Source organism: Tinamus guttatus, unplaced genomic scaffold (genome assembly GCF_059628265.1).
Source record: "Tinamus guttatus ecotype Peru unplaced genomic scaffold, ASM5962826v1 Tinamus_guttatus_pri_ptg000112l, whole genome shotgun sequence".
Lineage (NCBI taxonomy): Eukaryota > Metazoa > Chordata > Aves > Tinamiformes > Tinamidae > Tinamus > Tinamus guttatus.
Window position 1 is genome coordinate 608366 of NW_028288646.1, and position 72089 is coordinate 680454.

Genomic DNA, 72089 nt, shown 5'->3' on the forward strand with positions numbered 1-72089 from the left:
TCTAGGAAATATCAAACTAAACTTCATATTCCAAACTTCATAAAATTACAGTAGGATATAAGGTCTGAATGAAGATTTGACTCCTCCTGCTCTCCTTATAAAGTTAATTCTATTCTACTCTCTTTTATATATTTCATTTATCTCTTTTTTTCTGATTCATTCTTGAAATAAAATTTATATAAACATTGGATAAGGAAGTATTTATTTTGCTGTCATTACAATCTCCCAGCTTTAACAAAATCCTCTTCACCCATATACTATTCTCAGGCACATTCTGCACATCTGCATATATTATTTTTCAAATTTTATTCAACAAAGTTGTATGTGCTCAAATTTGTTCTTTGATTTTGCAAATAAAATATCAATATAATGCTTATGAACTTTCCTCTGTCTCACTCATGCTCTATCCACAAGTGGCTGGACAGTGTGTTAACAGTAGTTTAAAGTTAATGTTGCAATCAGTGATAAAGAGCTAGGTGCAAAGTAAATGCACTTTTAGTTTTAAGGGGCATTGCCGTTCCCTAGCATTATGCAAAGTGTGCACTAGCAAAAAGTTTGTAACAATTATTTTTGTTTTCTAACACTTGAAACTCTAAGTTGTGTTGAATACTGCTAATTATAGAACAGAGGACAACATACTGATGCACAGGAGAGCCTCTACTAATTAGCAACTCTGTGCAGAGGTTTCAAAAACCATTTGTAAGATGTTCATTAATATTTATTAGAAAAAAATATTAAAACTCTAACAGACTGTCTTATTTGCCCCTATCAAATGTTACTTTTAAGGATATGATCATACAGGATCTTCAATGTAGAGGACAAAGACCTGAAATTTGGGGTGTCTCCAGTTTCATGACATAAGGAAAGTGTGCATAAGGAAAGAGATGCCCTCAATGAGGAAGGAAAATATGATGCCACCTTGATTTTGGTTTTAGCCCTCAAGTTTGGAGAGCACCTAGAGAATTTTGAACCATGTGAAATCAGAGTAATGTCAATAGGACAACCAGAAATAGTGCAAATGGAACTAATTTGAAAAGCAGTTATAAGAATGTAGGTTTGTGGGTATTAAATGAAACATGGCTCTGCCATGTGCTTTGAAAACAGCAAAAATGCTATTTGAAATGGAATACAGAAGATATCATAACTGTGACTGACTATGTATTTAGAATATTTTGGAAGCCAAAGCAAGGCCTTGATCCTACCAATTTGAGATTAGAGAACAGAATTACCTTGTATGCTTTGTATTAGGCAATTTGCTTCCTCTGCCCTCTGTCAGTGACCGGAAGGAATAGAAAGCCACATCCACAGGGAACCCAGTTTTGCAGGGATGTATAAATAACTGCCTTTCCTGTTGGTGGTTTTGCATAGCCAGCTAGTGCAGCTAGAACTGAACATGCTGTGTCTCCAGTTCACAGTCCCTACACTGCTGCCTTTCTAGACCCAGGTTTTCCCTGATTGCACAGGTGAACTCAGGGAACTGGATGCAAATACATCAGTTGCACTTGTGGCCATCAGAAGATCTGTGGGAAAAAGATGGTCTCCTCTCAAAAATGTGCAAAATGAGTACCACTGTATGGCCGCACAGAAGCAGTTCCTCCTGTAGGTCAAGTTCAACTCTAGTGAAGGATCTTAGTCAATTTTATTATTTAATCTGAGCTGAATACTCAACTCTCAGTTCACCAGATGGGCAGAAATTGTGTCCACCCTTTACTCAGGAAAAGTTATTTTGCTTTTCTGTCAAATGCAGCGAACTATTCAACCCTCAAATTTAATGCAAGGGCAATTTAATTAGCTCACAGGTTTAGTATTTTAATTGGATTTGAGTGAGCCAAACTTTTTGAAACTCAGGCAAAAGAGCTCTTGGCTTGGCTTCATGGATGCTATTCCTGCTTGCATTTTAGGTAGTCCTAGAAGCAGGGTTGAATTTCTTTGAGGAGCTCAGACTGAAACAGTGCATCCACTGCAATTTTATTATTTTAGTCACAGAAAAATGTGAAGAAAATGGAAGTTATAAAACAAGCTCTGCCCTTCTTGACCCATTTTTTATTGATGGAAATGTCAATTAGGTTAAGACCAGCTTGGTTACCATGCTGCACGTTCAACTATCAAGGAAAGAAAAAAACAGGAAAAGGGGAAAAGATTCACTGCAGGTAAGAAACAACTCTTTTCAGGTTCATCGTGAAAATGTGACTCTTGATCCATGTGAGGACAGGCTGGTAGGTGAGACCAGAAGTGATGTCCGTACCTCAGTTGTGATAATGACCAACCGGATTGGCCTAGACTAAATAACAGGAGGCTCCTCCTGTATTCTGGCAGCACTTGCTAGTTGAGAGGGTATTAGCAAAACTGGCCTTAACCAACCCACCCCCCTCACTAACAATTCTATTTTATCCTGATAAGAAGTACATTTTGAGAGAGAATCAGCATGCAATCTAAAAGATACGTAAAGAGAACCATTTTTATTTCTTTTTTGACTGAATTGAATTTGTAGGCTTTTTTTGTTGCGCTAATGGGGTCTTGATCTCAGCTCAAACAGGAGGAGTATCTTGATGGTGCCTTAATGCAAACAACCCTCTTGCTGCTGTCTCCCCTGCTGTTCCCAATGCAGCGGCAGACAGCAGTGGGTAAAAAGAAAGAGAAAAAAAGGCATAAAGGCATAAATGAAGTGACTTGGCCAAGGCTACGTAATGAATCACTGACAGAGCTGGGAATAGCAATCAGCTCTCCTGCATCCCAGAGCCACTGTCTTTGAGACTATACATTTCCTAAAAGCATGTAAGGTGTTTTCACATATGCTTCTACATGGTCAGCAATAAACGGTTTCAGAGAAAGACCCTCAGAAGTGAAATTTTCAGTGCCACCAAAGAGATTTGAGTATTTGAACTAATTTGAATATATATATGTATACACACACGTGTATATCTCCGTTTAACATCAATATACAAAGCTGGAATTCAGAAAAGGAAAAGAATTCACATTCTGTCACTTCCCTTGTAAACACTAAGGTAGACACTTGACATTTAATTTTCTCACATTTATATTCCTAGGAGGAGTTATACATTTTCTTTACACAGATTTATTGCTCTTAATTTCTTTCTACCATTTGGTGCAATATTAAGAAGGATAAAAAAAAAATATAATACCTATTGTGAAAACCCAAGTGCCTGTAGATTACGATGATAAAGCTTTTCCTCTGCAACAAAAAAGCAGTTTGGACACTAATTTGCACTTTAAAATAGAGGGGAAGAAGGGAGAAAGAAAAAGAAGTGAATGTTTTTTTAAGCCATTTTAAGCCAATAGGATGTTTATGAGGGTAAATGATGTCTTCTCTGGTTGGTAGGAACACGTATCTGTTGCATCTGAAGTCCTCAGTGTGATTTGGTCATTGCAGATTCCTGAGCAAAAATCCTGGAGGGTAGGAAGCTCCTGGTTATGCTGGTCTGCATCCAGCAGCAGCTTGTTGAGTTCATTCATTCCCAACCACTTGCACTCGCAAAATGTTTTCCAGTCACGCTTTGCTGTAAGGGGAAAATTAGGGTTATTACCGTTTTCCTGCAGAAAGCTTTTTCTTTCAAACACTTCCAGCTTCTGAGGAAAAAGTTGTCTTTTAAATATGAAATAATTTGCTTTAATAAAAAATATCTTCAATAATTTCAATATTTTTCTGAGGAACAGCTCTAGCAGATATTTTATGTCGATAAATAATTATGCAGTTGATTATCATTTAGCATCAAGGAATGATTGTGTATAACTCAGGTTAGTTCTGTTCAAGTTATAAGAGTTATGGCCTGACAGGGAACTTTCCAAGTTCCAGTAAAGTCTGTACCACTGCACCATCATATCCTGTCTCTGTGTATGCCAGCAAATGATCCTGCAATGATTAATGTTTTGAGTCTTATGCACATCCTTCCCACGCTGAAATTAGGGCAGCATTCTCCACTGGCTATGACATTATACACCAGCTGCGGATATGATCTTCAGTGCGTTCTTATTTCAGTCCTGAATTCCTGTGCATGTTCCCAAATGCAAAGCCATGAACAGTCTAGGAGCTGCTCACTGTATAGACAGGAATTTGTTTCAAACAAGTAATTTCCCACTCTGTGATGATGATACAAATTGTAACTTCAGTGCATGATTTTTACTATTAATTTAGCTTATCATGCAATATCACAAGATCATTTGGCAACAGCAGTGTTAGGATGCCAAGTAGAGATGTTACCGTTAGATGAAGATTAGCTCAATCTTCTATTTTAGCTGGTAATTCTGCATAGTGCTACAAACTGTGATGAACACTATCTGAAAATGAGGATATGGCATTGTGCAAAGCAGAGTTAAGTGTTTAGGCATTCACCTAATCAAACCAGTATGGTAGTACTTTGACTGTATTTTTTTACAAATCATAGCTTAAAACTGTAATTGTTACACTTATCTTTAATTCAATATTTTCCCTGTTTTGGACAGAAGAAATGTCAGTTCTGGTGCTTCCTCAGACCAGTGTTGCTCTCTGAACAGGTTTCGTTACACAGATAAAAATGAGAGCAGGATTTAGGTTTCTGTTATGTTGTCATTTTCTATAGAAATAAGAGAGGAAAAAAAAAAAAAAAAAACCTACCTTCACATGAAGTCCAATTCAATGCCAAACATTTGCTATCATCTGCTTTTGAAAATATTCATTCACAAGGTTCCCTGTGGTGGATTGCTCCAGAAAGGGAAGGAAATAAGACAGTGGAAGAAAATTTTCCTCTTAAGCTTCAACCTGTTTCTGCTCCCTCCTTTTCTCTGTTTAGAATTCAGTACTTTCATACTTGTGTGTAGAAATCTCTAGACATTTCCAGGCTCTTTTTCCCTTCCTGGATACCTATTATTCCACTACTGAATCTCTCCTGTTAAACAACTGCTGCACTTTTTAGTTGTCTTTTCAGAGTCCTGATATGCTCTGTTCTTTATGCAGTGACCCCAAAGGGTGCCTGCAAAGGGAAACCCCATCTCCATTCTGCGCCACTTCACCAGATAGGGATGGAAACCAAACACGTCCCACAGCTATTTCAACCAAACAAGGGTGGGAAAAAAAAAAAAGAAAAAAAAAACAGTCCTCAACCTTATGTATTTATATATACAATTCGCACCCTGCTTTCACTTCCAACAAGAATGGGCCTTCCTTTGTGGAGACTTCTGTGCCTTTGACATAGCCAAAAATGGAAGCAGTCCTATCTGGGTGCTGCATTTCCAAGTATTCTACAGAGGGTCTGCTTGGCAAAAAAATACATCGTGGTGTCTTTGCATCAACTACCCAGCAAATATAAGCTAATAAGCACTTCTCTTCTCATGATTAGTCCTCCTTAAATCACATTAACTTCCCCTTTTCCCCCTTGAAGCATGTTGGTGCTTTAGACTGCTGTTCTCCTGTGCTGTATGTGCTCCTCAGCGCTTCTTCACCAGCAACCCCGTCATTCCCACACGGCTTCCAGAGTGAGCTGCTTCTCTGCTAATACTACATTGAGGAGAGCGTGGGATGGGACCTCGCCTTCCTGCAGTGCCTCTGTCTATTCTGATGGCAGCTGCCCACTCTCTCCTCTTGCTAGAATCTGGTTATACCTGGGGATTTTAAATCCTTAACCAGACACCAGTTAGAGTGAATGCCTCCAAAAAGAAACTTAAGCAGAAAAAATATTCTGTTACTAACAGAGACTGGCCAGCCACTGAAGCAGACATAAGAATTACTTCTCACCTTAAGTGAGAAACAAGATTTTTTTTCAACTCAAAAGGGATTTTTTTATTTTATTTAAAAGAAAGCCTAAAGTATTGAGCTGCTTCAGTGTGGCTTGTAAAATATAACACCAGATGGAAGAGAGTATCTTGTAAAGGAATCTAGGAAGCTGAATCATGGGCTCCTCACTATTTCAGCTCAGTTCTCTGAAGCAACTGCTCAAGCCTCTTCTGGGGCAGGGAGTCCACATGGTCAGAAGACCAGAATGGTGGGAGAATGAATGAAGATGTGAAAGTTATGGGTGTCATTCAGTAACTTATAAAACATACTGCTAGGTCTGTGATCATCAGGTGCATCAAATACAGAAAAGAACATTGCCAGTGATTCCTTGGGCAAAACCTACCTTCCCTCTAAGTCTGCCCAGGCAGAGGTTAAACTTTTTTTTTTTTTTTTTTTACTATATTTCCAAGCTATATAACCAAGCTGATGCATTTATATTCAAGGACAGTCCTGCTTTGTGTTGCTGATTTGTGTGTATAGGGGAGGATAAGCACTATAAATATTCCATAAATATTCCCCTGCCAGGAACAGCAAGGAAGATATTTTCTAGTTCTCAGAGATCCCCAAATTCGACTATGCTGAATTACTTCACATGGAGAAACTGCCCAACCCCAGCTTATGTGCTGAAACAGACATGTAATTAAGCCACATGAAAATGCCAGTCTATGTACCATTGAAACTACCAGCTAAACACTAAACATTTTGCAAAATTCAAGTTTTCGCGTTCAATCTGCAATAATTCCCTAGCACATGGAGCTGGAACGAGAGATGGTGACACTACTGTGATTAATGAAAGCAGGCGGTGAATTAATAAGGAAAAGGAACTTCTTATCTCCAACTTGTTTAATGTTTTGGAAAATTATCTTCATGTTTTGACTTGGACATTTACGGGTATAGCAGAGGCAAACCTTTAAAACGGGAATAGTTGAGCTTGCTTAACACTTAAATTCATGTCGCTGCAGATTTTTCTTTCCTGTTTCATATGTTAACCTCTTCCTACAAATCTCTGTAGTTTGCTTGATGCTTCTTTGACTGGAAATTCCTGTGATCATTAAGCATAACAAAATTAAAACCGAAGCAATTGATATGTGGTGCTTCCCTAAACTAATTGATGGTGCTATTAGAAGAATGGACAGGATCCTTGAAGATAAAGCTGTTCCCATTTTATCCAAACTTTGTGGCTCCTACCTCATTAGATGCACATGTAAACTGTAAACTACAAAAGAAACCTTTGAATAGAGATTCCCAGTTTAATTTGGAATTCAAATTCCCATTTGTTCTCCTGGTGGGAATTTTATCATTAAAGCTTTTACCTCTACCAATCGTCTTTGTTAGCGTGCTCTGATATGTCAGCTAACACAAATGTGTAGTGAAAGGCTTTTCTGTTTTAAACTGCTCCTTCTAGTCCATGCCACCATGTCACACCATGCTATGCCAAGACTACTCTCAGCTTAGAAGATTTTCCTGGAGCTCTTCCCTGAGGTGACAAATGCAGATTTCCAATGCCCTCTGCAGCACCACCAAATGGGAAATCATTCCCCATTCCCAAGACAACTCCTTTTCTTTCATAGTCCTGTGTTGCACCTCTTATTTGCCATTACCCATTAACCTCCCAGCATAATCCTTCCTCTACCCACTGTCACCAACGTGCTGAAAATTACCCTCTTTCAGTGGGTGCTCCACAGGCCTCCAGATTCCCAGGTTTATCCCCTTGTTCCAGCACCGACCTGCCCCCATGCCCGACTTTTTTCATTTCATAATGAAACAAAGCAGCTGTAGAGTGGGAATGGCAAAGGCTCTTAATTCACTTCCACTTTTTACTTTTTTCTTCTTTTTTAGGACTAAAATATGCAAACAAAATTTCAAAGACTGGATATCATTGCAATGGAACTAAAGCGGACAATCTCTTCCAACCAGGAAGGCAGTGGGTAGAGAGTCCAAGGAAGAAAAAATTGTCCATCCTCAGCTCTAAAATGAAGAAATAACAAGATTAATTATCTTGTGCTTTGGATGCAAGGGTTTGGCAAACTCATCCTGACTCCTGTATTACCTCTAAAGATGAAATGTTGAGACTTGCATACAGTGAGAAGCAGCGTAACAAAAAGGATGTGTGGGCTGTAAGAAGTGACTTGCAGAAAAGGATCTAAACACCTAAATATGCACGGAGCAGGCCTTAACCACCTCTGTACATGCACATGATGATTTTCTTATCTATACAGACGGATCTAAGCACTAAGGGGAGTTACCTCCTTCAGCCAAAAGGCTGCAGCTAGGAACAAGAGTGAAATCACAAGATGAATTCAAACAGATATTGCAGGGGGGTGGCGGGGAGAGCAAAAAGCATAGGAAGATGTGTTAGGAAGTGGGTGCCCCTTTGCAGACACTATGGAGAATGAGACTGATCCAGTCCAAATACCTGCTAGCAGAGGTCCTGGACCTCCAGCAACACAAAAGAGGTGGTTTAATGGGTTTTTCCATCCATAGCTTTCATGTTTTGGGTTAAATGAGTAGGAACTGAGAATTTACGTATGTTTATTAAAACAGTTGAAGATTGCTCCTCTGGGCTGCATCCCATAGGCTGCTGTCGCTTTGCTTTCCTCTGCTGCCATCCCAAGCACGATTTCCGCAATTAATGAAGGACTGCTTTTTTAAAGACTTTCCTAGCCCAGTGAATCTGTCTGGCAGTTGTACTTCTGTGTAATAAAGTTTAATGTATTTATGATAGAGGCACAAATAAGGTGGATGCTGTAGTAGCAGTGTAATGACAGGACATTTCTCTGGCTGATGCTATGCTCCAAAGCGCTGCTGATTTTCACATTTCAAGTCTAATTGCTCATTCCTGTTCTAGGGAACACGCGAGCGTGAGAGAGATGGAGCGATAACACTCAGCTGCTCGTTCTGTAAAAATCAGCAGTTACACAGTATACGCAAACCAAAAAACCAGCAGTTCATCCCAGAAGCTGCGGGGGACACACAGAAGGCAGAGTTTGGGCAATAATTTGTCGTTTGTTTAGACATTGCAAGACAAACCGCTCTCGCTTACCAGTACACATGGGAGCCGGAGATGTTACAAGAACTTGGCACAACACATTTAAACATCTGGGGTAATGACCATCATCGGCTTGAAAGCCTGTGCGGGTCGCTTCCCAGTAAATCTGTCTCAGGCTTTTCAGCAGCTTGCTTTGTGCTCTGCCGACACCGAGGAGGGCATCCGAGGATGCTCGAGGACGCTCATTCCAGGGGTGTTGATATGAAGCCTCTTTCTCGCCCGTGGCAAGGGAGGAAGGAGCTCAGCTCTTCCCCTGTCCCTGGAGCCCCCTTAGTAGCAACGGGTCAGGGAAATGTGGAGACCTGGTCCCCTGGGACTTCCAGCTGCTGCGTACTTAATCCTTCTTGATTCTTCCTGCTCTACATTTTCCACCTTATATTTACAGGGGGTTATTTACTGTTGGTTTCAGAGAATTCACTATTAGGAAAAGAAAAATTTCTTCCTTCTTTGAAGCCTCCTTTTATCCGTCTTGGATCCTGTACTGATAAACTTTACTCTGATTCTATACCACCAGCAACAGATAAACCAAGCCAGATGTGCCAGTTAAGCAGTCTGGCACTTAAATACATATTTTAAATACACATTTACAGGAAAAGTCATTCAGTGAGCAGTCCTTGACTCAAGACTCTGACTCCACCGCACTGGCATGGCCCAGGGCTTTCAGCTGTTACGACACACCATCAGGAAAGATCTGTTGTTGGGCTTCTGATTTATCTCTGTAGACAATCTTTTGGCTTGAACTTTGCATTTCAAAGCCATGTGTTACACTAACCACGATGCACGGAGCACCAGAGAAGCAAACCAGTACAATGCTTACGGCTTTGCCATGTGATTTATTGACACTTAGTGTGCTCTATGTATGTCTCAGACTTTTAAAATGTTCCACCACTACCACAGAACCGCATGACTGCTGGTGTGCTCCTTGAGGACAAGATATAAGGCACAAAATGGCAGAAGTGACCTCAAAAGGGGAAGCAGCTCTGCAAGGTCGATATGCTGCAGACATTACTATTTTGCCTACAGTGTCACCACTTCTGCCCCTTCCACTTCCAAGCTGCCCTATGTACAGCATCTGATTGCGATAAATCACAGATTTCTGATAAATGAGTTGCATTAATGATAATTTTCCCACAGGGTGACCAGAAAAGGTGATGCACTTCTCCTGTTGCCTTTTTTGATATGCACTGCAGAAAGCTCCCTATGAATAAAACTAGACATATATAAACATGCAGCCCCTATCCACTGGCAAGCAGCCTCCTGTGAAGCTCCCAGTAGTAACAGGAGCCTGACTGTGCAAACAAAGTATGAATCTCCCTTCTCAATGCACTACCTCCTATAATCTATGCAAATAATTACGATTTCTCACCTATACATAACTTCTACTGAAAACTCGTCAGTCTGTTCCAAGGCTCCTTTTACAACAGCAGGTTCTCCACTGTTGTCTTTCAAACTGCTACTAGCTTTCCTGTGCCAGAGGTATTAAAAGTCAGTCTTGGCCAGGAAAACATGTTGATCCATCACTGTTGGGAAATGACAATAAAGATCCTTACAGCCCCGATTTTGTCCTACCTGCAGAGTCTACTTCAGACAGGCTGTTTCCCTCCAACACTTGGCAAGGTCCTGAAGCAAAAACAGGAGATTTTCCATCTACGTTAGATCTTATAGTGGTCCAAGAGTCACTGTACTCCTCTGCTCTTGTTTTTAATGGCATCTTGCTGGCATCTCACAGGACACATGCTTGAGTCTAGACCACATAACATGCTGGCACTGCCCCAGTGGTGGTGAAGTGTGGATAGTGCTCTGCTCCAACCCTAATGCTATGGATCCCCTCTACACATATTCTTGTGAGGATCTCCTCAGTGTTTTTGCCAGGACACTCTTGCAGGTGACCAAAGCAGATAAGTAGCTACCTGGGATTTAGTGGTGTGTGAGGGGATGATCTACGTCCCAGTTCAGTGACTCAGTCTGTGCCAGGAAAGTCACGGTACCCTTATTGCATTGCTGGGTGTTACAAAAAAAAGATGCAGTTGGAAGAGATAATCTCTCTAATCTACTCTCTACTCTAATCTCGCACTCTAATACTTTTAATAAGAGTTCCCTCATTCCTCGTTAAGAAGGCATATTCCAGTAAGTGAGAGACAGCAGGCTTACTTCATTTGAAAGTGATATGGCAATAAAGCTAATTTTACATTCTTCCCTGGCATTGTAAGAACTTACCACACCATGAGGTTTATCACGCCACATAGCAAAATGCATTTTTTGGCCATGACTGTCCATTTAAGCTTTCTTATGGGTGAAACTGAATCCTGCTAGAGGTGCTCATGGTGCTCACAGCCTAAGCACCATGGAGACTCCCTAAATGACTGCAAACACCTGTGTGTATGCTGCAATGCAGAGGTGTAGCTGCACCAAGCACTACCACCCATTTGATTTCTGCCCTGGGTGTTGACACTCGAGGACAGTACAATGAACCCTTGACTGAGGAAGAGCAGATGACAACCCCTCGTGGGACAAACCATGAAACAAGCCATGACAGCTTTTGATGGGACAAGCCATACTATGGCCAGGCCTCACCATCCTCAGGCCATAGGAGTAAGCAATGAATATGGCAAGTGAGTCTCTAGAGCAGGAATAGACCTTTGTTTGGCCAACAGGGTGGGTTTTCCCAAAAAAGGATGTCGGGCTGGGCTTATATACAACTGCACAGAAGTGTGATGTTCACCCATGTATTAGAATGGGGGAGTATATAAATTATCTATCTATCTGTCTATCTATCTATCCATAATTATCTATATTATATATATAATGATAAATAAATTATAGAGTTGTCATGTTCTCCATTTGTATTCTGATTGCACCTGCATTCCTGGTGGAAACTGATAGAGAACCTGTTCTTTGGATCTGCAGTATACTCAAAAATGAGTAGGAAGAAAATGAAAGCCAAAATGTTTACAGAGATATCAGCCCTCACTGAAAAATATTTTAGCTTTCAGTAGCATTCCACTTGTTTCCTTAAGTGATTCAGTGCTTTAAATAAATAGTTTTGATTGCCTCAAGTGTTCTAAAGAAAAACATTTGGATTGCAGTGATACTCAAGAAATAGAGTACATATAAAACACTGTCTATTAAACTAGGCAACTAAAGAAGGTTCATTTATGAGTCAAGATGTAAATTTTTGTGGTGTCCTCAAGAGCTTCACAGGAAAAATTAATGGGACTTGTAAAGAATACCTGTTCACAAACTGTCTAAAAAAGAAGGCGGGAACAGGCTGCGTCATTAAGCCAGAAGAATGGTACATTTCTTTTGGAATGCCTTGATAGCAAAATTAACCTGAAAGAAAAACAACAGTTAAAACATTGCTAGTAAGCAAAAAAGTCTCAGCTTGCTCAGCTGAGCTGAGTCAACTGGTTCAGACACTGCTGCATAAATGCAAAGAAATATTTACATACCTGCAGGTAACATAACACTTTTAATGTATTTTGCAGAACTATCTGTCTGAGATTTCCCTGGCTTAAGAACTACAAACTATGAAGGTGTAACAACAATTTGTATTTTGGTTTATGAAATGCCATCTTATGTGAAATGATGAAATGATGAAAGGTGGGATTCGACAAAGCAGTCCAGTGAAAGGGTGCTGCTAAATTTCCTGATACAGACTTTCTCCAGAAGACTTTTCCATTGATTCTTATGGTGGAGAGACCCAGTGAAATTTTCTATTAAGTTAACACTTTTTTTCCTGTACACCTACAATTCCTGTAACACCTAGAATTTATGTGGACATCTATTTAAAAGAGGCAGATAGGATCCCAGTCTAAAATTTAATACTTCCAGAGAGGAAAATCACAATATTGTGCCTAGTATCTAAGGACCCAATCACCCAGCAGTTCTGCCTGTTACAGTTCTGCACCTTCTGGTCAGTCCACAATGATCCAATGAACACTAGTGTTGGACTCTGCTTGCAAGAAGACTGCACACAAAATTAGTCCTCCTGGGGACTGCCCATTGCAGAACTCTTACATGCATCCATTAAAGCTGTTCAAAACAGTCAAATACAATTAAATTAAAACTGCTAGCAAAAAAAAATCCTATGTTTGACAAGGAGGAATAGTTTTAACCAGAAATAAAGCCCACATCCAATGTCAAACATTTATACTGATATTAATCCATGCGCTGCATAATATTTTCCACTTTGATGGTTATAAATTACATACCGTAACTTAACAAGTTGGAAAATGTGCCATCCCAGGAACAAGAAAGGGGAAACATAGCAGTATTCAACTGACAGTTTTAACAGAGAGATGTAACAAATAGCAGCTATATATATATGTATATATATATATATATTTAAGGTCATCGCTTCAGGGCTGTAACTGTTTAGTTCTGCCATATGTAAAAAGCCATAGAGGCATGCAGAGGCAAACTATCTGTAATCTTAACTCCTGCCTGTCTTGCAGGTTCCTACCTATTTTCCATGGCTTTGGTGCCATCTGCCATATACAGATGAAAGACATTGACCCATGAGCTTCTGAGCAGATGGGAAGTACAAACACATTTGAGTTTCTACCTACCATCACCTTATGTTGCCAAACCAACAGAGGTGACCAAGGAACACCCTGTGATTGAATTCTGTTAATCACCCTGTGATTGATTTCTGTTAAGAAAATTTTCCTTATGTTCCTGTGGAACTTTTGATGCTTCAGTTTCTGGCCGTTTCCTCTAGTTCTGTCAGTGGCCACCAGTGAAAAGAGGCCAGCACCATCCTCCTCACTGCCTCCCTTGAGGTACTCATAGACACTGATCAGGTCCCCTCTCAGCCTTCTCTTCTCCAGGCTCAACAGGCCCAGCTCCCTCAGCCTCTCCTCATAGGGCAGATGTTCCAGGTCCCTGATCATCCTTGTAGCCCTGCGCTGGACTCTCTCCAGCAGCTCCACATCCCTCTTGTACTGTGGAGCCCAGAACTGGACACAATACTCCAGATGCTGCCTCACCAGCGCTGCGTAGAGGGGCAGGATCACCTCCCTCGACCTGCTGGAGACGCTCTTATTAATTCACCCCAGGATCCCATTGGCCTTCTTGGCCACAAGAGCACACTGCTGCCTCATGGTCAACTTGTCATCCACCACGGCACCCAGGTCCCTCTTTGCAGAGCTGATTTGCAAATCTGGAATTGCAGAAAGTTTGCAAATTTACTTAATAAACTTTTCAGTAATAAACTTGAAAAGTTCCCATTGCAAGATGGTGCCTGGTTCTGATCACCCCATTAAAAATAAAAATGTTACTTCCCTGGGCAGCAGCTGAGGACACTCAGGTTTTGTATGATGACCAGTGTTAATGTGGGGCAGCAAGATGAGGCAGTGTGTCTTTGAGCTACTGCTTAGTATACTGAGGCAAATTAAGTGAAAAAATTCTCAACTGCATGAAATTGTAGCAAAAAAATAGCCGAACACATTCTGGTACTAATACTGGAATAGAGAGATTTGTGTCACAGAAGGGACACTGATGTATGTCTGGGTGATTTTTTTTTTTTTCTGCAGAGGAACCGGCCAATTTGTAAATCAGAACACAAAATAATATTGTCTGAGAACAAATCAATGCACTAGAATTTTTAGAGTTAAGTTAAAATGAGACTATCTAATGTCAAATGTGTTTTAGTAAAGCTTGCAGAGATCTCTGGTCAGATGAAAACTATTTTCAGATATATTGTTAATATTTACAGTCAGAGAGAAAGACATGAAGGACAGCCTGAGACATTAGGTTCTCTGCTGCACAGATTTTAAGAGATTTCCTTAAATCAAGGTTTCAGAATTCATCCATCAGAGACCATTCATTGCTTCTGCACAAAAGCGTAATGGGCATTTCCCAGCAACATGGCCTTAAACGTGAAATTATGTTTCCACAAACTCAATGTTTTATGCAAGAGAAAAGGATTCTGCTCAAAGTATTCAGGATTTCCTTTGGAAAATCAAAACAAAATATTTCCTTCACTGTGCTGGATTGACCCAAATCAAAATGTTTAAGTTTAGTTTTTTAAGTAAACAGAAATATTTCATTTCAAATCATTAAAACTTGAAACTGCCTTTGACTTTGATATTTTGCTGGATATAAACTGTCTAGGAGAATAAGGGAATAAGACAATTTGCATCACAGCAAGCTCACAAGCAACATTTTTAATTCAGCAACATTAAAATGTTACATTTAGATCCAAAAGACTGCAGCAAAATCTTTGGATACTTCCAAAGTGAATTTCTTCAGAGCTTTTCCTTCTGTGAAAAAGAAAAAAATGATTCATGAAGAAAGAAAATGTTCAGATAGTCAGAACTGCAGAGAAGAGAATTTTTTTTCTAATGCTATTCAGCCCATAGATCATGGCATCAGTTTTATGCCACAGCAGCTCCACTGAGCTCCACTGGAATCACATCAACCTGAAAGAACTGGTCTGACACGCAAGAGTACTGTTCTCAGGGCACATATTAAGTCAGAAAAAAAGAGGTGTCTTATGGTGCTCTGAGTTCACACTCATGTTTTCCTCCTTTTTGGGACTGCAAATGCACAGAGGAGGTGGAGAATCAGGCAGATTCTCTAGGTTATGGTGCCAAACATCTTCTCACCTACTGTTATAGGAAAAGGTCCTAAAATCTGCTCTGGGACCCCGACTTCTAAATAACATATCAGAACAGAGCTCCTCGAATTGCTTTCTATCTTTTTGGAAGGATGAGAGAAATACAGGTCTTAGATGTCTTCTAAAAAGAAGTGGATTTCAACAATAACAGAGAAGCTGAAAAATGCATAGCCTTCAGGATAGTTGCAAAGCTATTGAAGAAGGACACAATATTGCATAATTTCTCTGACTTGTTTCCTTTGTTTTGTTTTCTGTTTACATAAGGGACATCTTGACTGTACTAAACGGCAGTCTCTTCATAACAGGAATAATTTGGGGAACAGACCTTTCCTCTTTAAATGTAAATGGTCTACGTGCTTTAGAAGGTGCATAAAGAATATCATGTGTTTAGGGAGTGGAACGACCAATAAATCACCAGGAGTACTGTACTTCCATCCAAAAGTCCTGCATCCATAAGTTAGCAAGGTAACAGTTAGAGCTAAACCACTGCATCACCTGGGACTGAATAGGAAGTGAAGCCTGCATTTGTGGATGGGGATAGACAGGGAAGTTCAGAGAGTGTATGTTATTTTTACATATATTTGTTATGTGTTTGCATATTACAGATTGCTTCATGTTTATTACACTTAGAAATTGTAATTATTTGGAGTTATTCCAACTTTCCCTTCAGCCACAACTTGTAATATCCAGATCTCTTTCAAAAGCTGCTTGCCAAAAGCAGTCCAGACTGAATTGAGAGGGACAGTCATTTTACAGCAGAGACCTCCCAGAAGAGCACTGGCACCACAGTGTTACTCATCACTGGATTGTCAGTGATGGGGTCCATGTCCACATGGATGACGTAGGATGCTGGTGCTGCAGCACATGACTTGCTCAGGATCATGGACCTGTGGACAGGTTGAGGGATGCTGCTCCCAGACATTTTTGGGAAATGTCATGCCCACCTATCCTCTCTTTACTGCAAAGGAATGAGTCAGGAAGGTAGAGAGGTTGGGAACCGGGCTTGCCTGCAGGGTGCACGTCGAGAAGAACGCAGCACTGTTTATTTACTTGTTCTGGTTTGCAGGATCACGGCTCTGATTCACATCTCCAGGCGCCGCAGTACGAACTGCTCCAACAGTTCCTGATAAATGTAAACAGAGACACCAAATAGTAATAGTCTGGGCCACAAGAAAAATTATTCACATTCCACTTGCCTCACACTCTGCTGTCAGAATGAACTATTAGATGCTGTACTTTTTGCTCTTACCAATTGCACAACCCACTCAAAGCACCGGGGAGGGCAAAGCCAAACTCAGGAAGAGGGGATTTTTGTACCTGGAATGATCTTGAGAATGGTAAGTTTGGTCATGCACAGTAGCTTTTCTTCCTTTTCCTTTTTTGTACGAAACTGTTGAAAAGCTGCCTTACTAGGAAGCTGAAATGTGCACCATGCCAAGCATAAAATCCTTGCCCAGGAGTACAGATTAATGCCCTACAACATTTCTGAGCAGTGCTAAGGAATAAAGGAGGGGTTCTCACGAGTCTAATACACTGGTGCCTTTCAGCAATTAAACAGCAATATGTGGACTACTCCAGTGCCAGTTTTATTTCTAAAGAATGTTTTATGTCTAGCTGCAGACCACATTATCACTATTTTAAGATAAGCTTTCACTTAGTTTACACAGACTGGGACCCACTGCAGCTGTCTTTATTTTTGATGCAGACACACTCCCTGGGAGTGCAGGGCCCGGTGTGCAAGGTTCCAATACGACCTGGGAGAAAGATTTTTTCAAAACTGGTTATCATGGGACTTAAGGTTTCCAGAACTTCTTATCTTTAGGAAAAGCAATGGTCAAGATTGACTTTAGACATTAAAAAAATCTCTAATTGTATCTCACTGTGATTTGACTTTCAACAGAGCATACAAACTTGGTCTATGAGGAAACAAAGATACCTCGGGAAGCCAAGCATCCTCTTTTCACTAGATTCAGCAAAGGAAGGTTGGATTCCTATGGCTTGCTTGGATCTACCTCTATGGCATTAATGAATAAAACACAAACCATTGTCAGGCTTTGGGAGATTCCTTTAGTAAATAAAGATCCTGAGATAAAGAATACAACATACTTGTTCTCAGTACTTGCTCTCCAATGTTCTTTACCAGAAGAAATCACAGTTCTGTTTCCTGCATACTGGGCTATGACTTCAACATATGAAAGGGCTTTATGATTCATCCACATTTTTCACATACAACCCTAAAAGAACATCTGCTTTTCATCAGCTAATGCCTCCATTTCACATCTGTCAGGTGGTTTTCTGAGAAGACGGAGTAGTGATCACGAGACACTCAGCGTTTACCACCATGTGCCTACAGCCACAGCAGAGGAGAGGGTACAGGGCCAACCTCAGGAGCTTGCAACTGTATCTGCAAAGGTTTTGGGCATGGCAACAAGCAGCTGTTTACATGTAACTTTTTAAGTTAAGTGCCAGAGCCATGGTCTAGACAAGACAGCACAGGAAGGGTGAAGCATCTCAGAGTGAAACTCAAACCGCAGTGGTGAAGCAGGAGATGAAGCTTATCAGTGAGACATTGGAAGGTGCTGGGCTAAGTTCTGCCTCTTTCTACACTAAGGTTTTGACGATCTGGCAGATTGTCACTGTGGTAGCTCTCCCAGAGCTCGTACTCCCTTTCCAGCAAACCTCAGGAAATACCAGTTGGGTTGGTGATACTCTGTGGAGATACACGAGTGTCCCCTGGAAACTTGTGCCTTGCTGAGCACACACACTGAGCACACACTTTTCCTTTTGTATATAGCTATCTCCCTCTCCTCTGGGAAAAAACGCAGTATATTTCAGGATGGTCAAGGGAGCAGCTGGCATCTCAGATGATTTTTTTTGGCAACCATAAGTCACAGTGAACTCGGAGCCTGTTTCATGCTAAGTGGGAAATTAAAGAGTTGTCTAGTTCTCTGTTCACTTTCTGGCAGCCAAGGTAGGTGACAGGAAGTGTGGAGGGTTATTTTGGGTCCCCCTGTGCTGTACAGTATTTAGTCTCGACAGACTTCTTCACGTGGGACTCTTCCTCCAGACAGGCTGATAGCTGGGGACAACCAGGGTTAACTGTAGCATCCGCCTCATGACGAATGACAGTGACATCAGGGGGACTTTAATTTTTTATAAGTATCTCTTGCCAACTCGATTACCACGTCAGCACAGACCTGGAGCTAAAACTGAAAGGGAATAAGGGACTGAAAGGGACTAGCCCTTCCATTTACGGCTGGCAGACTTTCCCCTCCCAGTGGAAGAAGGGTCATGCTTACGGTTTTCACTGGTATCTAAGGCATGAGCCTTATATTTGGTCTGCTTTAAGCCTGCGTCCTGCAAAGCCATGTAATTGCATGCAGCTGTGCTTGCAAGGCATCCTCCACAGACAAAAAGGGTGCACCAAAAAAGACCGGGGTGCAGGACTGCCAAAAAAATGTAGCAAAAAAACTACTGGTAGCCATAAAAAGACTCTATTTGGTCTGCCCTCCTCTGCCCTCCTCTGCTGCTGCTACCTCGCAGTTTATGACATGTAGAAAGGGGGAGGTCTGAGCAAGGCAGCGAGCAAGAAATTCCTTTCCTGTCAAAACCAGTAATTCCTTCGTACCGGCTGTTCTTTCTGGAGGGTGTGCTCTCTTCTGTGTCACTTCGAGGAGGACTCCGATATCATTATTATTTTAAATATAGCTTGCCCCGGGGCAGGGGAAACGCACAAGGAAAGAGCTGACAAGCAGCCTATCTCTCAGAAGAAAAGAGCAAGAGTCACGGCAGGAACTGGCTTCGCTCAAGTGTGCACTTTAGAAGTCAAATAATAATAGTAATAATAAAGCTATTCCAAATTTCACCGTTTTGGAGGTGACGGAAGAAAAAGGACGTACAACTGGCTAAATGCGGCGATGGATACAGTAAATCAGGGTACAAAGTGAACCGTAATCGCAGTTTGCATGTAGGCTCAGACGTACAACGTAAGTCTTCCTTAAATCTTTTTTATTTTATTTTATTTTTTTGGAGTTGCTTAATTTCCATTCTGAAGCCATGCTGGGCCAAAAGGTGCAATTAGGTATGAAAATCAACGTGGAGCATAATAAGTAATCTCTGATATGAGGCTGAAAGTGATACTAGAATACAACAGAAGACAGAGACTATCAGCCACGTTATGGAAGATGAACTATAAATAAAAGCATATATAATTATTTTGAGAGAAAGACGCTGGATGGACTCTTTAATCAACTTTCTTAATAGAGAAGCAAGAGCTCTTCTGTTTTGTACGGCAAGCTATTTTAATACTGCTGTGTTTAAAATTGTGTGATTACAGTTACCAATAGCAATAAGACGTAGCTCCAGAGGGGAGTCCTAGTGGCTGCAAAAGTTTTTTTTTTCTCTCTCTCTCCTTTATTTCTCCAACATTTTTGCTCTCAAAAGCCTCAAGTCCACAGTCTCTGTCCTACACTTCGGGCTTGCTCTTCAGCTGGATTTTCGATGTGTGCTAACGCTGGGCTTCCTAGGGAACTGAAAACAAAACATTCCATCATTTGGAGTAATCTGGGTATGGCTTTTTACAGCACGTTAGCAGCAAAAATACAAGCAAGAAAATATTGTGTTTCACCAACTTCTGGCATGGACAGCTGAGGAATATAAAGCCCAATGGTGACAAAGGGTGATAATCTCCTGTTTTTCACTATTTATCTCACCAGTTTCCGACTTAGCAATGGATATTCTTTGTGATGAGGAGAGCTCTGTGAACCCAACTGCAAACTCCTTAATGCAACTAAATCTTGAGAGAAGACTCTACAAAGCTGTTAACGGACCTGCAGAGATTAATACTTCACATCTCTTTAACTTGACCGGGGACTCTGAAAACCTGACTAATCTTTCATGTGAAGATACCATGAGTCCACGGTGCTACTCTTCCCTGTTTCAGCTTTCGGAGAAAAACTGGCCAGCTTTGCTGACAGTGATAGTGATTGTTTTAACCATTGCTGGAAATATTCTTGTCATCATGGCTGTATCACTGGAGAAAAAGCTACAGAACGCCACTAACTATTTTCTAATGTCACTGGCAATAGCCGACATGCTGCTGGGTTTCCTCGTCATGCCTGTGTCAATGTTAACCATCCTGTACGGTGAGTATTACCTGTGTAATCTACTGCATGTATTAAGTAGCTTTAAGAATTGCATGCACATGCTGTTGCTGTTAATATTTCACTCTCTTACTACAGGGGCAATGTAATAGCTCCATATAAGGCTGAAATATATAGAATTGCTTTAATAGCAGAGTACTTGAATCTTTTCTTACTTTAAATTTCTAATTACAGACATTTTAAGCAATGTCCAGAATATTACTTTACTACTCTGATTCTCACAGAGTTGTCTCAAAATGCATTCAAAGATTCTCTGCTCTCTTGATTCTTTCAGTTTTGTCCCTTGCTAGTAATTTTCAATATTCCTAATGAGAATGTAATGCCCTGATAATTGCTTTGCTCTGCAAATATGCAGAGAAGTCCTAATGACTACCTTAGATTCAAAGTAAGCAGCACCTTAATTTTACTTAATGACATAATTCAAACTTAAATCATTCTCTTAACACAAATATTCTACTCAGGGAGCTACTTAGGAGAAGATGCAGGAATAAACATTTGAGGAGTTAAAAATGCATGGGAGTTAATTTTGGTAATATTTACACATGCAAAACTAAACCTCAGGTACAACTGCTTAAGGGAAGTTATTTAAGAATTAATTGAATTATGACTCACGGTTCGTACCCCTTTAGGCGATTTATAGCAGACCTTTTCTGTCATTGTCACCAAAATCAGTTGCAGCATATCTCACATATAGAGAAAAGCAGCAAGCTATGTGTTTGATAAAAATATTAGCAGGCTGTTATCACCCCTAAACTTCGAGAAATGAATTCTCCAGTGCCACAATTGAATTGCTACAGTTCAAGGAGAAGACAGGCAGTGTCATGAAGAAAGCCAGGTTCCCTGTGTGGACTTGTATAGCTTATAGGATCACTTTGGGACTAAAGCTGTGAGCGTGAGCTTGTAGCATTAGGGAGATTTCATCCAGAAAAATACAAGTTTATTTCCAGACATCCCTTTCAGTATTTCTGCACAGATTGCCCTCGATAGAATTTGCAAACTGCATTTCGTGCTGGTAATAGTAGAACTCTGCAATTTATTTTATTAGTGGTGCAGTGACCTTTGGTGGGAAATACAACACAAAATAGAGCCATAGGAGCAGAAATCATGCGATTTGTGAGATTAGCAAAAACACTTCCAAATCCTGGGTGATTCCCTGAGATATGCAACAGGGACTCCTGCTGGCCAGGCTCTGCTGCCGAGGAGAGCTGCCTGAAATCCCAATCCAGAAGTGACTGACACGCTGGAATGCGGAATTTCCGTCAGCAGCGAGGCAGGGCATGGCTGGGAAAGCCACATCTCCCCCTTAGCAGCTGCCAGTACAGAAGAGCAGCAGGTCACCAAAAGCTGCCAGGGAGGGAGTTTTGTCTCCTTTTTTTCCCCCTCCTTTTCCCCTGGCAAAGTCCTTGTGGGTAAGTCCGAGTGAAAAGCCAGACAGTGACAGGCGTCAGGCCACATCCCAGTGTGACACAGCACCACGTCATGTCATGTCCTGGCTGCAACCCAAGGCCTTCTTGCCCACATTGCTCTGCCAAGGTCCCCTGAGGACCATGCAGTGAGGGGTCCTCCCACCGCCCACCCTGCAGACCCTGCGTGTGGCATCATATGTGTTTCCTTGCATCAGAGAGCGAGTGGGTTTCCCCTCCATAAGCGCCATGTCCACCCATTCTAGGGAATCTGCTGGGGACACCTATTCTCACCCAGTGTCCCCTGAAGGGGACCGGTGACTAGATGGATGAAGGCTCTTTTTAGTGGTGCCCAGAGATAGGACAAGAGGGGAGGGACCCAAACTGCAACACCAGGAAGTTTGTATGAACATTAGGAAAAGCTTATGGACATAAGAAAAACCTCTTTACTCTGGGGATAAGAGAGCACTGGAACAGGAGAGACTGTGAATTCCTAGGGGAAACTTGAAAGCCACCTGGACAGGGTCTTGGGCAATGTGCTGTAGGTGACCCTGTTTGTGCAGGAGGAGTGGACTAGATATCCAGAGGTCCCTTCCAATCTCAACACTTCTGTGATTTTATTCTTCAGTTATGCTCGAAAGAGAGATAATTTATTGTTCTCTAAAGTCTTGCTGTTACCACTTCATGCCCAGACACATCTGCCCCAGTTCTGCTTGCCAGAACTGCAACTGTACCCTTTGGGTCAAGCAGGTTTCTCCATCCATCCACCAGCATTGATTTCCATTGCAAAAAATATAAAAGATACCCAACAACGCTCACCCCTGTCAGTCAAGATGGGTGATTTCAAGGAACAGAAAAGTCATGGAGAGTTCAGCAGTGATGTTGGTTCTCACTAAAGTAACTCTTGGGCAGCCGGAGGCCTGTGATTCCTGTATTAGAGATTTTTGCCACACTGGCTTAAGAACGTCATCCCACTGGCTTTTTGGATTATTGACAGAAACTGTCTAATTCCCTGCCGCTGTGCAAGGAAAGTGGAGCGGTTGCAGAGGGGTCAGGCATTTCAGAGCACTCCTGTCTAGCCACGTACTGACCCTAGGCATGGCCACATGTAAGGCACTTCTGCTGCAGGGAGATGATCCATGGGGCCTCCTCAGCAACCTTGAACCCCTTACAGACTCTTCACTCCTCTTTCTTCCTTGGCCATTTGCTCAGAAGATTTTCTCATACTTCTTTCTGCTAACAAGCAGCACCCTAGCATCCTGGCCAGCTTCACTTCTTTGCCTCCTCTCCTCAAAGTCCTCTTGAGAAAACATCCCTTCTTGTCTGCATGCTACCATCTGGCTACAACAGAAGCAAAAACTCTTCCCTCCATCCTAGGGACTCGCTGCCCTCTCCTCCTCCAGTCTCTCAGTCTCGAAATGCACTGACTGAGCACACAGATGCACATGCATCACTTTTCTGTTTTTGGATGGGGTCCCTCGCTTGAGTGCCCATGGACCACAGGAAATCCTGGACCTCACAAACCTTTCCCTGCCTACCAACTCCTTAAATTGCAGCCATGCCTTTCCTTGGATACATGGGAGGGTGAATTGGATGGTAGTCAGAGCTCAGCACATGGCAAATGTACCCTACATCACATGCCACAGACAACACTATCTGAAGGCTGTCATCTACACACTGCTTCACTATTTGTGCATCCACAGTTGGCTCTACTCATTCAGCTCCCCTTTCCACGGTCTCACTGCCTCCAAGGTAGCTTATCAGAGGGATGCTGTTTATCACTGTCCCAGCCAGGCTTGGAGTGAGGACAAATGATGAGAAGGACACACAAAAGGTCTTCCCAAAAGCTGCTAGGACAAGAGAATGCATGCATGTTGCTAAGTGCAAAAACACTTCATTTACGCTATTTACTCTCCAGCAGAAAACCTTTTTCTCTGCGTAAATTGGCCTGGCCTGACTGGGAGATGCTGCTGGCAAGACATGCCCCTGAATGCCAGTCCTCAGTTAACAGCACTCCAGAGACCAGATTCCCCATTGGAAGACTAGAAAACAGGAGAAAACATCTCCATAAATGCTGATGGACTTGTTAGGGCCAGCTCATATTACAGCAGTCCAAGAACATGGAGAAATAGGTCCCCCTGCGACTGGGATTGGATTTAATTAGACATGGGTCTCGCTGCTCTGCGTACCCATCTGCTGCTGTTTCTGCAAATCTTATCGCACCAAATCTCCAAAGGAGATGGGCAGTGAAAAAGTGCCCATGAAAAAATGGAAAAAATTAGTATGTTATCTCAGAGTCAGCTTTGGTGCTGCCCCATGCAGCACTGCTAACAGGCAGCCTGGGTGACATGCTCTAAATTAAGCCTGTACAGCTGCAAAACTTTCTCCAGGAGAATTTAGCAGTGGATTTAGCAGTGGGTTCCTGCAGACCTAGAAGGGAGGTCCTACAGGGCTCTGCTTAGCCCAGCTCCACTCGATACCATTCTAATCCAGCTGATGCAGAGAGGAAAAGCTTACATATTTTTTCAAAAGCACCAGGCTGAGAGAGCTTGTGAGCACTCAGTGGGACAGAATCAGTTCTGCCTACAGAGATCTGGACCCCTGAGGAGAAAGTCTGGGATGAGCTAAAGAAATGCAGAGAGGCTAAATGCAAAGACATCCACACAGCGGGAAGATATCAAACAAACGGCTAGAGGGGAAATTGATCCAAGCTGCAGGAACACAGAACAAAGTCTAGGGGGGCAAAATGGATCATAAACCATGTAACAATGGTATAATTCCTTTTTTATAGAAAAGGCCATCACCATACCAGGCTGTAGAAAGGCATTCCCTGTTAAACAGTGTTCTATCCCATTTAGCAGTCAGGAAGCTTTTGCAAAAGTACCAAGCTCCACTTTACTATAACCAAGATATAGATAAATTGAAGAGTTTCCAGGGCAGAGAAACAAGAAACACACAAGTTCTAAAAACATTGCCCATAAGCAAAAGATAACAAAATTGTCTTTGTTTAGTCTAGGAGATAAAACAAACAAACAAAAAATAAGGCAAAACATGATAAGCATCCTCCAGTAGCTCCCAGGAAGGATGGAAATCAATTATTCTTCATGACTAGTGAAAAGAACAAGGAGGAAAAAAGCTGTTTAGCTTGTAGCAAAGAAAATTTAGGTTGGGTATTGGTAAACACTAATGCTTTTGTTTTAGACTCTTCTTTCCAAAGGCGAAGACCATCTCTGTTAGCTGATGATATAGAGCAACCTTAATAAAGTGTGCTGTCAGTACCTGATGATAGGTGACAGAAATATCACCCGTATGCAACAAAATATATTTCTTTGGTATTCCTCCGTTGCCACTAAATCTAGAGTTTCTGCCTCAGATATCAGAAAGTTTTGCATATCAGGAGGTGTTAATAAGAGAGTAATCACACGAAAAAAATCTGAAAGAAAAGTGAGAACTTTAATGTTGACAATTATAAAATTGCTCATCTTTCTTTAGATTTGCTGCTAGAATGGTTAATTATGGCATCAAGCATTATTCACATAGAATCAAATGTATATATATATATAGCCTGCAGACTAGGAAAGAAGCTGAGATATCTCCAAAAGTGAAAGTTTAGAAGGTTATAAGTAAATGAAAAACATACAAAAGTCCCTTAACACAGGAAGTGTTAGGCAATTTATTTTAAAGACATCACTTACTGTAACCTCTTCCTGGAAGGATACAGGACAACTATAGGACAGCTATAGGACAACTGCCACCGGATATATGTCACATCTTTAGCTGATGACAACTTTCTCTTACACAGGATATACATGGCCTCTACCTACCAAGCTCTGTGCTGTTTGGATCTACTTGGACGTGCTTTTCTCCACTGCATCCATTATGCATCTCTGTGCCATCTCACTGGATCGCTATATTGCCATCCGAAACCCCATCCATCACAGCCGCTTTAACTCGAGGACCAAGGCTTTTGCAAAAATAATTGCTGTTTGGACCATATCAGTTGGTAAGTGAGGCAATATTTCAGCATGTAATTGCAGATTTCTAGCTTTTGAGAGGATCTGAAATATATATTGTAGCCTAAAATATATATTTTTTGCTGGTAGGATTTTGCTTACCACAGTCTAAGAAATGCTGTAATGTAGTAATTATGTAACAGAAAGCAACAGTGCCAATGGGATCTGGAGCAGAATGGAGCAGCACCATCACAGAAAGAATATACATCACTATTAGAATGACTGTGCTTGAGTTGGTTTTAAAGTTGTCTTTATTTCCTTTATTGATTATCCATCGTTACCTTAATATAGAAAAAGAAAAGAAATGATTGCAACTGAAAAAGGATTTCACCATTTTAAGTCAGTCGTTCCTAACTCTCATGAGGGTAATCTGCTTAAAGATGTCTCTTATTGGCAGATATTTTCTACATTTCTTTGGTGCACAGAGTAGGATATTTACCCCATCCCATTCAGGAGGCAGTAAATATTCTGGATATACCATGGATGAGAGAAGGACATTCAGAGCTGTAGCCTGACACCGGCGCTCCGCATCACTCCCTAGATGAATCTCTCCTTGCATTGGCTTGTAATTATGCTTGGAAGTATAACTTAGTAGCAGCATCTTTGGTCCAGAGCTGTTTTATAGCATGGAAAGTGGAAAAAGGTTGGTCTCTGATATCATCAGGGCTATGATTCCCAAAAACGATGAAAGCTCAGTCCCCTTCTGGCTCATCTGTTTTTGTTCAGCCCCTCTCTATCTGCAGCTCACTTCTTCAGAGGGAAGAGAAGTTCACTCTCTTGCCCTGAAAGAGATGACTGTCGACAGTGATTAAAGGTAATTAGCTGTTTCCTTGGCTAATATAAATTATCGTGAGCAGTAATTGCAGCCTTCTTTTTGAGGGAAGGAAAGGAGATGGGCCCTAATGCTGCCGCCTGCATGCCCCTTAGAGGCCTTCCCTGGCCCCCACTTGATCCTGGTCCAGAGTCTGAGAAAAAGCAGTCCAAGATATTTAAGGCTTAAAATAACTGTATCTTCCGCAGCGCAGAGAGAAATCGCAAGAGCCCATTCGCAGGCAGAGGACAGTTCTGCATGTTCTGCCACGGGGAACTGGCTGCGTTTAGGAGTGTTACGTGTGATTCAGGATGTAGATGTCTAACGCAGGCCAGATGAATTGCACCCTAAAAATACCTAGCCCTCTGTTAGCTATAAATGAAGCCTGAACGTCTTGCTTGGATGTAGATGTCTTCATTTGGATGAGATGAATCACACCTTATATTTCCACAGTCACTTTTTTTTTACTGAGCCAGTAAAAAATATATTACTTGCTCCGTCCAGTTTTTCCAGTCTAAGATCCCTCTACCTGCAAAAGTTTTCAGCATATTTTGCTTGTGGCATACAAATAGTCAAGCATTAATTAACTTACCATGTTCATCTGTGTCTGTGTGTGGCGCCTGAGGTAAGGGTACGTGAGATTACTCCATCTTTAGCCATTAATAAATTCACAGAGAGGTCAGAATTGCCATTCCAGAAGCAAACCAGTGTTCCACACAGCTCAGCATGTTACTTCCAATAGTGGCTCACCACCACAGTATCTAAATGATCTCGCTCCTAAAATGTATCCAGAAAAGATCATTCCTAAAGGCCCGTTAGTTAGAACACATTGCATGTCTGGAAGCAGGAGGGTTTAGTTCCTTGGTATCCTGATATTTAGTTTTAAAAGTTAGGAGTGTTCTTTGTAGGAACAACAAATAAAAATTAGCTATTGTAAAAGCATCTTCTATGCTCTCTAAAGACTTTTCTTCTACTAGCGATGAGCCAAGCTGCAGACATTATTTGTTATTACAGTGGCAAGGGATATCAACAAGGTCGCTCTTCATACAACTCTAAAAAACACAACTCTTCACCTTATTGGAAAGCACTTGAGTGTGACATCAGTGAAGAGGACAGAGTCCTGCTCTATTGTGGTTGGATAAGGACAAATACAAGGAAATGATGGATATTAGGTTGGCTCATAGGGTAAAATATGCCTCACTCGCATCAAATGTTGTCAAAACAGCAAGTATGTTAAATAATAGAAATAAATCTCAGCAATGTGCCCTTGGGAAGGAAGCACAGCTGGGCAGATCTGTATGGCAGCAAGGGGCGTTGAGAGATGAGCTGAAGGAAGGAGAGTCTATTCCCAGCCTAGCAACTGCGTCATGGATGATTTCTGGCAAATGTGATGTGCTTTGGAAGACAGACAGCAAATGCACAACAGGCTACATGAGCTGTCGAGATGCCCAGTGCTTGGCCAGATTGAGCTTGCACCATGCTATATTAAAGGAATAAAGGAAAATGCCAGTAGTATAAGGAATCCTGACAGCTCTGAGACCTCCTGTGTGACTTAGTGCCAATCTGTTATCATCCCTGTCCTTCTCATTTGCCACAGTCTGCACAATAGAGAGGAAATGGTTTCAGAAGAATGAGGTGCTTTATATATCATTTACTAATAGGAAATTGTCTCTGAACAAAGAGGTGCTTTATCTATCATTTACTAATCTCCAGGCTCTTGGTGCTGCTTATAGTAGCAGGACTATGAATTATTTAACTCTTTGCACTTTCACACAGCTACAGCTAGCACAGGCAGAGCCAGTGTCAGGCTGTGTGCCTTTGCACCCTCCTCTGTGCCTTTTCCAGTATTTCTACAACCTCTTTGAGACACAGTTTGTTACACTGGTGGCTTTAAGATGTGGTCACACTAAAAATTTGTGTGTCATAACTTTGTTTTGTCTTTTGTTATCAATTCCTATCTTTATAAGTCCTACTATTTTGTTTGTCTTCATGATCATCCCTGAACACTGTGCTGATATTTTCAGGTCAGTGATTCCAAAATTTCTTTCCTGAGCAGCAATTTGGCACACATAAGTAGGGTCATTCTCCACCACCCTAGACATATGTACTTTTTTTTTTTTTTTGGCTTCATAGCACAGAATTTTGCTTGCTCCTTTATTGCCCGTTAGCTGAGGTCTATGAGGACCTTCTACAATTCTCTTCAGTCAGCAGCTGCATGTTGTCAGCAGTTTTCCCCACCTCAGTTCCACCACCCATGCACACAGTTAACGACGGGCTGAACAGCCCTGCTGTAACACAAGGGGCTGTAGGACGCCACCAACCATAACCCTCATCACGAGATGAACCATTTAGTCCTGCTCTTTACCTCCTAGCATCTTTTTTTTTTTTTTTCCTGCAAAAGGATCTTTCTTCTTGGACCATTAGAGTCAAATTCTTTGATGAAGCCTTTGATGAAACAGGGCTGCCAGAGCTTTCTGGAAGCCCAGGAATATTGTATCAACTGGATCATCCTCATCCCCTTGCTCACTGCCTTCTCTGAGGAATTCGAGCTGATCTATAGGGAGCCTGGTTTCTTTGCAGAAGTTCTTCTAATGCCTACCATTCTACTAATGCCACTTTCATTAGGACTTCTACTAATTTACTTAGGTAATGATGCTTTTATTCACTAAATCCCTTTTATATTCATTGCATTTTAATTTTTTTCTTTTATTCACTTTTTTAATATTTTACTTTTATTCACTAATTTATGATTTTGTTAAATGAATTTAATTCAAACCCCATTCAGTCAGTGATCTTCCTTCTATTGGCTTCAGTGATGTGGGAAATATTTCAAACACAAATAACGTAAGAAAGAGCAGAAGTTGTCACTTCTGTAGCTTCTGAAATCTTGACTTTTTTAGTAAGAAAAATTGTGCTAACATTTATTTTTGCATTTACTGGATGCATTTAGCCAGCAGCCCTTCTTTTACTAGACCATGTAATGCCATAGGCAATTGGTTTAAAATGGATTCTAATTACTGTAACAGATTCTAATCGTGTCTTTAATTCTTAAATCATCCAGTACCGCAGTGGCTAGATAATTAGATTATCTGTAGCTGTTGAAAGCAAAAGCCCATTAAATCCTGAAAATTATTCCATTTGTTTTAAAGCACAGAGGTCATTACTGAGAACAGGTGTAAAAAAATAACATGCATTTTCCCTCCCTAGGAAAATTAGAGCTGAATTTATTCAATAGCATTTAGATGAAATCTATAGAATTGTAAGACTAAGCTGAAAACTACAGGAAAAGCCCTTTTGACTTCCAAGTGGGCCTAACAAATATACTGCTCTGTAAGAGCCAAAAATGCAGCATTCCTTCCCTCAAAAGTCCTCGAAAAAAGCTGCATAAAGGAGTTAAAGTCATGAATGCTAAGCCTTCATATATATCATTCTTCAGTCCTTATTTTCCTCTATTCCTCTGTTAATGGTCTAAGTCATGGAAAGTTTGATGAAGCACAAATCCTCTTAGCTGAGTTTTCTCTTATCATTTCTCGCTCAGCCTACACATCTGCTCTTTGCCTTCAGGCAGTCTCTGCTCTCCCCAGTCACTAACTTGGATTTATTCAGTGCTTTTCATGCAGAAGAAAGTCCAAAGTGGAGCTGCACGACCTAGTGTAGTATCTCCCACAACACATCTCCCCATAATTTTGTCTTTGCTCCAGAAGCATTAAAAAATCAGCTATTGTAGCATGCAAGCAGCATCCTCCAAAGTACAGAGCAAAAATGTTACCTGAAGGTGTATGAAACAAGTCCAGCACAACTTCTCCTCGCAAAAATTCACCAGTGGGAAGTTTTTATGCTGACACAGAGGGTTACCTTTTTTTCCTCTGGTGACATCTGCTGACACTGAGCAGCTTGAGCAGGGGGGTTGGACTAGATGATCTCTAAGAGGTCCCTTCCAACCTCAACCATTCTGTGATCTAGCTGTCCTGCAGGGTCAGGAGGGCCAGGGAGCAGCAAGGATGTGACAAGTAGAGCTATCGCGGTCTCCAGACTGTGGTTTGCCAACAGCTTTGGGCTCTTTTGGCCTAGTAGCCACTTAGTTCTGTCCAGGACAGCCTTCATTTGAAATTCATTTTACCGTTTTCGAAAGCCACGAACAGCCAAGAGTCTGCATGATGGGATCCACCGTTTCCTCCACTGCTTCTGTATGGCTTGCTTATTATCTTGCCAATTCATTCAAGTCTAATGGAGGGAGATTTTGGCTTAGGAGAAGACCACTTAAAAAATGGAATGTATTGCCAAAATATGTAAAATTGCAAATAACTAAACACAATGCTGTTCTCCCATAGCAAGGACTTAAAGGTGTGCACTTAAATTTGGAAGTGCTGGAGCCAATCTTGAAATATCTGCTACAATACACTCCTGGAGTCATTGCCTTTGCTTCCATTTCTTCTAACTTTTGGAAACTTGGTTTTACATTCTTAGCACTGTTCATCACTCTCCTAGTTAACATTTCAAATTTTTTATACACTTATGAAAGCATTTCCCAGAGAGCGCCCCTCTTTTTAGGTGGAGGATCTAAAGGGCAAAAAGGGTATTTTTTGTTTATGAACAATCCCCTGGGACTGCCCATATGTGGGTGTAGATAACACCATAAAAATAAAATGTCAAAGGCATTGTCAAAAACTGTCTATGACAAAAAAAAAATTCTAAGTACAATATTAGTTTCATCAGCATCTCACAGAACCAGGATCTTTGTTATTGTATTATTTTACAGAGGCACAATCTGAAGCTCACTAGTCAGCAGTAGTTATGCCAGCAGAGAGCTCCTTTCCTTACTAACGACTCCACCAGAATTGACAAATAATTAGTTAGCAAGCACTTCATTTACAAGCTGTCTCAGAGAAGTTAACATTACCAAATGTTGTGCTGCCAATTTCTGAGTTGGTCTAAATAAGACAGAGACATATACAATTACTTTGCTTGTAGATGTAAATTATTCTCCCATTTCCCATGCATCAGAATCCTCTCCTTGACTGCTCTTCCCAGAAGAGTAAACACATCTCATCCACCAGACCAACAGTTTACCACAGACACCTTCCTCTCATAACCCTGTAGGTTAAAATAGCTTGCATTCTGGAGTGTTTTATGTTTTCTTCACTATCTAAAAAGGAGGTGCTACTGACCTGATGCTTTTTTTTTTTTTTTTTTTTTAATGCTCAAAGGAGAGATAGTGACTGGATCACTTTTGAAAATTTCAAAATTGAAAACAGAGAAATAAAGAAACACCATAAAAACCCATAGGGCAAAATTTTCAGACCAGACACACAGTTAGCAACCTGGCAGACTTCTGCACAGGAGAGAATTTATTCTACAAGCACATATGTTTTGTTAGATACAGAATAATTACTATGTATAAATTTGCCATTTGGCTCATGTAATTACTTGATTATCAGTAGGAGATGGGATCTTTTACCTTTGCAAAGAGCACACATACATTTTGCGTGATCCTCTTTTGCAAGAAACATTCTCCTTTATAACCAGAAAAAGGAACAAGGACTGGTCACAACATTAATGTGTGACTTTTCTTTCTGCTTTGCTTTATTTTTAAGGGGAAACTTTTAAACTGTAGAGCTGTTTATGTTAATAGCATAGCTTAAATAGAGGAAGGAACCTGCTTAATCGAGGAACTGATGAGAGAATTTGTTCGTTGTCTTCTTTTTTCTTTCTTTTTTTTTTAATTTCCTTTGCTTTGAAGACCACAGGCACCATGTTCTTCTTCACATTCAAACTACTGGCAAACAACCTTTAAGTACAATAGAGTTAGACTGTTCCTATAATCAGGGGTCTTTGAATGGATAAGTAACTATTCTCGGTTTGCAATAAGCCCTATAATCAGCAAGTCTCTCTTTGCAGGATACTTCAGAATAAGTGTAATATAAGGAAAAAGGCAAGGCAGATTCAGTACAAAGCCTATTGTGAGTTATTCATCCTTCTGTATACTATTTGGTGTATCTGACAGAAAGTGCATTACGTGTGGGAATCCAGAACGGGCATCTCTGGAGTGGGAAGGACAGGCCTAGGTCCCACTGCAGGACAGTCTGACTGCAGAAAGTGCTAAGTGAGGGGTTACAAGATGCAGGAAGGACACATTCACAGGCCTGCTCTGATCTTCTTTTTCCAGCAGATCTCTGCAATGGTATTTAGCCAAAAGTGGATCCAATATTGACTGAGGAATTACTTGAGCATCTATAATCAGAGTAGCTGGGATTTCTGCGTAGCAGAAGCTACATGCAATATAAATGAGCAGAAAAGAAAATCCACAAGGCATCATGTTGGGATGTCAGCTCTACACTGAAATTGCACTTAATCACCTTATAAATTAAAAATTGTGCTGTTAAAGTAGCACTGTAGTGCATAAGGAAATAATGTCTAGAACAAAGAAATTTTAAGTCATTTAAAAAATGTATAGAATTTCACAGCTTTTTATGTATTTTAAAGAATTAAACTTTATTAAAGCCAGGTTCTATATTAAAGTCAGTTTTCCTAACATTAAAAAGAGAAATGTATTGTAGCATTTCTCCTTTTAAATGAAATCCATTAATTTAGCCCAATTAACATGAACATTGCAAGCAATCAAACGTCAGGCTGCAATTACCTTTCCCCATGCACTTCCTGGCCCGTGTTGTTGGCACCATTTCTAAGCTGAACACACTGCAGCCAGCAAGTCACTGGTTTTGTCAGAGCCGAGGCAATATATTCCTAATTACCTACAGCAAATTTAGAAATGCTTGCCAGCTAATTTTTACCAAGTCCTCTGGAGTCACTGATGGAAACCAACCTGTCAAACTCCTATCACTTCCTCAAAGCAGGTTGAGAGGCATCGTGATAAAGGCTCTGGTTTCCAACTGATCGAAGTTGGAGCTGCATATCTCATAGGATCCAGCCCAGCGTTTATGCTGCAAGTCATACCCACTAGGAAGTTTTGTTCCCTTTTGGCAGAAAATAACCCTCATTATGATTTTTTATTTGATCTGAGCTTTGAAATGTCAAACTGACAGCTACTGCCAGGATCATAAGCTGAGCTGAACTTTGAGTCAACCTAGTTAAATAGTGTGTTGTTTTATGTGTCTCCTGCACTAAGCAAGCAGCATAACTTTCTCCTTACATCAATGTGCCTGGAAGTTTTAAGTTCAGTGTTCCCAGGGTGAAGCAACCACCACCCAGCAAACCACTGCAGGACATGAGCAGGTCTTTTCAGCATGCACCATAGCCACTTCTTGTAGTAATTCATGTATTTATTTTTCATTTTAAAGGTGGTTTATGACATTTAGCAGAATGATAAACTTAGAGATTATGGTAGAACACCTACATAGGAACATATAAATGGGAAATATAGGTAGATGGAATATATCACCTTTTATGGGCTCATTAACACTGATATGTTCTAAATGTGACTAGGGTGGAAGCAGATTTGAAGAAAAAGGGCAATGCAATCAATGTGAAGGGCATTACCAATTGCATAGACAGAGAAGCAAGAAATACTGTATCCCAAGCCGTTACATGCAGACCAGTACAAGTCAGTGATCTGCTTCACTTCCCGATTTTCCTTCCAAATTACATACTGTGGTGGCACACCTGCCCAAATAACTGCCCAACCATTGGTGCAATTCCCTTGTATAACTAGAAAAAGTTGATCTTCGGTGAATCTCAACCTCCTCAAGCAACCACAGAATGAAGCAAAGGGAGAAGGGACAGTTGCTCAGATCAACATGGGATACAGACACAGCAGAGCAAGCAATACCTGTGAGGTGCAGACCCAGGCTCTGGGCAAGTAGCAAGCAGAAGAAAACAACATGTCTTAGCATGCAGTCCAGAAAGTCCAGAAGAATGATGGGGTTGGATTTGTTTTTCTTAGGGATGAAGCAAGGTATGTAATAGTTATTTTCAGCCACCCGTTAAACCTCAGGACTGCACAATGAGATCAGATGGTTCTGCTAGAGAAACTGCAGACAGGAAATTTCTATTCAGTTCAGTAGAGGATTAAGCCACAGCTAAGTAAGTTACGAGTATTTAACAAATCATACAAAACAGTAATTAAAAGCCCAGAAGCGTAAAAACTGGGAGGGCAGAGGATCTTGGCATTTAAGCTGCTCCAGGAGCCACTGCATTATTGGCTTATAATACTGAAATATCTCAGAACTATCCATAATTTGAAGCTAATTGCTGTTATTTTTTTTTTTATGAAACAGTATTGTGCACTTGGCCTGTATAATATATAACAAGTCAGCCCTGAGGAGCTTTCAGGAGCTTCACGGCTAGAAAGTCAGACCAATAATGTGCGATTCAGGAAGATCCAGATACAAACTTATTGTGTTTCTTTCTCTCTTGAAGCACAATTATACCCAAATCTATTCTCCTAGGGGCCTGAACAGTGCATATTGCAGGAAGGCGCCTGATGTGAAAGACAAAAGAGTCAATAGCTAAAATAAGAGAAATACCACAAATAACTAGAGTTTATCCCACTTAGATGTTCTTTCCCTTTTGAAATTGCAACATGTTTTGCCTAAGGCTGTGATTACTACAAATTTGTAGCTTCCTTCAAGCAGAAATTAAACTGATACTACAAGGAATTTAAAAACACCAATACAATTTAAATAATATTAGCTGAGTACACAGAAATAAAAGGATGTTTGACCTGCTCTGATGCATTTTAGTGAACAAAGAAATAGCTTTTTTTTCCCCCATCAATAAGCTTTCAGTAAAATGTGTAGCACCTTTTCCCTTTGTGGAGAGTTAGGTTGGTGGCCTACAACACATCTTGAAAATTTTCAAGTTACATACTCAGTTCTTTATGTCAAGATCAGTCACTTCTAATCCCTTCTAATCACCATGGATGAAATAGCTACATAGCCATCATTATCCTACATCTCCTACAGGAAAATATTAAGCTGAGCTCCCTCCTGTCAGGAGGATGGCTATCCTGGCTATCACAGACTTCAGGGCCTCTGAGGCAGCCTCTCCACAAACAAGCCAGTTCCTTGTCCTCCTGTTCATGTTCAGCCAGAGACCTCAACGCTCTTTATTTTTTTTTTTTCCAGGTCACAACCTCCTCAAAGATCAGATCTCTTGTAAATTGCTATTGTAAATGTTATTGCAAATAAATCACAGGGTGGTAACAATTACAATACTGTTACATTAGAAACACCTCCAACCCGGATGTTAGCAGGGAAAACCTTAGTGATGGCTTCAGATCCCAAAAGCACAGCTCATAGCTTGATTATTTAGAAGTATCAGCAGCTTTTTTCCAGCACATATGTGCGCATGTGGCCATGTGAATGAAACCAGTGCGTATCCTCAGCCCTGCTTCTTTTTAACATGACATCTTGTGGCATCTGGGTGCCCCTGAGCCAAACAGATGTAGAGCATCCATACTATTTTATTTTTCTTTATATTTCACACTCTGTTTAAAAATGTACCTAAGGTCACAAGCTGTTCTCTTTTCTTCAGCCACATTACAGTGAGGAAGAAGCCAGGCTAACAAACTCGCCTGAGTAAGTGCCAATGAGAAACATTAGCCTGGTGCCTGACGCAGGTGTAACTTAGCCCAGAGGCCTTGTTATTTCCCTCTTCTTGTATGATTTATAGTGACTTGTATTTGCAAAGTAAGCAGTACAAGGCAAAACGATTTACGTTTTTATCTAAACATTGACATACTCATCGAGTATTGGCCTTCATAATATTCAGAATCAGATGGTGACATGGAGAGTTAAAGAAGATCCATTGAATTCATGGAAAATCTGCGGAAGAATCCAGGTGTGTAAGATGCACTGCTTTATCCTATCATCGAACTATGTACAAATTTATTTATCAGTTAGTTCAGTACTTATTTACTCAGGAAAAGTTCAGTGTCTCAAGACACAAACACACAGAAGTACACAAGCAGCTGGAATTCAAGTGTACACGTCACCTCAAAAGCAAAGTCCTTATGTAAGAAGGGAGGCTCTTCACCTCCTGGTGAGTGTCCCGGCCTCTGCCCAGCTGTGCGGACACCGGCTGCCTTCTCTCCTCCTCGTCCTGCTTCGCAGTGTTGCTCAGCGTCACCTTTGTGCTGTTGACCCACCCAAGTGTGGGCAGCTGGGGGGCTTGAAGTGCCTCAGAAAGCCCCCTTGCTTATGAATCACTAGACCACTCACCAGTTTTGTTCATCAAGGCCTCCCTTCTGCTCACTGCAGCCTGAAGGAGGCAAGGGAGCCCATGTAGGCAAACCTGTGCTGGCTCTAACCTAACAAACTTGTTAGCAAGAGTCTGTATTTCATCTTGCTCAGTGAAAATCCCAGGGGTCCTAGGTTTTACTGCAGACATGGATGCTGTAATCTGAAATCTCCAGTGCCTAAATCCTTTCTCAAACCTAATTCTTTAGGGCACTTATAAATCTTACTTTCTTATTTTATAGCAATTTAGTTGCTATAGACTTTGATATGCATGTATTAGTCTCCTTAGTGACAGGACAATCATACTGCCCAAGGGCATAACCATGTCTTTTGACCTGAGATAGCCATGAGAAGCCAATAAGCTCTTATTAGTACATGCAATTATCCAAAATGAAGGTGTCAAGAGGATGGGGCCAGACTATTTTCAGTGCTGGCCCGAGGCAGGACAAGAGGCAATGGCCACACACTGAAGCAAAGGAAACTCCATCTGAACACAAGGTAAAATCTTGGCTATGAGGGTGACAGAGCCCTGGAACAGGCTGCCCAGAGAGGTTGTGGAGTCTTCTTCTCTGGAGATCTTCAAAACCCGCCTGGATGCCACCCTGTGCCACGTGCTCTGGGTGTCCCTGCTGGAGCAGGGGGGTTGGACTAGATGATCTCTAGAGGTCCCTTCCAACATTAACCCTTCTTTGATCTGTGAAGTTACTCTCACAGACTTGCAGATTTTGTGCAGAGAGATCTCTGCACTAGGAAGAAACAGTCTTCAGGTCTGCAACTAAAAATGACAAACGTATAAGGTAGCCACAGAAACTTCTCTGATTTTGTTTTTCTAAAGTGATAATAGACTATTTAGGGCATTATTACAAATGCTTACAATATTTACAATATTCTCAGATGAAAAGAACAGGTATTATCTCCTACTAGACTAAATAAACCACTTTCTAAAAAAAGTTCTGAGCTGCCAGAAGCAAAGGTATTTCAAAAATCATATAATAATCTGAGTAGTAGCTGAGATTCTCTATACAAAGTTAAGCGTAAAGCAGTTTTGCTTCTCAGCAGTACACGTGTGACCAAATAAAATGTTCCAAGATAAAGCTTGCAAGAAAGCAAGATGTGTGCACATCTGTGAATAGAAAAAATAAACTTGGCATATAGAGAGTCATAAGGAAAATAGTCTCCACGTGAAGGAGAGAAAAGGTGCTGAATTTTGTTGACAAACTGTAATGATGTTTTTAAAAGGAGTTTCCTATCCCTTGGACATTCATTAAGATAAATAGTAGTTCTCATTTGTATTCATCAAATCAGAGTGAAAGCACATGACTTGTCAGTTCTGCTTTGAAGAGGATTTCTTGTAAGAATCCTCGACTTCTCCAGTTTACTCCCTCCTTTTTTTGATCCCAGGTAGCTCATATTTGCCAGTCTTTGGGGCATACCGTAAATTCTGGCTTTGATTCATCAATAGCCTCAGCAGCTCAAGGCAGCCACAAACCCAGTTTACCTCTCCAGTTAAAATGATTTTATGGCTGCTGTGTATCCCTGATGATTTGCAAGCCAGCAATGTGTACCATTAAATCAACCTTTGTCAGTATTACTGGGCCTTTCACCTTCATGTGAAAGAAACACATGAAGGATGTGATTGCTTTAGCTCTGAACCTTTGGGGCTTTCAAGAGCACTCTGTCATTCAGAAACTGTGCCCATATGGTGGAGGCTTAATGCAGGATTTATCACTGATCTTTATTATTTGGGTTCTGTTTTGTGGTCTATTAGAAGTGCTCAGAGTTTGAAACAGCCACCTGCGTATAAATCAAGCTATACAAATAAATCACTGTATATACTGGAGGAATATAATATTTAGAATTTGTCTGGGAGGGAAAATGTTGTGGTATAAGTGTGAGTGTCAACTGGAAATGCAGTGGCTGATGCCCTCAGTGCTTGACTCCCGTTTTGTGCTGAGTGCTTCCCCGTGCCTCATCTTTTTGGCTTGGAAGCTGAAAAGCACTCAGGATATTTTCTGGAGCGACACTGAGTTTTTGAGAAGTAGTGTGGGAAGTAATACAGGGAAGCAGTGTGGAATAGCTATTCTGCAATAGCCCTTCCAAGCTGTCTCCCCACATCTAGTATTTGCATGTAATCCATTTCTCAAATACCTGCTTGCCTTCGTCCGATAGCAGTGAATAAGCCTTTTGTATGAGGCTGATTTTCTGCTCTTGGCATGGCACAGCTATAAAACATGATAAAAAGCTGATAGCTTACACATGCTAACCACAGGGTCATTGCCAAGCCATGATGAATGTGAGTCAGCTTCATGTGGCTTGTTCCTGAGGAATATTCACTTAGCATGGAATCTGGTTACCCAATTTAGGTCCAATCTATATTGCATGGCAATTAATAGGAACACTTCTATTGATTTTACTGGACTTTTGCTCAAGGAAAATAGCAGCACTTGTGTGATGCAATCTATAGTGACAGTCCTGTTTTTTTTCTGAAGATAAAGTAATAATTTTGCTCTAAAAGTTACTTGGCTTCTCAACTATATTTGGATCAGTCTTAGTGCTAATAAAAAAGCGTCATTAAGCTGCCTGAGCAAAATATGGTGCCTGGAAAAATTAGGGATATTTATACCATAAACATATGGCCCAAGCATGCTCCAGTCATCAAGCATGAATCCCTCTCAAGTTTGCACGGTGTAAATCCCCATGCAGGCCAGGATTTTAGGTGAAGGTTAAAAGTGATCTGAGCAAAGGCCTGACCCTACAACTCTCATTAGTGCAAACTGATGCATGCAGCTTAACTGCAGTATAGACGGGCAATAAGCCCATCCCATCGACCATTACATATTCCACCTGGTATTGCAGGACCATGTGGTATAAGCATTGTGTGCAGACCCACTGGCCATATCCTGAAATATAAGCTGAAATGCAGCCTCAAATAAGGCTGCAACCTATTCTCCCACAGAATATGGGGATTTTCAGCAAAGCCACACACCCTGCAGCAGCTTGGCTGGATGCTGAGGACAGGCTGGGGTGTACAGGGGACTCCAGCCTGCTCTGAGACCCTCCCCTGCAGACATAGTGCTCTGGTGACCTTGGTCTGCAGGAGGCTGCTCACTGCTGTGACCCACAAGACGGCAGATCTCAGTTCTAAGCTCTCCTCAACACTTGTTTCTTTGTAGCCTGAATTTGTGGTTCTTTAGGGAAGTGCAGTGCTGCCTATCTGTTTGCTCAGGCTGTTCCTCTGGGGAGGGGTGAAGGAGAATGGTTATTTTTAATGCAACCTTTGTCAACTCCTTTATTTTAAATATGACTTTAATATTTTTAATATGAGGCTAAATGCATGATGCATCAAAACACATTTTTTCGTGTATCAGTGAAGGCATGAATACAGCTTAGATGAGGACTTTTTGTAATCTCTGTCTAGAGTATGAGTTTCATCTTATGTAAACCTAACTAACATGTGGGTGACTTTCTTAGCCACGTATGATGCCTCTTAAAAATCCCATCAGAACAGTGAATTGGAGCTTCACATGGCAGCGCCTTTATTGCCAGGTTAAACACGGTGACCGTTGAGTTTGGTCTGGTCTCTGTGCCCTTAATAGGACTTGCCATCCATATGCTGCTATAAGTCAGAAACCAGGTGTTAGAGGGACAAATTGTTTTCTTCTTCTTCTTTTTTTTTTTTTTTGAGAAAATAAGTTTAGTCTCAGTTGAGGTAAGAAAAGGGAGACTTAGACTTGGGCTGGAAGCTAATTCATGCCATGCAGGAACACCACAGTATCATTTGGGCGATCTTCTCCATAAGCTGAACAGAGACATATACATGGACATACACAAAATAGCTACCAGTGTTCTCTCTTATCAAACTATGTTATCTCTGGTATATTGAAGCTGTACATAGGCCAGCTACCTAAGGCTGGACATTTTGTTGTCTTGAATGGTCATTCAGAAAAACATGAAATGACAAGAGCTTCTGCATTTGTTAAAGGAGTCATGAAGGGATGTGAAAACTCTGCTTGCAAACGGCAGCTCATTTCCATTCCATCACTTTTTAAAGCCAGAAATCTGGATTTAAGACGTCAGTTCTCCAGAAGTTGCCAACAACAAAACAAAACCGATGGAGAACTGCTGCCTCTATCTTCAGTGAGGAGCTGTAACTGACTTTGGCCTTTTACTTGCAAAAGCTCACAATTATGCTAAAATGTTCCTCTTTCCAATGCTGCTGACTTTCCTCCCATGACTCCTGGTGCAGCTGAATGACAAGGTCTGTAGCAATGAAAGGCATCTTTTTAGTCTGTCAATACCATTGTTTATTTTATCTCTGCAGCTCACACTAGGTCCTTGAGTGAAGGGAAAAAACAGTGCTGGTTTATCTACACAGGGCAGAACCGGATGGCAAACTTGTGGTACTGCTCTGACTTGTGCTGTATTTCCATGTAGCTGAAGCCAAATGCTGGGAGGTACTGGGTGCCTCCAGTATTCCTTCCACTCATCCACAAAAGCAAAGGAAATTCAAAGTGTTCCCAGTTGCCTGGAAATGTTCAGCATCTGCTGTCATCTCCAATTACTTGGCCTTGGCCGGGCAATGCAGCTCTTTCAGCTGACGTCACTCCCTGCACTGTCAGGCAGATTGACTCAGGGCCTACAGTCGTTGAGAGTTTCTGTCAGCTTGACTGAGGAGCTGCCACCCTGCATGATTTTGCACCTCGCACACCGGCTTTTCCTACTCTAAGTTCACGTATTCAGGCTTGCGCAGCCTTGGAACAGAAATAGAAAGAGCAATGCCGCAGGCTACATCCATTGGCTTCTGCCCTGGGCAGATAAGGACGGTGCTCTTGTAATTGGCCCAAGGCATTACAATGACTCAGTGTGGACAAAATAAGCTACAGTGTTACAAAAACAAAGGGCCTTGCCAAAGCTCCAAAAGCACTGCAAGAATGGAAAATTGAAAAAAATATATATTATTTTAGTATTATTGTTGCTATTATTACTATTGATTTGTACTGTGTGTCTGGATCCTAGAGCTCCTCTCCAGAACTGGGCACTGTTATGCTGGGCATGGTACATGTGTGAAATGAAGGGACAGCCTATGCTTTAAGCACTGGAGTGAGAGGAAGGAAAGGGAGGTGAGGGAGAGGGTAGGTGCCAGGAAGCTGCTGACGTTGAGAGGATGAGTTTCAGAACTCATGCCCTAAACCAAGGACTTGTTGGGCACGTAGGGGACAGGACAGGGCCCATTAATGTCATGAGAGGGCCCATTAATGTCATGAGAGGAAACAACTGAGTGGGTTTGAATCGGGCGGAGCAGTCCAAGGTGAATGCACGTGATCACCTCGCCTGCTGAACGCGACCACGCAAGAACATACGATGTGTTTCAAGGAAGATACAGTCTGTAGTGCTGCTGTGCCTTGGGAATCATGGAGTTGTGGATGCAGAACTTGGGAGTCATGCATTGAGGGAGCAGCTTATATCGATTGTCAGCAGTGTAAAGGGACATTCACCATCCGGGGTGGGGGGGGGGGTGAACCTAAGCTCAGGCTGTCTCATAAGGCGTCCCACTGTGTTTAATCTGGCCACATCTTTTCCATGTTTCTATGCAAAGCTTTTCTTGTTTTGTTTTATTTTGTTTTGTTTTGCATTTAGGCTGTGTCAACTATATGGACATTACAGGGTAAAAAGAAAAACATCCAGTGGAAGATCACTGTCAGACCTGCTAAAAAATGTCTATTTCATCCTAGAATAGCTCAGTATTTCACAGTCTAGTCAGAAATCATTACCCAGAACACTTGAAATCTTCTAATGAAAAATGAAGGCCACTTTTAACAGTTGAGAGCCAATATGAGAAAAAAAAAAAAAAAAAAAAAGGAGATTTCAACTTGACAACAACCAACAAAAGCCTCTGCCAAAGTGGCAGGGAGCAAGGAGGAATTCTGGAAATCATTACAAGTGGGGTCAAGACCAAAGAACATGAGACTTTGGGCTTTGCTGCTATCGGATATTACGTGGCAGTTTCATGGAAATGTATTCCCGTGTGGCTGAGTTTTTCTGAAGAATAGAGGGTATCCAGATTAAAATAATTGCACCATCCCTTTAGTGACCTCAGTGCTGCTTTTCCCCTATCCTTCTTGGCTGGGAACCTGAAAAGATTATTCAGTTCCTTACAAATGCCAGAGCCCAGCAGAACCCAGCAGACCATAGATTAGTTTACAAAATGTCACAGGGCATCCTTTCTTACTGTAGTCCCAGTAAAAAATGGGATTAACATCCCGTAAATCCCACAAAACAGGATTAACATCATGTTGCTAATGAAACATGAGGTACAATATTATCCTCACTATGCAGTTTCAGCTTGCTTTGAGAACTCTATCAATCTTGGTTGTAATTTCTCGGTTTTAGATTATGTCCTCATGAACTAACTACTCATCATTCATTCTTTGCGAAATGATCTGTGTACAGCTCACAGATCATTTTGTTTTTGTTCTTTCCCTTGGAGGCTGGAAGTGGAATTTATTGTTGCTGTGTTTAACGTTCTCTTTCTCTAACCTACCCTCAGGTGTCTCCATGCCTGTACCTGTCTTTGGCCTACAAGATGATTCCAAAGTGTTTAAGAATGGCAGCTGCCTACTTGCAGATGAGAATTTTGTTCTAATAGGCTCTTTTGTGGCATTCTTCATACCTCTAACCATCATGGTAGTCACCTATTTTTTAACTATCAAGTCGCTACAGAAGGAGGCTACCTTATGTGTGAATGACCTTGGCCCAAAGACCAAGCTCGCTTCATTTAGCTTCCTCCCTCAGAGCTCCCTGTCTTCAGAGAAACTCTTCCAGCGGTCTCTGAACAGAGACGTGGGGCTTTCTGGCAGGAGAACAATGCAATCCATCAGCAACGAGCAGAAGGCTTCCAAGGTTCTTGGCATCGTCTTCTTTCTGTTTGTTGTGATGTGGTGCCCGTTTTTCATCACCAATGTGATGGCCGTAATTTGCAAGGAGTCATGCAATGAAGAAGTCATCGGAGGACTACTTAATGTATTTGTCTGGATTGGCTACCTTTCTTCCGCTGTCAACCCACTCGTGTACACACTGTTCAACAAAACCTACCGCTCCGCTTTCTCTCGTTACATTCAGTGTCGCTACAAGGAGGAGAAGAAACCTTTCCAGTTGATCTTGGTGAACACTATCCCAGCACTTGCATATAATTCCAGCCAGCTGCAGCTAGCACAGATGAAGAGTTTGAAAAAAGAGGCAAAAATGATGGCTAAGGATTATTCAATGGTTACAATCGGAATTCGTCACTTAGATGGTCCCTCAAAGGGAAGCATCAGCCCAGGGAATGAGAAGGTTAGTGGTGTGTGACTCTGCTAGCCTGGTGGCATCTGCCATGAGAAAGCAGAGCATCTACACTGAAAACTTCACCTTGCTGTGAGAGGCTGTGGTAGCTTAGGAAAACTAGCCCTGATCAAGAGACCCTCCGACAGCATCACACGCGCCTCATCTCATCCTGTTGATGAAAAGCAGGGTTGAAATGGTATCAAATGTGCAATTTTTTTTCATACAGTACTTTGGCTGTTTTAAGCACAGGCTTTATTAAACTTATTTTTTTAATATTCTAAAGGATATATTTCTTAAAGAAAAAAAATGCAATTTCTGGTATTATAACATGGGCTGTGAAGAAATCTACGTATTTCTTTTTGCAATGAAAGCTAAGCTGTTCTTCGGTTGCCTCGCGAAGTAGGTTCCAACTAGTTTGTCTTGCTATATGGAATTTTGTTATCAATTACCAAATGAGCACTTTATGGAATTTTAAATAAAATGATGCTTTACTTACTAATATATATATTTAAAATAAATTTTGAAACATTAAAGAAAAGTCTATTAAAACCTGTATAGATCAGTTATATAGAAATTTTGGTAACAAGGTTTTTATGGGTATATTTTCCTCTGAATGACCGTTCTGAAATGTTGCTGGGCTTTTCTGCCATTTGTTCTGCAGTTCAAAATTAGCACTCTTCGAAAGTAAATTATACTTGAATGTTCCCTTGATTAATCTTTATCTCTTATTTCACGTCTTGTACTTTATTTCCATTCTACAACTTTCATCTGCTCTATTTAAAACTTGAAAATATATTTTAAGAGTAATTATTGGGCTTGATTCTCTGCTCCTTCACTGTGGTGTTGATAGAGAAACTAAGTGAGAGAAGAGCGTGGAATATCAGGCAGAACATTGCTAAATAACTTTAGGAAGCATTCCTCATCCATTCCTCTGGTCAGCTCCAAAAGTCTGATTTAAGTAAAGCCAGCGGAGGTTTTGTAAGAGTAAAACCTCTAGTAAAGGATTTCATCTGATTATGTCTCACCGTTTCTCTTTGGCTGAAAAGGCAATTATGCTTTGGTTTTGTTTTAGCGGTTGTAGACTCAGAATTATTAGAAAACTGTTACTTGCACAAAATTGATTTCCTCGGTTTTGTGGTTACGGTAGATTGCTCAGGAATGGTAGGCAGCTTGCACTATTAGGATTCAGCCTTAATATAATATATATGGGCAAATGGGGCCTATCTGAAAATAAGGGACTTAGGAAGAGCACAGTATCTTACCTGTATAGCTCCAAGCGCAGAATACATTATGTAAAGAACATCAATTACATTGTTTGACAGAGATGCCTAGTCATGAAACTGTTTCCTTTCAGCATCACAATTTCACTGAAGCCTGTGGGACGCTGCTGCAGAGCAGAAACATAAATGTTGCGTCCACCCGCAGAACTGAAATCCAAACATCTTCATCAAACAACATTTGTTGGGAAGAAGAAGACCTTTAGTTTAAAACACTGAGCCCTGCGGTAGAGGAAGACTTTGAGCCTAGGTGGCTATTTTGCTGATTTCCAAGCAACTGCTTTTACTATTTAGGTGCCAGTCGCCAGCAGGATGACCAAGTCTGCTGGTTTTACAAGCAGTAACTCGCAGCACGGGCTGGGCCTGTGGCACAGGCCACCCAGTGCTGCATGCACTTGGGGACAGTCACTCCCCCACAGCCCCCAGCCATTTATGGCTCTCCAAAAAATCCAAAAAAAAAAAAAAAAACCCGATAGCCCACCAAAATGCCACCAAAATGGAGGTTTTGGTTGTTTTATGAAAGACTGGATTCATCGGTCCCCTTGTAAGTGGTCTAAGCACTGTGCTCACACTGAGTTTGTTTATGTGCTCCCGCTGGCCTTGGGAACATTCAGTGCATGGGTTTGGACACCTTAGGAAAGGAGCAGAAAGCTCAAACCTGAACTTTTTTTGTGGGTAGAGGTCTGAGGCTCAGGATTTGGCACCAAAAAATATTGCTTCCATATAATGAATCCAGATATCGTACAAAAGGACTCCAGTGGGAAGGAAACCTTTTGTAAAATTTGTGCCCATCTTGATGTGAGCATTTCCCATGTGAGAGAAAGAGACAGAGAGATCCCTGATTCCCCACCATCAGTTTGTGCCAGGGAGCAGAGCTGGCCGAAAGATTCCCATGTGAGTCCTGCACGTCTCTGAAGCTCAGCTCTTCCAAACACAGCTGAGGCTCTGGTTGCTCTCCTGCAGTCTCCTTCACCAGGTCGTGCTCACTAAGCTGCTAGAAAAGCATTGAATGCCTCCACTCTCTGCTTACACCCACGTGGCACCGCAAATCAGCTCCTCTGCTTCTCATCCTTTCATTGCACCGTTTCTCTTCTGTGATGTCAAACTGCTCAGGTTGCAAATACTGACAGGGAATGTTTCACTACAAACAAAAAGAGGTTCAGCTACTTGCTTGATGGTTCTTTAAAAATGACTCTGAACATTAAATTATTTTGCAGCTTATTAAAATAAAGCCTATCTTTTGGACTTAAATCATGTGACAGCATTTCTTTAACTGACAGCTGGAGGTAGTGTAACACTTTTTTTTGTTTAAAAGCAGGGATATCTGACTTTTTAATACTGTGAGTACTTCAGACGTGGTTTTAATGAGTGATCATCAGCTTCTGCCTAAGAGGCCTCTCTAAGCCAAGATAAAAAATGCACAGCATACAAGGACCAATACCTCCATCTCTCCATGAACACCTTGGATGGTTTTGTGAGGCCTGATTCTGCCATCTTACACCAATATGTTAATAGATTTTTGCCTGGTTTGCCTTAGTGAGGATGGCAGAGTCAGTGTCCAAATTTCCGGTACTCACCATTCTGGATCTGGAAGGTAGATAATCAGCAGAGAGCAATTAAGAGAGTCATTACATTGATGACAGATGTCAAAGATCAGCAGTTTGAAGACCAGAATTTTTATAGCACTGGGCCTATGTTTGGAATGACCACTTGAACTCCAGAATGCTACAGTGTAATAAGATCAGCTTCAGAGCAACAATCTCCTCTTGCAAAAAAAAAGAAAGAAAAAAAAAAGTTTTCAGTACACATCAGACTGGAACAGAAACTTCTGAAATTTTCCAGGAAAAAAAAAAAAAGACATTCATTTCAAAATAGCTCTAAGGTTAGGGTCTTCCCATACTATATAGGAGAAGTATTTTCCTTGTTTGATGAGCCAGTTTGTCATATCTACATCCAAAAAAAACCCACCTTGCTCTGACTGAAAATGTTTTAATTAACATTTTTTTTTCAAGTAGATTTACATTTTATTATTCTTTAAACAGCATCTGAAAAATGCCCAAAGACATAAAGCTCACCATATATCTCCTAAGCTGGTGTGCACACTTTATATACTTCAGGGTAAAAAATCCTCTGTATCTATCTCATTCAGCCAGTCATGCACTGTACTTATGTAATATTATTGCCAAATGGTGAAATGCATTCTATTTTGAATACATATGTTTGCTTATGTAAATACATACAGAAAAATGTTTGCTGTATTTTGCAAATGTTAATGTGAAACGATGTTCTAATGCTTTATTGTTTTGTCAGATCCCACTGCTAGTAAAGCAGATTAAAATATTCAAATGAGATCAGATGTTTTATAAACTGGGAGTTTGTCTTCAGTAGTTGTTTGGTTTAATTTCCCCCCTACATACTCACAGTAAAATGTTTGCTGGAGGCTAAAATCATGTTTAATATCTTGTTAGGGACACATGAAGAGCAACAGTGTGTTACAGGTTGACTCTCTCAGTACACTGTGGTCCTCAGCGAGGCATTGCAACCCTTCTATTTTTCTAAGGATGGCAGTTCTCCTAATGAAAATGTATACTTGTTGCATAAAGTACATATGGCTTAAAATGTTTTGGTCTCAGAAACAATGTACTTGCAATAGTAATATGCCAATTAAATTATGCTCATTTGGAAGTCACACTATAAAAGTAGATTTAATAAGCTTCATAAGTAAATAGCATTACAGCAGCTTGCACTATCATAGAAAGCACCCCAGTTACAGAACCACAGTGCCATCTAATGGTAGCATTTGCTTTCAAAGGGAATAGTATCCTGATCCAAAATGGAATGGATTTTATTCACTTCTTGTTTTTTTTTCACCTTAAATCAAAAACAAATGTATTCGTGAATCAAACTTACCTTTATAGTGTACATGCTCTTGTTTACAATCACGAGGCATGCCAAACTAGCAAGGCTATTTAAAAACAAGGTCTCTTAAAACCTAGAGGTAATCCCAAGAGTTTCATCAATCTTTGTAACATGTAAGAGAGACCATAAAAAAGTGGTTATCACTTAAGGGGTTCAGGATTTATCAAATAAAGGGAAATAGGCAATTTTAGTTACAAACCTGTGAAGCACCAGAGTGAAATGTGTCAGATGAAATCCCTGAAATGAAAATCCACTCAGTTTTACCTCCATAGTACTACAGGCTCTAAGGTATTACAATTTCTCATGTTATTTGGAAGATAGATTTACCTTTAAAGATTTACCAGTTCTGACATAATTTGCACTGACTGTTGAAAGAGAATACATCTAGCTCATCCCTCTCGCACTTCAAGCCATAAAAGCAAAGAAGATACTTGGAAAAGAAAATACTTGTTCTACTGATTTCTAGCAGAGTTCTCTAACTACTGGAAATACGACATGAGGGTCTTTGGGAAGTTTCTTTAAAATAGTGAAGATCTCGGATACCTCTGCAGTTTTGACATACAAGTCCTGGCGAACCGGGACTGCCATTTGAAAGTCTCCTTGCTTGAACATTATCCTGTCTGATACTGATGCTTGCAAATCAATCAAAGACATTCCATGTTAGCTGACCTCAAATACAGTTTCAAAAACTATTCTATAAGCCATAGGTTATTCTGGCCGAAGTTTATTAACTCAATAGAAGGAAAAAATAGGTGATGGGTTATAATTGTATGAATATTTTAACTGGCATATTTCTAGAAGAATAGAAAATTAAAATCTAATGCGAACATATCAATTTAGGCACTTGTTGAACAAAATCAGAGTTCATCATAGCCAGTCAATGCATTTTTTCGTGTGTTGTATCTTGTTCCAGTTATATCAAAAACGTGTGAGGTGATATATTTTGAATATGACTACTTGATCACCAGATGTATGAACCGAGTGAGCAAAGAGTCCGATACGGGATCTTTTCCTAAGAGATCCTAAAGCAGGATCTATTTAAGTAAGTGGGGAAACCTGGGAAGTTTCCCATGCCAGAGTACTTCCTTATGGTCATGCGTCAGAGGGTATGTTTCAAATCAAAGCATCAGCAAAAGGTAATGAAACATACGCAAAATGAACAGAGATTTCATGAAGGACATAAAGCAGTCTATAAAGGGCTCCAAAGGGAGATAGCAGGTATGTGAATCAGCAAGGCCCCTCACCTCTTAAAAAGACTAAACAACCACAGGTTAAGAGAGAAGGTCCATGTACAGAGAAAAGCCTGTGGGAGATGGGAAACAGGCCAGAAAGATGAATCAGTTCTCACCATGGAGAGAGGACACCCGTGAGTTCTACACAGGTGTGCTAGTCTATATATTCATAAAAATACAAGGAAAAGAATAAAGGATGTAAAAAGTGACAGCGTTCAGAGTGGAGAACTGACTGCAAATTCTGCATACAGATATTGTAACGGGCTGTGGATGGCTCTGGAAATGGCAGAGGAAACTCAAAACAACAAAACTTAAGTGATGCATTTGGGGGAAAATAAAAACAACCTAAGATGATAAACATCTCTATCCAAAGAACTGTAGGGGTCTCAGACTGCTAGATGTCATCAGGGTGCTCTCTGGAGCGGCCAGCACATGCTCACCTAGGCTTCTGCTCTTGCCTCTGCCAGCTCGTGCTACAGATCATCTTCAAAACAGGGTGCTGGGCTGAATGGGCCCTTGATCTGAACTACAGCTATTCTAATATTAGGTTTCAAAGTGAAAAAAAAAAAAGATCTGTATATGGATTTAATTAAACAATTCCCCATTTTTCTCTTAGTGCACCTCCATAAATATTCCTGCAGGCACATCTGTGATTGACCTGAAAGATCTCCAGAAGTTCATTTCTAAATTCTTACATTGCAATGCACTAACAAATAGTCCTTTCTTGTGAGTTCATTGTTATTTTTCCTCTTATGTGGCAAGTGTTCTACAGCAGCAGCGAATATTGCCAGTATTCCCTCCCTCTTCTGTCTTGTAGGCAGCAAATTCTTCAGGTCAGGAGTTTTGCCTCATTGGGTATTTTTACAGTGCTTTCCAGTGTGGATTTTGTCTCTCTCAATGACAGTAGAGCTCTTTTCTCCCTTTTTCTTATTGACTGATACTACCAACAGCACAAAGTATCATCTCCCTTCCTCAGTGCAACTCTGTTTTCCTTTAGCACTCCAAAATACGCCTCTGAACTGAAGCCTCCTCTTCTCACAAAGACCTATTCTTCTCTCAGTAGCTTTGCTACTGCTGGGAATACAATGATCAATTTTTTTCTTACCTCTGTGTCTGACTCCTTTCTTTCAGCATGCTATTCTTCACAGTGTGACATCCTCCGAAAACATGGAAGATGTATCCAAGGCATAAAAGTAACACAGGAAATTTGAGCAGGTACTGAAAAAACACTGAAGTACCAGTACATTTTTCAGCGCATTTGACCAGTGCTTTCTTCGGGTACATACTACCCTTCACCCAGAAAGTTGCTACAATAAAGCTGATTTTCAACTAACAAAAGCTGAAGACTTCTTTTGGCAATGGTGGATGACACCCAAGCCCTGTCAGGTTGTCAGGTGTGCAGACACCCCTGTCACACTTCAGTGTTACACAGGCAGTTTCTAGGCACTCATCAACACATGGCCCAACGGGACTAGGTTCATAGTGTGGGTATTGGAAGAGCAGAACCACAGCGTGTACCACAGCTCGCACACCTACTCACAGGTTATCTTAATATTTGGTTAATATAATCTTTGATGTTTCCTCAGTCATGCACCTCACAGTGCTAGTATACAGGTGTTCAGCATTTAACTTTGGGACAGATTTTTTGGGGTTGTGAGGGCTCCTATTCTGTAAGTGGCACTCTTAGTAACATAATAAAATGGTGATTATTTAGAATATCAGCAGTGAAATCAGACTCTGTGTTGGTTGTTTTAATTTCACATTTCATTTTCCGTCCAACCGTTTGGGCTAAAAACTGTTTTAATGAAATCAGAAATCTCATTGAGTAAAAACTAGTTTTGGGGAAGGAAAGTGAGATACAATGTGAAAAAACAAGAAAAAAGCTATTTGCCCTCTCAGCATTAATTGACCCAAGTAAAATTTTAATACAGAAAAGCAGCAAAAAGTTATCAGTATGGTGAATGAGACGAAAATCATACTTTATTTCAATGTTGAAGAAACAATGCTGTTCCTTCTGGTGCTTCCCCACATGCATCCACACCAATTTGTGTGTGTGTTACAAATCTCTAATGCACTCACTCACTGGGTGGCTGATATGAATTTGCTGACCAGACACTTTCATCAAACAGTGTCCAGGCATGAGGTTACAAATGCAACATAGAAAAAGCTAATGGAGTGCCTTGAAATCCAACACTGGGAGAATTCCCAGAAATTGGCTTATGTTGTCACTCAGATGTGCTCCTAGGATATGACTTGCCCTTCCAGTTTAGATTTCCGCTCCAAATCTCCTGAGTTTCTTAGCTTCTCCTTCCTCAGTCTTGAAATATTTTTGATTACTGCATCTAGAAAAAAAAAATCCAAACGCTATGCAAAATTATGTTTCACGTTGTTTGGTATTTGCACACTAGTATTCCAGAAGCTCTATGATGTAAGATTGGACAAAGAAGTCGAGAAACTATTCCTACATATTTCCTTTACTACCTCACACAAGGTTATTTTAATAGTGCAGCTATGCATTCGCCTAACAAAATTTAGCTATACTGGACAGTCAAGCTGTTTTGGACAGGTAATTAAAAATTGTATAAAACATTGAATTTATAGCATCTAATTTTATTTGTGGACAGGAAATATATAACTTATCACTGGAGAAGTAAAAAATATTGTGAGTCTTCCCTCTTAACAAATGAGAGAGATCAAAGTAATCTTAAGCGATCCCTTAAAAAAAAGCACTTGCTGATATAATTTTTTAGTGTTAGGCATCTGAAATATGCCCTACAATTAGATAAGCGTTCTTTGCCGAAGAATTTGTACCAACATTTTTATATGGTGAATGCAATTACAAAAGCCTCACTTGAGCTCCAGTCAGCATAGTCTGCCTTCAGCTGAGAAGGGAAAGCCCTCAACAGACTCGATGGGCATTCTGAAGGAGCTCCAGATAAGCAGCTAAGAAAAAAGATATTAAATATCTATGTATATATCCTGAAACCGTCCTCTTCAAGAACTAAATTCAGCTCCAAAGACCAAGAGAATGAATGAAACAAAAAAGTGTCCTACTATTTTAAATACTTCTAGCTTAATCTATTACAATATTCTAGTGAATGAAAAATTCCTTTGTGCAAGTTCCTATTATAGCAAGATGTTTTAGTGACACAACAGAATTATTTTTTCCCTTTTACAGTGTTAGCCAAAATCAAAGCCACTCTTCTGAACTTTATGTGTTTAAAAAGTCCTTTGGTGAGAGTCTAAAATAGTTAAAAACAAAGCAAAACTTTCTGAGTTTTCAAATGCACAACATTACAGTAGTTTGCCTTATTTCTCATCAGGTAAACTAGCAGAGAGGTCACAAGCTGTGAGAATGTGCATATTCTTAACCCACCCATACTGTAAGGCAGAACTACTAGGTACAGACATTATAACAGAAAGATAATTAACTTTCATAATTCAGAAGAACAGACTGAGTGATCGCCATGCTATTTTCTGACTTAAAAGTCTACTAGCTGTTGCCCTTGTGACTAAAAAGAATCAAATGTGTTAACAAAATCAAAATAAATACATTTTTTGCTGGAATTATTGCACTGTTGTAGACAGATCACATACAGGTGGGTGTGTAGCCTCTAGCCCCTGCCATGGGCCTTGGTGGATAAGAAGCATTTGGGGAAAAGTTGTGAATGGCCTTGAAGATGTAGCAGTTGATAACACCCCAATTTACACCAAAGTGACAATCTTGACAGTAATGAAGGAAAGATAAGGAAATAAGCTTTGGAAGATCTAACTTTCATTTAAGACAAAAGGTAAGATAGATGGATGTGATAAAGAAGCGGAAATTGAAAAAAAAAAAAAAGAAGAAGATCAGTAGCAATGAAGTGGCAGAATATTCTCTTTCTTGCTATGTATTATTGAAAATCTGAAGACCTGAAGCAGATTATGTCAGTACAGCCAGCAAGAAACGAACTGAGGAATAACACTGTTACCAGCCACATAGGCTGCCAGAAAATGATGACAAGGATGATATTAGACAGTTTAAGGCAATTTAGAAAAACAGAGAATTACAATCATAAATGACTAAATTATGAGAATCACTGTCAAGAACACTGGAAAAGTTATTTACAGTAAAGAATTATGTATAAAAAATCTTCTGGCAAAGCAGGCTGTGAAGTGTGAATGCAACAGTCCAAAGAAATAAAGGATGAGAAAAAATGACTGAAGAGCACAAGCAAGAGATGGAATCCACAACTACTAGGTAAAAGAAAATAGAAAACTAACATTCTTACTTTAGACTACCACCACAAAAACCTTGGAAAAGAGTACACCCAGACACATGGCAGAGGGAAGGACAGTACTTTCTAAAATGAAAACGGGAAAGGAAGAATTTGGTGCTATGAGCTTAAAGCATATAGATTACTATAAGCTTAAAATATATAAATTGGCCCACAACATGGATGAGTTTTGCTGGAATCTTTACTGAAAATGTTTAGAGCATGAACCCAAGAGCAGAAAGGATGCTGAGGATGTAAGCCAAAGAATCTCTGATAGAAGATGGAGCTGTATGTACAGCTCCCTGAAGAAATGTTAGGCAGACTGTGTGAAATTCTATTTTACTCATGGATTAGAAGAGTGCAGATTAGATTAGTAGAGAGAAACATAAAGAAAGTGTGTTGCAGAATCAGGTACTGCACTTGGAACAAATCATTAAGTAATATATAATGCAAAAGCACATAACCCACGAGATTTTCCAAAGTGAGCTTGCCATTCTTTTCTTTTTAGTATCTTTGGTTGATTGCCACGCTGAGTCACCTAAGGGAAAAAAATGCATTTAATGATGAAGGAAGCCCATTTCATACGTGTTTCTTAGAGAATAATTTGAAATGACACGCAGAATGAATCCACTCATGACAGTGGCAGACCCTCTCAAAGCAGACAGATGGCATCCAAGCTGAGCAAATACGCATCACGTAAGATCCTAAAAGGAACTATGCAAACAACATAGAAAGATGGTACCACCTTGACACCCTCTGACTTACACTGCCCACAACAGTATCCTAGAGTGCTTTGCTCCTAAACAGAACACATGCTCAGTTACATGCCATGAAAACATATGCAGCATGGGGAATAAAAAAGGGCGACTGGAGATGTGTGTGTGTTTGCAGGGCCATGATCTCATTGCAAATACTGAGACATGGTGGGACAGCTCTCATGACTGGAACGTGGCCATGGATGGCTTTAGGCTTTTCAGGAAGGACAAGCCAGGAAGCCGAGGTGGTGGAGTTACTCTTTACGTGAGAGAGCAGCAGGAATGAATGGAGCTCAGCATCAAGGAGGATGAAGCGCAGGTTGAGAGCCTGTGCGTGAGGATTAAAGGGCAGGCCAAGAGGGACAACACAGCAGTGGGTGTTTACTACAGGCCTCCTGACCAGGGAGAGGAAGTGGGTGAGGCCTTCTACAGGCAGCTGCAAGAAGCCTCACAATCCCAGGCCCTGGTCTTTATGGAGGACTTCAACCACCCTGATGTCTGCTGGGATAATCACACAGCTAGGAGCGACAGTCCAGGAGGTTCCTGCAGAACATTGCAGATAACTTCTTGATGCAGGTGGTTGATGAGACAACAAGGGGAGGGGGCGCTGCTAGACCTGATACTAACAAACAGAGATGGTCTAGTGGGAAATGTGAAGGTTGGGGACAGTCTTGGCTGCAGTGACCACGAGACGTTGGAATTCACGATCCTGCGAGAAGCTGGAAAAGATGTAGGATTGCAACCCTGGACTTTAAGAGAGCTAACTTTGACCTCTACAGGTTGCTCCTTGGAGGAATCCGCTGGGCAAGGGTCCTAGAAGGAAAGGGAGTCCCGGAGAGTTGACTAATATTCAAGCACCACTTTCTCCAAGCTCAGGATCGGTGCATTCCTATAAGAAAGAAGTCGAGCAAGGGGGGCAGGAGACCTGTGTGGATGGGCAAGGAGCTGTTGGGCAAACTTAATGAGAAAATAATGTGGAAGAAGAGCAAGGCTCTTCATGGGAAGAATATAGGAATATTGTCAGAGAACGCAGGGATGCAACGAGGAAGGCCAAGGCCTGCTTGGAATTAGAGTTAGCAAGAGATGTCAAGGGCAACAGGAGGGCTTCTATAAAAACATCAGCAGCAAGAGGAAGGCTAAGGAAAATGGTAGTCCGCTGCTGAATGGGGAGGGTGCCTTGGTGGCGGAGGATGCAGGAAAGGCAGAGTTACTAAATGCCTTATTTGCTTCTGACTTTACTGCCAAGGCTAGTCCCCATGAACTACAGAGCTCGGAGACAAGAGAGGGAATCAAGAGAGAGGAGGACTTTCTGCTGATTGAGAAGGATTATTTAGGCAAACCGGACACCCATAAATCTATGGGCCCAGACGGGCTGCACCCAAGAGTGCTGAGGGAACTGGTGGGGGTTATTGCTCAGCCGCTCTCCGTCATCTTCGAGAGGTCATGGAGGGCAGGGGAGGTACCAGAGGACTGTAAGAAGCCAGCATCACTCCAGTCTGCAAAAAGGGCAAGAGGGAGGAGCCAGGAGACTACAGGCCAGTCAGCCTCACCTCCATCCCTGGTAAGGTGATGGAGCAGATTGTCCTGGAGACCATCTCCAGGTATGTGAAGGAAAAGAAGGTGATCAGGAGTAGGGAGCATGGATTCACCAAGTGGAAGTCGTGTCTGACAAACCTGATTGATAGCGTTCTACGAAGAGGTGACTGGCTGGATGGACAATGCGAAAGCCATGGATGTAATTATACCTTGACTTCAGCAAGGCTTTCAACACTGTCTCTCATAACATCCTCATAGGAAAGGTCAGGAAGTGTGGACTGGACAAGTGGACAGTGAAGTGGATTGAGGACTGGCTGGAGGGCAGAGCCCAGAGGGTGGTGATAAATGGGGCCGAGCCTGGTTGGAGGCCTGTGGCCAGTGATGTCCCATAAGGGTCAATACTGGGCCCAGTGCTGTTAAACTTATTCATCAGCGACTTGGACGAGGGCACAGAGGGCACCCTCGGCAAGTTTGCGGATAACACCAAAACGGGAGGAGTGGCCGACACTCCCGAGGGCTGTGCTGCCATTCAGAGGGACCTAGATAGGATGGAGAGTTGGGCAGAGAGGAACCTCGTGAGGTTCAACAAGGACAAGTGCAGGGTCCTGCACCTGGGGAGGAATAACCCTGGGCACCAGGACAGATTAGGGGTTGACCTGCTGGAAAGCAGCTCCGCGGAGAGTGATTTGGGAGTCCTGGTTGACAACAGGTTAACCATGAGGCAGCAATGTGCCCTCGTGGCCAAGAAGGCCAATGGGATCCTGGCCTGCAGCAGGAGTGTTGCCAGCAGGTCAAGGGAGGGGATCCTGTCCCTCTACTCAGCTCTGGTGAGGCCGCGCTTGAAGTATTGAGTGCAGTTCTGGGCTCCCCAGTACAAGAGGGACATTGAGCTTCTAGAGAGGCTCCAGTGTAGAGCCACAAAGATGATTAACGGACTGGAGTATCTATCCTATGAGGAAAGACTAAGCGAGCTGGGCCTATTTAGTCTGGAGGACAGAAGACTGAGAGGAGATTTGACCAACATGTTCAAGTACCTCAGAGGTGATTGTAGGGAGGATGGGGCCAGGATCCTCTCCGCGGTGGCCAGTGACAGGATGAGGGGTAATGGGTGTAAGTTGAAACACAGGAAGTTCCACCTCCATATGAGGAAGAACTTCTTTCCTGTGAGGGTGACAGAGCCCTGGAACAGGCTGCCCAGGGCGGCTGTGGAGTCTCCTTCTCTGAAGATCTTCCAAACCTGCCTGGATGCCACCCTGTGCCACGTGCTGTAGGTGTCCCTGCTGGAGCAGGGGGGTTGGACTAGATGGTCTCTAGAGGTCCCTTCCAATCTTAACCATTCTGTGATTCTGTGTAAACTGCTGTCCGGAGGTCTACAACACAAGCCCTGCATTATTTACCTATGCACTTAATTTATTTACCTCTGACTGAAAAAAAATATATAGAAAATAATAATTTTATATGGACCTCATGTGGGCCACGGGCTCAGAGAAGACCCAGCGCCAAGAACCAAGGGCAGACACAGCATCCCTCACCAGAATTCATGCAGGTTAGATGCTGCCATGTGGCCTCCAGAGCAGCAATATCCCTGAGCTCGTTTTATTTAGCAGTATAGACTGTAAGTATCCTGAAACACTTCACAGAAAAAAAAAATGCAATGATTAAATGAAAGAAAAGACATCAAAGAAGGAGTATATGGGGGACATAACAAAGCATTTCAAAGTATGTCTCATTATCAAGGGGGAAAAAAAAAAAGTGATGTTCTTAAATCCAGGCAGGTCAAGAAGTAGGATATTTATGAGGGGGCATTATGGAAACAAGGCCACAACGCTCTCGAAAGTCATGTGATAAAAAATCTTTCTTCCATACTCCCCATAAGTGCATTAGCAGCCCGAAGGCATCATGCTGGAGTAACAGCAGGTACACTAGGACACGGCAGACACATCGAGGCCAGGTGAACTCACTGGTGGGCTGCCAGTTGGATGCTTCTGAATATGCCACCCTGAAATGGGAACACATTGGGCAGATTATTTAAAGGACCTGGGCATGATGCCCAGGAATATATTAAAATTATAAGCACAAGCGATGAGGTAGGAAGGGGTTATGCTGACAAGACAGAAATGGCTGAAAACAAGCACAGATGAACATCGCAAATGAATGTGTAATGGCAGTTGACTATATATATGAAAGACAAGAAAGTAGCCTGGCTGAAGTTTAGCTCAAATAACAAACTAAATGGGCAATAGAGTCTCCTTCTCTGGAGATCTTCCAAACCTGCCTGGATGCCACCCTGTCCATGTGCTCTAGGTGTCCCTGCTGGAGCAGGGGGGTTGGACTTGATGATCTCTAGAGGTCCCTTCTAATCTCAACCATTCGGTGATTCGGTGATTCTGTGAATACATTGCTAGTGAGATTATGGCATTAGGAGGATACCAAAATCATCATAGCTAGATATGGAACCTGGAACACTGCTATTATTATTACTTATTACTATTATTACTACTTGTTAGCAAAATAGTGTTATTACTACTAGCACTATAGAAATACTACTGATGAAACAACGACAAATTAAAGTTTGCTTGCCACAGGAAAACTGAGAGAAGCAGCAGAAATTTGAGGGACAGATGATTTGTATCAGCTGTATCAAAGTCCAGGGACAGGGCAGGGAGAACAGCCTGGAATGAATGTGGTTTGCAGCCAGAGTCCAAAGTTGAACAGCCACATTACGAATGGATCTCGCAGCTCGGCTGGAAAAGAGTAAAAAATGATGGGAACACAAAGGTGACAGCACTGAGCACTGCTAGAATTATGGATTAGAGACAGGGAAGAATTGCATTGACGAAGTAACGTCAATGCTTGAAAATGTTACGGACAAAAATAGTTACTCCTAATGAACCATGCTAGAAGACCAAAAAGAGAAAGAGAGTTCTGCAGTGGAGCTTTCTTTTTTTTTTTTTTTTCAATTTGACAGGCATGTGTAATTGCGAAGTGAAAACAGGACCTATTAGAGCAAGGAAGTGAGATTTTGAGCACAGACAGCATGTTCAGTATTACCAGATATCTGTTGTTCTTTCTAATCTTGTGAACAAGCCTAAGCTAGACTTTATTTTAAAATGAAGAAGCAACATCCCTGAGTCTTGCTGAAACATCGAGAAATACTTTAAAAGATGATGCTGCCATGGTTGAAGTTTGGGCAGCATTACCATCTTTCTTCCTCCGGGCTCTTCGTGGCTTAGGGAAAAAATGCTAACTGTAATGCTTGTCATTTTTGAATACATCAACATCATCAGACTTTCTGGATTATTATTTTTCCATGGGTCGAGGTTTTTTTTTTTTCTTCTTCTTCAGATCTACCTCTGCAACACCAAAGTCATGTTCCTCCTCATCCAAAAGCAATTAAATTGAGAGCTAAGAGCCCAGAGGCCACTTCTGTCAGAGCAACATACCTCTCAGCAGGCCAAGCCATTATCTCAGATGGCCACTCTCACCTAAACTGGCCGGTTTTCCCTTGAAGCAAAAAGAGAAACCCCATCCACCGCTCAAGTTTAGGTTCTCCCCAGGGCACCTGCGGCGAGGATGAGGAGTGCGGGCCTTCCTTCCGCTCCTTCCCGCCGCTCCCTTCCTCCTAGAAACCTCTGGGGAGCGGGAAGGGGGGCAGCGACATGGCGGCGGGCCTATGAGGGGCGGGAAAATGGCGGCGCCGTGTGGGGCAGGCAGCGGGGAGACAGCGGCACCGTGAGGGGCAGCGAGCGCGGCAGGCGGCGAAGGGGGCGCCGCTGCGGGGCGGGCGCAGCGCGCAGGCGGTGCCCGGGCTCGGGGCCGCCCCGCGCCGGCGCCCTTCGCCGGCCCCGCCGCGCCGCCGCCGCCGAGGTAAGGGAGCGGGAGGGCGGCCCGGGGCCTCCATGGCGGCGGGTGACTGACGGCGCGCGGGGCGGGAGCGCGATGGCAGCGCGGCCGCCTCTGCGCCCGCGGGCCGCCCGGGCGGCCCTTCGGGAGGGAGCCCGTCCTCCCAGGCTGGGGCCGGGCAGAGAAGCTGTTACTAGTGGCAGTGGAAGGGTTTCCTGAAGAGTGAAACCCCCTTTTTTTTCCTGAAAAGCTCTTAGCGTTTCCATTTTTGTGGGATTTCTGTGGAATTATTTCCTTTGTTTCAATTTATGTGACCCCTCACTGGTTTCTGTCCAGTAGCAAGGCCCCTACAGCCATGCCATTTTAAAACTCCAGTGACTGCGCCTGCCCTCTGCTTTTCTTTTTGTTTCCCATGGGAATAAGCTTCCTTCTTTAGTTGGAGGACTGTGTTTTGGCTGTCCCAGCAGCATTTAGAGCCAAATAAAATTAAAAATAATAATAATTGCGGCCTTAAGTATTGTGATAAATAGTGGCTTGATACTGGCACAGGCCATGCTGGAAAGGCAGGACAGGGTTATCTCCTGCAGGTTCATGATGGCTGCTGGGCATGTGCTGCTCCGGACTGGCTCCAGGCACTACAGGAGGTTTCTTTTCCAGACCAGGAGGGATCACCGGAGAGCACTGGAGATGGGGGTGTGGGGACAAACAGACTTTACTGGGTCTGCTCCTAAGAGTTCCTCACCTCCTGTGTGCTCTTGTATATCCAGACAATAATTCAGCATTTATTCTGCAGGCCTTTGACTTAATACGTGGAGTTTCGCAGCAATACACAATCAGACCGGCCCTGATACAGGGAAGTAGTTAATGAAACAGCAGGAGAGTGTTTGCAGGAGACACTTTATTCTGAGAAACCGTGTTGTTGAGCATGTTGAGCAAAGATGCTTTGTGTTTAACTTTTCTGTTCCCATTACTTATAAACTAAGTCCCGGGACTTGTGCTTTCAAATTTAAGTTGCCCTTTCTTTAACAGTTAAAGCCATGGCACTGAAACAGGTTTCCAGCAACAAATGCTTTGAGGGTTTCCAGAAGGTGTTTGAACATGACAGGTAAAGCTCATGAAAACAGTCTGTTTTGCATGGAGTAGTAAATCAATAGTATTGCTGTCAGTGAAACATGCTGCAGGGAAATATTATTCTCAGTAGTGTCCATATTTAACTAAGGAATGTTGTCTGCTACTCTTTTGGCAATGTTGCTGCATTTTTGTGTTAAATGTTTAACATATTTAATGTTCCTACTGCTGCAAACCAGTGGCTGGAAGGCAGTATTTTTATTTTTAAAATGACCCATTGCTTTGGGTTGCCCTGTTTGCAGCACATAGAGCTGCTGTGTGTACAAAGCTCTATCCGCAATAGTAGAGACTACATTTTTAATCAGTCTTAAAACGCTCTGACAGAGTGATCTGAGCAGACCAAGGCAATAGATTAAAATCTTGTTTAATGATGAAAACAGAAGCATTTATTTATTTATTATTATCTGATCCAAAAAAGAAAAAAAAGGAAAAAGGTGAATCATTATTTATGTTCAGATAAGCTTTGTTGGCAATTTTAAACAATATAAATTGGGCAATCAGTAAGTGTGTAGAAAACACCCACTCTTGGAGGGCATGTTGTACAGTGTATGTTGTGTAAGTCATGTGGATGTGTTCTTTAGTAAAATTTGCTTTCCCTTATAATATGCCAAGTTCAAGTTAAGTTTTGCTGGAGTTCAAAATTCAGTTTCCAAGTTCTTCCCTGTTGGCATACTGCAAAAATGTGGCTTGTTTTTAAGTGTCTGGTTCTAAAAATACATTAAAATATGTAGAAAGCTGTTGTCAAGAGGCTGAAGGTAAATTTAAATATTTCTTCATTTTTCATGTGTGTTTTTGTCATTTTACTACTGTCATTTAACTACTTAGTTCTTATATTTCACTAACGATATTTTTCTCTTGAGACTGATTATATTCTGAAAATACATTGATTCATCTTTCCTTTTTAATGTTAACAACCTCATTAGTTAAATAGCAGTGCTAACTGTGAATGTTTTATCACTACAGCACAGAGTTAAAATGCAAAATGAAATTTGGAATCTACCTGCCTCCAAAAGCAGAAACTTCAAAGTGTCCCGTGCTTTATTGGCTCTCAGGTAAGCAACAAGAATTTTAGGAATTGGAGGAAAAAAAAAAAAAAAAAAAGAACAGTAACATGTTTAAGATACTGTGCTACAGTGATACTTTAGTGGCAGCTCTTGCAGTCTGTTAAAATGTGTCCTGTCTTTTGAGACACACACAGAGGTTGCCTGTGTTGTGCTGAAGTTGGATTCAGCTGGCCCCAAGGGGTTCAGCCCTTTTTTGGATTTGTGTGTTTTTTGCAGAAAGATCAGGAAGACGTGAACTTTCTCTTGTCTAGATCCTGCTGGACATAGGAGTCATGCCCAGAAGGGACTGTAGTTGAATAGTTATAGGGCATCGTATATGAATGACCTGAAGGTTTATTTTAAGGTGTACTATAAATGTAGACATATGTGCATGTATATATATATTTAAGAGTTTTCCTACCAGGTCTGCTCATAGACAACCTCCTACTTCTGTTAATAGGGTAGGGGGAAGCCGGCAGATTTGTCCTTTGGACCCTACCACATCCTGAGTTTTGCAGGGAGCATTTGATGTACTTGCAAAGGGAGGTTCTGGTTGCTGGTGTAGACCCAGCACATCCAGAGTGGAGTAAGAGAGAGGCATTGGGGGTGTCCTGTCCACCTTGCATCTTGCTGGGTATAAGGCAAGCAGGGATGAGGCTGCACAAACATATGTGACTCCCAGTTATTGTGGGTTTATTCTTCTGTCCTGTGTTTGTCACATCCCACAGAGCTGGGTCAAACTCTAAAATTTTAGAACTAATGTAAAACCGTTGCTTTCAAAATCCCCGGGTTTGTGTTTGCGATGGCTCTCAGGAATGATTAATTACATCCCTTTTTTCTATATTCAAAATGAAAAGCAAAAGCAATTTCCCTTCTGTATTTTTAGAAGTAGCTAGTTTTATTATTAAGAAAGTTGAAGAATTAACTGGTAGTGTGGAGACTGTATTTTTATATGCATTCATTTTAGAACAATTTTATTTTAGAGTAACAGACTACAGAAAAATGTTTACCGTTGAAGTATCACTAGTTGAAGTAGAAAGCATCCAAGTTTGAAGAGCTGCAAATCATGCCCTACTTTTTATTTCTTTTCAAAACTAAAGCATGATGTCTTGGTGAGGATGTCAGTCAAATGAAGTTATCTGCAGCTCACCTTCAAAGAGAATGACAATCAATAACCTCAATTAATAATCTCAAGTGGCAAAACAAAGAATAATTGAAATATTGGCCTGCAATGTTATTTATTTGCAATTGGACTTCAGTTTCAGACCTACTGCAGTGGAAGAGACAGATTGCTATGGATCTGGGAGTCAGAGCGCTATGGGCCTTCGTTTTATCTAGAAGATACGAGTTTTATCAGACCACATGTAATGGAGATAACTGCCTGAAATGGCAGTGAACAGAAAAATGTTGTTGCAGGGTTAGATTCAAAAGTTAGTGATGTTGTTTTGCCAAGCAGTCAATATGGAATAAGATACTATCTGGTGCTGCTTGTGTTAAATAGGCAGTACTTGAAGATACTGCATATGTGACAGGAGTGGCATTTCAGTGGCTGTCTTGGGGCAGAATACAAATTGACCGACTTTAGATTAGTTTTTACTGTGACTAAATGTGAAAGTGCGACTGTATCTGCATCTGTGGATTATTAAATATTGTTGAACTGAACATTTTTTCATGTTTATGGAGATAAAATCCCTCATGCTTTTCAAGAGTTTTTCTGATAGAAAAGCTAGGTTTTGTAAACTGCAGTGCTGTGAGCAATATGTAACTGGTCCTATTTCTCTTGTCTAGGATTAACTTGCACAGAACAGAATTTTATAACAAAAGCTGCTTTTCAACAAGCTGCAGCTGAACATGGCCTTATTGTAGTTGCGCCAGACACAAGTCCACGTAAGTTTTTACACAGGATGTGATAACATCTTTACACAAAAGTTCACTGTCTTTATCCGCACAGAATGAGTTGCTGCAGGTCACTACAAAGTCCATCTGAGTCAGAATCAGACTTCACCTTTATATCTGACATTATTTGCTGGGTTATGTCATCTGTATTCTTAATAACCTGTTACTGAGGATTTCACATGTGGAACTCTTTTACTGTGATAGTCCAAAAACTAGGACAAAGGGGCACTGAGTTCAGCACCGAGGAGGGCTGAGGAATGAGGGGAGAAGGAAGGCAAGTAGCCAGAGATATGGGCTTGCACTTTGTGGCTTCCTGAAACTTCAAAAAAAATCCACAGACCTGTGTTGTCACACATAGCTGTAATGTTTACTGTTTATTGTATTGTGTCTTCTAATCCTTCTAAGTACCCGTCTTCAGAGTATATCATTGATTTGAAAAGTTTAAAGCAACCCAAAAACCTTTTCCCCGAGATTTCAATGGGTTGTTGCTAAAGAACTTTTAATAAATGACATGATGTTAGTTGTATAAAGCTGAGATTATATGTGGTTTGGAAAACCTGAAAATGGGGGTCTGCTAGGCCCAACCAAGTACTGGATATACAGTCTTTTGGGGATTTGGTGTATTAGGTTGAGTACTTGCTGGATTCTGCTGAAGTCTAAAATGAGAGTGCTATACACAAAGATAGCTCTCATCTGATATTTTCCAAACTCATTAGGATATGAGTACAGTTAATGTGGAAATGAATGGATGTTCTTTCCAGAAAAAGTTTTTCATACCTAGGATTTGAAGTTGTGCTGGGCCAAAGAACAGAAATGCATTTCCAATGAAGAAGGGGCAGAAAAGCAAGGCTTGTGGGTTAATGAATGTGCCTCTGAGTAAAGGTGTACAACTAAACTTTGCATTATGTCAGGATTAGAATTACCCTTGGGTGTGGGGCTTGTTTTTGAACCTGTTTGCAGTTCCTCTCTTGTCACCTAGTCTAATAAGGCATCAAGATTTGCTCAGTTGTTTAGATGAATCTGAGTATGTGTTTCATATACTCTCAAGTATTAGCTCAGAGACCCAGATACTCCTGCATCTTTTTGAGCTATCTGGAAAAACTAGTGAAGAACAATTCAAATACAATGACAAGTGATCTGGATGTATTTAGAGAAAATGCTAAGGGGATGTATGAGTTTTTTTATTTTTTTTTTAAGAGCAGCTATGACTACATAAGGTTTGTCTTCTGGGAGCGATGGGCTGTGTAGACAAGGAAAAGGACTGTAGGAAAATATAAAACACTTTGAGTTATAGACTGTCAGGCTCTGGTAGTGTACTTAGCTTTCTTGTTAGGGTTTACTTCACCAGCCAAATGTGCTGCACAGTCCTTTGCATGTTTCTTTTCAAGTTTCTTTTTCTTTTTTTAGGGTTTCTCTTAAGTTTTTCTCAGCAAAATCAGTCTTGCCATCACTGTCTGGCAGGACTTGCTTAGTTTTCATCCACCTCCGAGGGGCTGAAGATAACAGGCTTTTTATATTCAGCATGTTGTGTAAGCACCTGCAGTCGCTGTGACTGCTGGACTGTCAAGTTGCAAAATCAGCTAGTGTTCAAGGGCACGTCACTGGAACTACCTCAGTTTTGATCCTTGCAAAAATCTGATTCCACACTGTGACAGGGTGGCAGGTATCTGCACAAATTGTCAGGGGTTGTCTGAAATTACTTGTGGGTCTGCAGAGTAAACTGACAGTTGTTAAAGCCTGTGTAATTTTGGCTAGCAAAAGCAGGGAGCGTTTTGGAGAAAGGGAGGCCATCATTTCTGGTCACATACCCCTTAAAACACTACATTCTCTTCTGAAAACCAACCTATAAATCATAGGTTAACCAAGCAGAGAATTAAAGAAGACTGGATGGGAGGGACTGACTTTCAAGGAGACATCTGCAAGTTTAGTTTTCAAGTGTAGCCTTGGGAAGGAAGATAAAACTGCAATAATTCAAGGAAGAAATTGCTTGAGCTTTATGAGGAGTTTTAGCAATGAAATGAACTGCCGGAAAGGTAGAATTACATACTTGCAATATGGACAGTGACTGTTATATTGTAGGATCTTAAAAGAAGAGCAGTATCAGATAATTTCTGAAGACTATAAAGCTGTTCTTGGCAAACCTTTTGGTGATACATGGTTCTGTTCTTCTGGGTGAAGAAAATTTTCCAGTGTTCCTGTTTTTCATGTAGTGTCCTGTACCTGATAAGGTGAAGTGTAATAGAGTATGGTTGAAATAACCCTGTAGCACCAAAAATTCACTAGTAAATGAAAATTGGAGTGCATCCATAGGTAAATTGGACAAAAATTACGGAGAGTTGAGTGTGTTTGCACTTACGTGTGGGGCCACTGAAAGTAGTCACAACTTTGACTTGAAAACACTGTTAACTATGAAAATCTGAGTTGATTGGGTAGGTAGAGACAGGGTGATTGAGCCTAAGTCTGTGATTTATGCGACAAACTCCCCAGTTCTGAATGTCTGATAAGGAGTAATTATTGAATCACTTTTCTTGGTAGGTGGCTGCAATATTGAAGGAGAAGATGAAAGCTGGGATTTTGGCACTGGTGCTGGTTTTTATGTGGATGCCACTGAAGATCCTTGGAAAACAAACTATAGGATGTACTCCTATGTAAAGGATGAGGTAACTTCGCTGCTGGGTTCTATGGTATTTTGGGGCGTACTGAAGATGGGGGAAGTTCAGCACCCAAGCTTCTTTGTTGGGTTTTGGCTTTGTTTTAAAAAAAGATAGATGCCATGGGGTTGATAAACAATTCTCATCCTTATTTGTTAGTTTTGAAATCTCAGCTCTTGTAAAATCTGCTGCTTGTGAAGGAATCCACAGCATTTCACTGCGGTGGTACTTCAGTAGCCTTGCTCATTTAGACTGTTTTCACAAGCTGTATTGGAAAGAAGGAGAAGGGGGGTTGTTTTATTTTTTTCTTTATATGGCTGTAGAAGGAAATCCTTGAGAAATATGTTGGAAACATGAAAGGTGAGTGGTTAATTTACCGTGTGTGTGGTTTGTGTGATCTAGATTAGTGGGAATGTAGGGAGCAAATGGTTTCAAAAGAACAACCTGACATTCTGCTCAGTTATGGGGACACATGCATATTTAGGGATCTGTTGAAATGAGACTGCATTGTAGAGTTATGCTAGATCTCTACAAAAATACTTAATTATGTATTTTCAGGTGAAATGTTTCCTGTTGTTTTTACAGTCCTGTTCAGATTGTTTTCAGGCCATGATCAAAACTGTCAGGCTAGAATCAAGAATGTCTTTGGTCTCAGTGTTTTTCCCAGAATTAAAATAATTAGTAATTTGTGTAATTACTTGTATAAACATATTCAAATTGCTTTAACTTTTTTATTCCATTGTTAACTCCTTTTCAGTTGCCTAAACTAATAAATGCCAATTTTCCAACTGACCCTGAACGGATGTCGGTGTTTGGACACTCCATGGGAGGCCATGGAGCTCTGATTCTTGCCTTGAAGAATCCTGGAAAGTACAAAGTAAGATATACTGAAAGTTTGTACAGATTTTGTAGAAGTGAAAAAGCCACTATGTACTGTTGTACAAAGTTCTGTTGTAGCCTTAAATATAGAAATAATTGCAGCATTTGATATCTAGTATTAGATTGTGGAGCATTACCAGGAATCCCAGTCTGAAGAATATGAGTGTTTGACATCACTGAACTGAAGTAACCTACTTATTTTAGAAGTTGAGAAAAGTTACATTTCTTCTGGATGGTGTACAGCTCTTCCAACCCAACTGTTGCAGTTAAAGATAAGCAGGTTCCCTTCAGCTCTGGGGTTAAGTCATGCTGCTTGCATAGTTTGGAAATCTGGTTATGTGACTTGCCCTACCTTTCCAAATCTTATTTGTTTTGGAGCTTTTCTTACCAGCAAACATATTCACCACTATTATGCATGTGTTTGCTTAGAGTTTACTGCAGAATATTTGAACTCCAGCTGCTAGCAAATGTAACTGTAAGGACAGCTTGCTCAAACTGTATGGAAAACAGCATCTGGGCTTTTTTTTTTTTCTTTTTTTTTTTCTTCTTCTTTTTTTTTTCTTTTTCCCAGTCTTTTCTGGGAGTTGGAAGGCAGCTTTACATTCATTTGTGTTCTACTCAAACCTAAATCAAACATGCCATGACTGATTCCTTCAACTCTTCACTCTCACAACTTTGTTGTTTCTTTGGAGATGTGTTTGTGCTGGGTGGTGTTTCTGAGGGAGACCAGGTGCTGGTGTTTGAGAGATGAGGGAGTGCACCTTTCAGGCTGCACTTTATGGCCAGTTGCATGCTTTCTAATACATCTTATTTAACCAAGTTCTGTTCTCTGTGGTGGCATTTCTTAATGGGTCTGGCTGCTGTAGCAACTGCATTTTTTTGAATAACACTTGCTCAGTGTCCTTGGCTTGACTTTGTAAGTTGAATGTAAGATAAGGCTTTACTTTTGTATCTCATTTTTATTATTTGCATCCAGTAGTTCTGAGATTTTTGTTTTTACTGATGACCTTTTAAGCGTTAACTTTACTATCTGGAAGAAATAAAAATTAAATTGAAAGTACCAAAATCCAAGAGAAGAATCAGTGACTCAGGTTGTTTGTTGCTTTTTCCTAGAAGACCTAAGAATTGGTCTGAGGGCCAAATCCAAAAGGAGGATATGGACACCTAAAATAGAGCTTGTATTTCTGACACTGGTGTTGTGATCTGAGCTGCACTTTTTCTTGACCTCTAATCCTGGAGATACCTAAGTTCATGAGATGCTGTTGCAGGCTCAGATAGGCTGGTCAGTGCCAAGCCTTAGTCCTCTCTTATGTCATGCCACAATCTCGTTGGGTGTGAAATAGCCTCATGTTCTGGCCATGCTAACCTGACAATAACAGGCTCAAGATGCCTCTTCTCTGTGTAAGGAGATTCAAACCACTATCTCCCAGCCAGGGAAGGAATGGCCTTCTGAAGCTTAGCTTTGCAAAAAGGCAAGGAATAACAACATGGAGCTGGAGAAAACGAATAAGAGAGCAGCAGTGTAATGGTTAGGGTACCATGGGAGAGCTGGTGGGCAGGATCCTGGGTAAGGATAATTTCAGAATTAAAGAAGATTTTAGTTTGCTTGTTAACTACCAAAAATCCCTTTTCTTAATTTGTATTTTTCTTACGCTTTCTTTCCGAACAGTCTGTATCGGCGTTCGCTCCTATCTGCAACCCTATTCAGTGTCAGTGGGGGAAGAAAGCCCTTGGTGGATATCTGGGATCAGATACAAGCAAATGGGAGGTATGGTTTGGAACTCCGTCCTTTAAAACTTATGCATGAATGATCTCTAAATACAGTATACAACGAGTCTGGAACAAAACCCTGGTGTGCCCCTGCACTAACATCACCATGCAGCTAAACACCTAAGCTTTGGTAAGTGCTATACACACAGGAATGACTTGCTGCTCCCCAGTGGAGCTTGTAACAAACATAATGAGATAGAAGGTGCTCGTCAATCAAGAGTCATCAATCAACTCCTCCTTTTTAAGATTTTCATAAAATCTTAAAAATTATGAGCCATTTGAGACTTCTCCCTAATGCCAGAAAGCAGGAAGAAGTCTAGAATAGAGTTATATCCCTCAAAAATCTGTCTGCTTCACAGTCTCAGTGTGCAAAACTGCTTTCTTGTAGTAGTCTGAGAGGAGACTGACCCAAACTGGTGCGGAGACTGATGAGCCTCATGGCATCTGCGGGAGCAGCCTGTCAGAGGCAGCTAAAAGAGGAGCCTACTGGATACTTGGAAATGAGTACTCAGTAGAACAGGATTAAGCCAAACTGAGTTAGGTAGCCTCAGATCGCTGATACTCAGCATAAACATTACATTTTATCCCTGCATTGAAAAGTTAGGAAGGTTTGTGGTGACCGGGGACTCTGATTACCCTATATATAAACACAGACTGCAGTTAAATCCCTTGTGAACTGGATTAAGTCTCTCTTAGGAAGACATTCAGGTCTGCTTCTTAATATGAAGAGATGGAGAGGATGAGTTACTTTTACTATTGCTAATCAGATTGCTATGTTATCGAAAAAAAAGTACAAGTTGTGGAACCTGATATTCTCCAGCCATTGGGTTTTGTGTGCTTTGTAAGCAGATTTTGAGGAGGCATTTATTATGAAGCTGCTAGTTCCAGTGCAGTTACTTGCAGAATGCCCTAAGTCCCTAATTAAGCTTGGTTGAACTTAACAAAATGAATACGTATTGCTAAAAAAATCTCATGTTTGTGGACTCTTACTTCACTTTGAGGCTCTTGTGCAAGCTCAATCCAGTGTATTACTGCACCAGGAGCAGACTTAAACCTTAAACCTGCCTTGGGCACAGGAGTACCCACTATTGCTGCTTAGAACTGCCATGTTAATATGTGCAAGGATCATATTATACCATTGCCACGGTACTCAGCTGAGCTGAGTACAAGCTCGTTCCTTGCAGTGTCATTTCTGCACCTGGAGCTCCTTGGTGCAGGGCTGTGCCTTTTGCTGTCTGTCAGTGACGTGCCCTCCTTAAGCAGTTGTCATCTGCCCTGTCTCTCTCTTTTTTTTTTTTTTTTTTTTTTTTTTGAGCTGGCACAGGACCCCCCTGGGAATATATTCCCCATTTATAATTATGTTACAGGACACACCACGTAGTAGTCTTTGCTTTATGCAGTGTGTGCCATTCTGGTTTCTCCGCTGTGCTGGGTTTTCTCAGTCCAGTTATCATGGTACGTTCCAAGTTAGACACCTTGCTTAGCCATCGCTTGTTACATCAGTGCTTTGCCCTTTAGGAACCAAATCAGTTGCAGCAAGTAACCTTGGTAGGATCTACTTCATGTGCAAGCACATGAGTTGATACCTGGTTGTATTTACTGTATTTCCTGTTCTTTGGTTCTCTTTTCATTTTGCTCTGTACTGGGTGTTCTGTTTTGTCCGGAGTTGATAGAAAACTGCCAAGATGGTAATTGCCTAGATTAGGTCACTTGCCCTTTTTTTTAACACACGTATAACTTTCCACTTGTCAAAGAGATTTTGAAGATACAAAAATACTAAGACCAATTCAGCTCAGTTTTACCTCATGGATGCAGATTATCCACATCTGATGCTTTTTGTATTGTTTTGTTTGCATCACCATCTCTGTTCCTGAAGGAACAATCATCTTTGTGATAAATGAATCCATCAGCTGATTTTTTTCCAAATACAGAACAGAGATACTTATGTACTGATTTTTTGGCATTATTATTGATGCTGTGTCTCTTGAAATAATTACTCTGGCTTAGGCTATTTTCATGTTATTAAAAAAAAAAAAACACTTTTATATACAAGGTTCCTAGCTTTGAATTTTACCCTAAATCCTGTTTCCTCAATGTAATACAGATGTTTATAGCTGTTAATAAACTGCTTTCTGCAGTCTTTTAAGATGCCTCTGTGATATCACAGTGACCTTGACCTTATAATTCATATAAATAGTCCTATTTTCTGTTTCCTACATCGGTCTGAATTTTTCTCCCTTTCAAGAGTGCTTTTGGCTCTAAAAATCAATCCTTAAAGCATATGCTGCATGTTGTTTTTGGCTTAGTTCCTGATATAAAGCACATGGTGAGGAGGCAGCAGCCTGGCTTATCTGTGGTATCCTGCTACTGGACTGGACATTAAAGAGCAGGTATCTTGTTCAGAAGGGTCTACAGAAAAAAACTTCCTAAGTTCCTAATCAACTTCAGTCACAAAGTAGACCCAGACTTGCCACAGGTGGGGTAAGGTGAGATTGATGGCACTATTAAACCCTGGATCACAAGGGTGGCAGGATATTATTTAAATCTCTTGGCAGTTAGCA

General features: G+C 41.2%; 2 protein-coding genes across 2 annotated transcripts in view; both read left to right on the forward strand.

The window, feature by feature from the left end:
- The first annotated feature begins 19470 nt into the window (after window positions 1-19470).
- Window positions 19471-44486, forward strand: HTR2A (5-hydroxytryptamine receptor 2A). Its single transcript, XM_010218995.2, has 3 exons — window positions 19471-20579; window positions 25803-26003; window positions 43568-44486. The coding sequence occupies exons 1-3, from the start codon at window positions 20165-20167 to the stop codon at window positions 44365-44367; spliced, it is 1416 nt and encodes a 471-aa protein (XP_010217297.2). The 5' UTR covers window positions 19471-20164; the 3' UTR covers window positions 44368-44486.
- Window positions 44487-60207: 15721 nt separating this feature from the next.
- ESD (esterase D) overlaps window positions 60208-72089 on the forward strand; it is a 13675-nt gene continuing 1793 nt past the window's right edge. The window contains exons 1-7 of the mRNA XM_088521021.1: window positions 60208-60227; window positions 61191-61266; window positions 62253-62341; window positions 64121-64219; window positions 66764-66888; window positions 67637-67756; window positions 69428-69526. Coding sequence (XP_088377147.1) covers window positions 60218-60227; window positions 61191-61266; window positions 62253-62341; window positions 64121-64219; window positions 66764-66888; window positions 67637-67756; window positions 69428-69526 — 618 coding nt within the window. The 5' untranslated portion in view covers window positions 60208-60217. The remainder of the gene's footprint in view (window positions 60228-61190; window positions 61267-62252; window positions 62342-64120; window positions 64220-66763; window positions 66889-67636; window positions 67757-69427; window positions 69527-72089) is intronic.

Coding starts and splice junctions, on each gene's coding strand:
- HTR2A (XM_010218995.2), top strand. CDS start 20,165: ATGGATATTCTTTGTGATGAGGAGAGCTCTGTGAACCCAACTGCAAAC. Junction 20,580..25,802: donor AATGTTAACCATCCTGTACG/GTGAGTATTACC, acceptor TCTCTTACACAG/GATATACATGGCCTCTACCT. Junction 26,004..43,567: donor TGTTTGGACCATATCAGTTG/GTAAGTGAGGCA, acceptor ACCTACCCTCAG/GTGTCTCCATGCCTGTACCT.